Source organism: Zea mays, chromosome 1 (genome assembly GCF_902167145.1).
Source record: "Zea mays cultivar B73 chromosome 1, Zm-B73-REFERENCE-NAM-5.0, whole genome shotgun sequence".
Classification (NCBI taxonomy): domain Eukaryota; kingdom Viridiplantae; phylum Streptophyta; class Magnoliopsida; order Poales; family Poaceae; genus Zea; species Zea mays.
The window spans coordinates 209,646,057-209,718,145 of record NC_050096.1 but is presented as its reverse complement, the minus strand read 5'-3'; the positions used below and the strand labels follow the sequence as shown (position 1 = coordinate 209,718,145).

Here is a 72,089-nt window from a genome sequence, read left to right as displayed (position 1 = left end):
CCTCCACTGGCAGTGAAGTCAGTGACTGGCTCATTGCCAGCACGCCGAGCCTCTGCCCGGTGGAGGACCAAGCCGCGAATCACATGAGCGTGGGCCGGGGGAAGATCAACTTCATCGTCCTTCCCGCCATCATCATCACTTGCAGGCTCCCACGCCTGCGGATTCGTCGCAGGTCGAGACCGACCGGAAGGATTCCGGGAAGTCCGACCGCGAGCACTTTGAGACCCGGAGGCCTCAGCACCCGGCATGACATTGCCGCTTCCGCGCCCTCGCTTGGATCGAGAGCGAGGTGGAGTATCTCCGTGGATTTCCTGGTCATCCGAGGAGTCGGATTCGACCACCGACGGGTTCCTTCGACGCACCATTCTAAAAAATAAGAAATAGAACCTATGATGAGCAAGGATCAAACACGTTTGAGTAGAAACGCATAAGATATTGAGCATGCACTTCAACCGTTCGTATGAGCGGTTCAACTGCAACGAACAATATCAAATCGCTAATCTCTAACAATGTTTGTGACAAAATGAAGATAATCTAAGTGTTGCAATCACTTAAACTAAAATGTACCCAACGAATGATACATATGATAATCAAGAACGCGTAGGATCGAGTACAAGGAAATAACATAGGGCAATACCTCGATCCGAAGATTGGGTCAAGAACTCCCAACGAGATGGAGGAAGATGGTGGAAACACGCCGGGAAGAACGGATCTCCAACCACTCTTCCAAAAGAGTGAGGGCTCGAGAGAGTTTTTGGAGAGGAGTGTGAAGGTGTGAGAGAGGAATGAGAGAGCGGCGGCGGCTGGAAAAGAGTCTGAGAAGGGAAGAGGAGAGAGGGAGAGACATAAAAAGGGGAGGAGTCGGCCGCCAGAAAACCGAAAACCGGTTCAACCGGTTCCAAAACCGGTTCAACCGGTTTCGGGTCAAACGGCGCAGTAAAAGCGCGCAGAAAACGGTGTTGACTGCACGGAAATCCTGGCAGTCTGACAGCACAGACTGCAAAACTGACAGCGCAGACTGCGCAGCTGTCAGCGCAGACTGCGCGCTGACTGACGGCGCGACGGCCAAAACCGGTTCAACCGGTTTTTATACTGGTTCAACCGGTTTCCACCAGGGAGAAACCGGTTGAGTGGTCTACTCAGCCGGTTTACTCAACCAGATTTTAAATATTGCCCGGAAGGGCTGTAATACCACTTAGCAAATATGACATGAAATATTTTAAAGATAAAAATGATATTTCTCATTTCATATAGCTCAAACAATCAATTTTCAACCGTCAAGTTTGATCAAAATTTTAGTTATTAAGCCACGTTTCGAGAATCCAAGATATTTAGCTCACTCCTAAGAAAACAAAACCTAGTCTCATCAAGGGGTTTTGTGAAGATATCGGCTAGTTGATTTTCGGTGCTCACATGAAATAGTTCGATATCTCCTTTGGCTTCATGGTCTCTCAAGAAATGGTGTCTGATGTCAATATGTTTAGTTCTAGAGTGTTGCACCGGATTGTTTGCAAGTTTTATGGCACTCTCATTGTCACACAAAAGTGGAATTTTGTTAAACTCACAACCAAAATCTCTAAGGGTTTGCTTCATCCATAACAACTGTGCACAACATGCCCCAGCTGCTATGTATTCAGCTTCTGCAGTGGAAAGTGCAACATAATTTTGTTTCTTGGAACTCCATGACACTAAGGACCGCCCAAGGAATTGGCAAGTCCCAGTAGTGCTTTTTCGATCTACTTTGCAACCGGCATAATCTGAGTCAGAGTAGCCAAGCAAATCGAAAAGGGAGCCTTTAGGATACCATAATCCTAGGTTTTGGGTGTGGACTAAGTATCTTAGAATTCTCTTAACGGCTACAAGATGGCAGTCTTTAGGATTTGCTTGAAAACGTGCACACATGCAAACACTCAACATTATATCAGGCCTAGATGCACATAAGTAAAGCAGTGACCTATCATTGATCTATATAATTTTTGATCTACAGGTTTACCTTCCTCATTTAGGTCGAGATGTCCATTTGATGACATTGGAGTCTTGGCGTGCTTTGCTTTTTCCATGCCAAACTTCTTGAGCATATCTTGAGTATATTTAGTTTGGCATAGAAAGGTACCTTCCTTGAGTTGTTTGACTTGAAATCCCAGGAAGTATTTAAGCTCGCCCATCATAGACATCTCAAACCTGTTCGTCATTACTTTGCTAAACTCTTCACAAAATTTTTCATTAGTACTACCAAATATAATGTCATCAACATATATTTGGCACACAAATAATTCATTATCAACTTTTCGAGTAAATAAAGTAGAGTCAGCTTTTCCTATTGTAAACCCATTCTTAATTAAAAAATCTTTAAGACAGTCATACCAAGCTCTAGGGGCTTGTTTAAGCCCGTAGAGTGCCTTGTGAAGAAGATAAACATGATTTGGCTTCTTTGGGTCTTCAAAGCCCGGTGGTTGCTCCACATATACTCTTTCTTGTAGTGGTCCATTTAGAAAAGCGCTCTTGACATCCATTTGATATAGCTTGAAATCATGGTTAGTAGCATAGGCAATTAATATTCTAATTGATTCTAACCTTGCTACCGGCGCATATGTTTCACCAAAATCAAGTCCTTCCACTTGAGTATAGCCTTGGGCAACCAACCGTGCCTTGTTTCTTGTAACAACGCCATTTTCATCTTGCTTGTTCCTAAAGACCCATTTAGTCCCAATCACATTTTGTTTGGGTCTTTGGACTAAGGACCAGACTTCATTCCTAGTGAAGTTGTTCAACTCCTCTTGCATGGCAATTATCCAATCCGGATCACCCAATGCTTCTTCAACCTTAAGTGGCTCAAGAGAGGAAACAAATGAGTAAAATTCACAAAAATTAGCTAAACGAGATCGAGTTGTTACCCCTCTCCTGATGCTACCCAGGATGTTGTCCACTGGATGATCCCTTTGAATTGTTTGATGGACTCTAGGATGAGGCACTGATGGATGTCTTTGTATTTGCTCCTCCTCATCAATTACTTGATCAAGAGGCACTTCACCATCAATACTTTCTTGTTCATCTTCTACCACTGTTGGCATCCTTTGATGATTTTCTTCGTGGCTTGGATGACTTGAGGTTGATGGGTTTGCTTGGGTGGAGACTTTGTCACTCACCACCCTTGCACCCACATCAACTACCTCATTGGTCATCCATAAGATTCCTTCTTCATCATCCCTTTCTTGAGGTCTCACCTCACCTATTGCAAGTTTCTTTATGGCCTCACAAGGTAGTTCTTCATTTCTTGCAGTGTCATTAGAAACATGCCCTTGCGAGCCATTAGACTCATCAAATGTCATGTCTATCGCTATTTCAACAAGACCGGTGGTATTGTTGAAAACACGATATCCATGCGCATTTGATGCATAACCAAGCAAGAAGCCCTCGTCCACTCTAGGAGCAAACTTTGAGCTCTTGACTTTCTTGTTAAGAATAAAACATTTACAACCAAATACTCTAAAATAATCAACTTTAGGTTTGTTACCAGTGAGAAGCTCATAAGCAGTCTTTTTGTAGATCTTATGAAGATAGAGACGGTTGATTGCATGACAGGCGGTGTTGACCACCTCTGCCCAGAAGTTGTCAGGTGTCTTGTATTCATCCAACATGGTTCTTGCAGCTTCAATTAGAGTTCGGTTCTTTCTTTCCACAACACCATTTTGTTGTGGAGTGTAAGGCACCGAGAACTCATGTTTGATTCCCTCTTCTCCTAAGAATTCTTCGACACCTGTGTTCTTGAATTCTGTCCCATTATCGCTTCTCACTTTCTTGATTTTGAGCTCAAATTCATTTTGAGCTCTCCTCATGAATTTCTTTAAAATTTCTTGAGTTTCACCTTTGTCACTCAAAAAGAAAACCCAGGTGAATCGAGAAAAATCATCAACAATAACTAAACCATACTTACAACCACCAATGCTAATGTAGGCCACAGGTCCGAAGAGGTCCATGTGAAGAAGCTCCAATGGCCTCTTTGTTGTGACCACATTCTTTGATTGATGTGGGACTCCATGTTGCTTTCCTGCTTGGCATGCGCCACAAACCCTATCTTTCTCAAATACAACATTTGTTAGTCCAATGATGTGATTATCCTTTTGAAGTTTGGCCAAATTCCTCATACCGACATGGGCTAGCCAGCGATGCCATAGCCAACCCTTGTCGGATTTTGCCACTAAACAAGTCTCAGGCGTCACTTTACTTGTTGTGAAATCAACAAGATAAAGCTTGCCCTTCAAGCGACCGGTAAAGGCAACTGAGGAGTCCTCCCTTCTAAGGATCTTCACATCCACATCCGAAAATAAGCAATTATAACCCATTCCACAAAGTTGTGAAACAGACAACAAATTATAGCTTAAGGAATCTACTAATAAAACATTTGAAAGTGATTGTTGGTCAGAGATAGGAATTTTACCAATACCAATCACCTTACTCTTGCCACTATCTCCAAAGACAATTTCTTGTGCTTCTTGAGTTAGTTGCAATGTATGAAACATGTCTTTCTCCCCGGTCATGTGATTTGTACATCCACTGTCAAGCACCCAACTTGACCCACCAGAGGAGTAGACCTGCAAAACAAGTTTAGGCTATGCTTTTAGGTACCCAAATTGAATTGGGTCCTACAGTGTTAGTTATAGCCTTGGGTACCCACACACTTCTTTTCATGACTTTTCGTTTAGTGTAGGCACCCACATATTTCACAACCAATTTCCCTGAATCCCAAGTCAACATATAATCACAAAGATATGAGTGGGCAATGGGAGCATTAGATTTTTGTCCACTTGAGGATCCCACTTCCTTCATCTTACTCTTTGTGGAACTCAAGTTAACCTTTACCTGAGATGACTTGTCATTTGAGGAGTGGATCCTCCCCAAGGCATCATATAGAGTGGTTCCCTCTATGAACTTGGGGGATCTCCACCCCTTATGCACTGTGCTAGGGTTTTCCTTGGATGAGTTGAACCCAAGCCCCCTTCTTCCATTGTTGGGCTTAAGAGACTTGTACTTGGGTTCAACTTTCTTTAACCCATCATTGCTAGAGCATCTTTTCAAAATTTCTTTGACCTTCACCTGTGGGCTATGCTTCCTTGCATGGTTAGTTAGACAACAAGAAGCATGATATTTGGCACAATGCTTGCAAGAATCATCATTAGAGCTAGACTTAGATTCAAATATTAAAGAGGGGGCATTGATGTTCTTGCAATTTTCAAGTTGCACTTGAAGTTCTTGATTTTGAACATTCAAGCTTAACATGCTTGATTCAAGTGCATTCTTTTCATTTGCAAGATTATCAATAGAGGTTTTCATGTTAATTACTTCTTTATCTTTATTGTGAATCAACTCTTGAAGCTCTAGGTTTCTTTCCTTTTCAAGGATAAGCAAGTCTTCTTGAGCATCAAGAGTTGCTTTTCTTTTATCTAGCTTTTCCATTAATTTTGTGATAACATTGTATCCATTTAAGCCAAATTCTTTAATCATTTTATTTTTCATGGCAATTTGATCATCATCATCATCATTTGAAAAATCATTACTAAATAAAGTTACCTTATCTCCCTTTGCCATGAGGCAAGTTGGAGTGTAGGAGTCGTCTTGAAGGTTGGTGAAGAGTTGCGCGCTTGATGTAGATTGGATGGCCACATTTGCCACCACTTCCTCTTCCTCGGAGCTAGAACTCTCTTCATCGGAGTTCCATTCTTCACCAATATGAGCTTGACCATACTTCTTCTTCTTGAAGTATCCCTTGGTCTTGCCTCCCTTTTTATACTTGTCCTTCTTGTATTCCTTCTTAGCTTATTGTTCCTTCTTGTTAGGACAATCCGCTATGAAATGACCGGTTTGGCCACATTCATAGCACGCCCTCTTCTTTCCTTTCCTTTGGAACTTGTCATTCTTCCTTACAAATTTCTTGAATGTTTTGATGAACATAGCTGTGTCTTCATCACTTGAGCTATCTTCATCACTTGAGGTCTCGACCACTTTCTTTGCTTTGTGGTCTTTGTTCTTCTTGAGGTTGTCTTGTTCATTTGTGATCAAGGCATGAGAGTCTTTTGTCTTGATGGGGGCTTCTTCGGACTCGTGTTGTTGAATTTTTGCAAATAATTGATGAGGCGTCATATCCTCATAGTCATCACGATCCCTTATCATCCTTGCAAGACTTTTGTCCTTCTCTTTATAAGCTCTCATGAACAATCTTGTGACCTTGGAGTCACTCCAATCTTCACTCCCAAGAACTCTTATTTTGTTGACCAACACCATCAACCGATCAAAGAGTGATTGGAGCGACTCACCCTTTGTCCAATCATATCTTGCAAGCTCACTTTCCAAAGCTTCAACTCTATGTCTTTTAGCTTTGGGATCTCCTTCATGTGACATTTTAAGAATATTCCAAATGTCACGGGCATCTTCTCTTCCTTGAACTTTCCGGTATTCTTCCGGACAAAGACTTCCTTTAATTATGCTCACTGCTTGAGCATTTCGATGAACCTCTTGCATCATTTCCGGAGTCATCTCTTCTCCTTGGGCGGGCTTATACATACCTACATTAACAATCTCCCAAAGACTAGGATGCACACCGATTAAATGCGACTTCATCTTGTCGGCCCACTCATCATAGTTCAACTCACTAAGAGTTGGTAACTTTCCAAGTGGGGCGGAAGAGAAGTTGGGAATATAATTTCTAGAGTAATCGAATTGAACTTTGCTAAAGTCATTACCTTTGCTTTTGGTAGATGATCCTTCGGTGTTGAGACTTACCTTGCTCAATACCTTAGACACCAAAAGGTCCACTAGATCGTCATTATAATCAAATGTTCCCTTACCTTTATCTTCTTCGGCCTTTCTTCTTGATTCTTCTTCTTTCATTTTGAGGAACATTCTCTCGGCAATCTTCATGGCGAGGTCGAGGACCTTGGGGTCCACTTCCTCACCGGAAGATGTGACGGAGATTTCCTCGAGGAGAGGATCCACATGGTCCCGTTGTGTAGACATGATCGTTTCCTCACACGGTTAAGTGTAAAACGAGGCACGAAGCTTTGATACCAATTGAAAGTAGCCTAGAGGGGGGGGGGGTGAATAGGCTACACCTGAAAATTTTCACTAAAAACTTCGAAATAGGTTAAATTAAAGTTGCACAGGTGCAAACCGGTTCAGTCGATTTTAATCACAACTGAACAAGTTTGAACCCGCTCAACTTAAATTTGATAATCTATTGAACAAATGCGAAGTAGTGAAGAATATAGCTAAAGATTTGCCCTACACAAAGACTACTTAAATGAATAATATGAACCAACCACAGAGTATAAAGCGCTTGACAAGAACACACAAGAACACGCGATATAACCCGAGGTTCGGCAACCACCACAAAAGTGTCCTACTCCTCGTTGAGGAACCCACAAAGGGCCGGGTCTTTTCCAACCCTAATCCTCCACAAGCCGACCACAAAGGTCAAGGCAATCTCTTCTCAAATCTGCTCAAGGAGCGGGTGATACAAACTTCTTGGGGTCGTCCGCAAATTTGGAGACTCCCAAGCAACCTCTAACCGTCAAGGAACACGAGGTTCCAAGAGTAACAAATCCGCACACGGTTAAGTTTGCAACGAGCTCAAGAACAAGAGAATGGAAGAATCGAGATGAAATTGACAGCGAGTTCGATCGAGTTCACCTCACACCAAGGGTCCTTCAAATGATTGAAGGAGATGCGATTGCGGGTGTGAAAGGTGAAGTGAATGCTCTTGTTTGAAGGTTGGTCAGCCAAAGATTCGTGGGAGAGGCCGGAGTAAATGAGAGAGAGAGTGTGAGGGGGTATATAAAGGATCCCCCAAAAGCTGGCAGCCGTTGGGAGAAAATGGGCAAAAACCGGTTGAACCGGTTTTCAAACCGGTTGAACCGGTTTCTACCAGGGGGATCCCGGTCCACTGGGCTACTCAGCCGGACACTCGACCGGTTTCAAAACCGGCTGAGTAGGGACAAAATTCGGCTCAACCGGTTTCTGAAAAATATCTGCTGCGACTTTTCTGCCAGCTCTGACTGTCAGACAGGTCAGAGCAGAGGTGGCAGGGTGAACAGTACCGAAACCGGTTGAACCGGTTTCAGGACCGGTTGAACCGGTTTTTGGGGGCTGAAACCAAACTTTGAGAATTTTGAAGAGAACAAAAGGGGAGACTTTGTGGGAAGTAAAATTTGTTTTTCTTAAGGGCATTCATGATCTGGGAAAATGATCTCCAAGGAGTTTTCAAAAGATTTTGAACTTGGCTCGTTTCACATCTTACTTAACCGTCGCGGATCCCTCTTAATTGTACGGCGATTCCTATGACTCAAGAATTATAAATTTAGCACCGCCGTTGTTTCTTAGCACTTGGAGCACGCCATTTGATGTGGAATTTTAAATCCGCTGTGCTTTATACTTTTATGCTCGTAAGATCTGTGCTTCTCCTGTATGTAGAAATACTGTGTACATACTAGAAGCAAACTTGTTAGAATCTTAGTTTGTTTTGTCATTAATCACCAAAACCCTCAATTAGGGTTGATTGCACTTACAACCACATTTGTAGCAAACCTTCTTGGAGCGGGGCTTGTAGTCTTTCCCCCTCCTTTGTTTGAGGATTTGGCGGAAGGTCTTGATGACGAGCGCCATTTCCTCATTGTCGAGCTTGGAGGCGTCGATTGGTTGCCTACTTGGTGTAGACTCCTCCTTCTTCTCCTCCGTTGCCTTGAATGCAACCGGTTGAGCTTTGGACGTGGAGGGATCATCAAGCTCGTTGATCTTCCTCGAGCCTTCGATCATGCACTCAAAACTTACAAAATTCCCGATCACTTCCTCGGGAGTCATTAGTGTATATCTAGGATTGCCACGAATTAATTGAACTTGAGTAGGGTTAAGAAAAATAAGTGATCTTAAAATAACCTTAACCATTTCGTGGTCATCCCATTTCTTGCTCCCGAGGTTGCGCACTTGATTCACAAAAGTTTTGAGCCGGTTGTACATGTTTTGTGGCTCCTCCCCTTTGCGAAGCCGGAACCGACCGAGCTCCCCCTCGATCGTCTCCCGCTTGGTGATCTTTGTGAGCTCATCTCCTTCGTGTGCGGTTTTGAGCACATCCCAAACCTCCTTGGCGCTCTTCAACCCTTGCACTTTGTTATACTCCTCTCTACTTAGAGAAGCGAGGAGTATTGTTGTTGCTTGAGAGTTGAAGTGCTCGATTTGGGCAACCTCGTCCTCATCATAATCTTTATCCCCTACGGATGGTACCTGTGCACCAAACTCAACAACATCCCATATACTTTTGTGGAGTGAGGTTAGATGAAATCGCATTAAATCACTCCACCTAGCGTAATCTTCACCATCAAATGTTGGTGGTTTTCCTAATGGGACGGAAAGTAAAGGTGTATGTCTAGAAATGTGAGGATAGCGTAGGGGGATCTTACTATACTTCTTGCGCTCTTGGCGCTTAGAAGTGACGGAAGCCGCGTCGGAGCCGGAGGTGGATGTTGATGAAGAGTCGGTCTCGTAGTAGACCACTTTCCTCATCTTCTTTTTCTTGTCCCCACTCCGTTGCGGCTAGTGGGAGGAAGACTTCTCCTTCTCTTTGTGTGAAGAAGATTTCTTCTCCTTCCCTTTGGAGGAGTCCTTCTTCTTCTCCTTCCCTTTGGAGGAGTCTTTCTTTTCCTTCCTCTTGGTGCGGGACTCTTCCGATGAAGTGCTCCCGTGGCTTGTAGTGGGCTTTTCGCCGGTCTCCATCTCCTTCTTGGCGTGATCTCCCGACATCACTTCGAGCGGTTAGGCTCTAATGAAGCACCAGACTTTGATACCAATTGATAGTCGCCTAGAGGGGAGGTGAATAGGGCGAAACTGAAATTTACAAATATAAACACAACTACAAGCTGGGTTAGCGTTAGAAATAAAACCGAGTCCGCGAGAGGGTGTAAAACAAATCGCAAGCGAGTAAAGCGGTGAGACACAAGGATTTGTTTTACCGAGGTTCGGTTCTCGCAAACCTACTCCCCGTTGAGGAGGCCACAAAGGCCGGGTCTTTTTCAACACTTTCCCTCTCTCAAACGGTCCCTCGGACCGAGTGAGCTTCTCTTCTCAAATCACTTGGGAATCAAACTTCCCGCAAGGACCACCACACAATTGGTGTCTCTTGCCTCAATTACAAGTGAGTGTTTGATCACAAGAAAGAATGCCAAGGAAAAGAAGCGATCCAAGCGCAAGAGCTCAAATGAACACTACAAATCACTCTCTCTAGTCACTAATGCTTTGTGTGGAGTTGGGAGAGGATTTGATCTCTTTTGGTGTGCTTTGCAATGAATGCTAGCTCTTGTATAGTGGTTGGAAGATGGAGAACTTGGATGCAATGAATGGTGGGGTGGTTGGGGTATTTATAGCCCCAACCACCAAACATGACCGTTGGTGGAGGCTGTCTGTCGTATGGTGCACCGGACAGTCCGATGTACACCGGACATGTCCGGTGCGCCAGCCACGTCACCAATGCCGTTGGATTTCGACCGTTGGAGCTTCTGTCTTCTGGGCCCGCCTGGATGTCCGGTGCACACCGGACATGTACTGTTCAATGTCCGGTGCGCCAGTATGGGCGTGCCTGACTTCTGCGCGCTTCTGGCGCGCATTGAATGCGCCTGCAGGTGACCGTTGGCTCGAAGTAGCCGTTGCTCTGCTGGTTCACCGGACATGTCCGGTGAATTATAGCGGAGCAGCCGCTGCGTTTTCCCGAGGCTGGCGAGTTCCGGAGGCCGCTCTTCCTTGGAGCACCGGACACTGTCCGGTGTACACCGGACAGTCCGGTGAATTATAGCGGAGTGCCTCTGGAAATTCCCGAAGGTGGCAAGTTTAAGTTGGAGTCCTCTGGTGCACCGGACACTGTCCGGTGGTACACCGGACAGTCCGGTGCCCCAGACCAGAGGTGCCTTCGGTTGTCCCTTTGCTCCTTTGTTGAATCCAATATTTGATCTTTTTATTGGCTAAGTGTGAACCTTTTACACCTGTATAACTTATACACTTAGAGCAAACTAGTTAGTCCAATTATTTGTGTTGGGCAATTCAACCACCAAAATTATTTAGGAACTAGGTGTAAGCCTAATTCCCTTTCAATACACCCAAGTGATCAAATCCTCTCCCAATTCCACAAAAGCTTTAGTGTTAAGTGAGAGAGATTTGTTGTGTTCTTTTGAGCTCTTGCGCTTGGATTGCTTTCTTTCTCATTCTTTCTTGAGATCAAACTCACTTGTAATTGAGGCAAGAGGCACCAATCGTGTGGTGATCCTTGTGGGAACTTTGTGTTCCAAGTGATTGAGAAGAGAAGCTCACTCGGTCCGAGGGACGGTTTGAGAGAGGGAAAGGGTTGAAAGAGACCCGGTCTTTGTGACCACCTCAACGGGGAGTAGGTTTGCAAGAACCGAACCTCGGTAAAACAAATCCGTGTGTCACACTCTTTATTCGCTTGCGATTTGTTTTACGCCCTCTCTCTCGGACTCGTTTCTATTTCTAACGCTAACCCGGCTTGTAGTTGTGATTAATTTTGTGAATTTCAGTTTCGCCCTATTCACCCCCTCTAGGCGACTTTCAATTGGTATCGGAGCCCGGTGCTTCATTAGAGCCTAACCGCTCGAAGTGATGTCGGGAGAACACGCCAAGAAGGAGATGGAGACCGGCGACAAGCCCACTACAAGCCACGGGAAGGCTTCATCGGAAGAGTCCCGCAAAAAGGGGAAAGGGAAGGAGAAGAAAGCCTCTTCCCACAAGTCACATCGGAGTGGCGACAAGAAAAAGAAGATGAGGAAGGTGGTCTACTACGAGACCGATACTTCATCACCTTCCACCTTCGGCTCCGACGCGCCCTCCTTAACTTCTAAACGCCATGAGCGCAAGAAGTTTAGTAAGATCCCCCTACGCTACCCTCGCATTCCTAAACATACACCTTTACTTTCCGTCCCATTAGGCAAACCACCAACCTTTGATGGTGAAGATTATGCTAGGTGGAGTGATTTAATGCGGTTTCACCTAACCTCACTCCACAAAAGTATATGGGATGTTGTTGAGTTTGGTGACAGGTACCATCCGTAGGGGATGAGGACGAGGTGGCCCAAATCGAGCACTTCAACTCCCAAGCCACAACTATACTCCTCGCCTCTCTAAGTCGAGAGGAGTATAACAAGGTGCAAGGATTAAAGAGCGCCAAGGAAGTTTGGGACGTGCTCAAGACCGCGCACGAGGGAGATGAATTAACCAAGATCACCAAGCGGGAGACGATCGAGGGGGAGCTCGGTCGCTTCCGGCTTCGTAAAGGAGAAGAGCCACAAGACATGTACAACCGGCTCAAAACCTTGGTGAATCAAGTGCGCAACCTTGGGAGCAAAAAGTGGGATGACCACGAGATGGTTAAGGTTATTCTTAGATCACTTATTTTCCTTAACCCTACTCAAGTTCAATTAATTCGTGGTAATCCTAGATATACACTAATGACTCCCGAGGAAGTAATAGGGAATTTTGTGAGCTTTGAGTATATGATCAAGGGCTCAAAGAAAATCAATGAGCTAGATGATCCCTCCACATCCGAAGCACAACCGGTTGCATTCAAGGCAACGGAGGAGAAGAAGGAGGAGTCTACATCAAGTAGACAACTAATCGACGCCTCAAAGCTCGACAATGAGGAAATGGCGCTCGTCATCAAGAGGTTCCGCCAAATCCTCAAGCAAAGGAGGGGGAAAGATTACAAGCCCCTGTGACGGAACCTCCCAAGTAATTAGGCCCACCTACAGTTGTCCTTGTCTAACAGACATCAGACACCCTGTAGATGTTCCTAAGTTACTTGACAAGCTCGGTATCTTTCCTTACCTTACCAGGAACGTTTCACCCGTCTTGCAGACATTACAGAACATCGGAGTTATAGAAGTGCAGAAGCAATTACATAAACTTACATTTATTTAGAAAGTAAGATCAAGTTACTTATTACAGACCAGAGCTATAAACGAGTGCTGAGTAGTTACACATATCAAGGGAGGCACAGACTCCTCCCGATAGCTTTAAAACAAAAAGATCCTATATGGAGGACCAAGTCCTCCCGCATCTTCACTCCTGTTTTTCCTCATTTGGTACCACCTTGGAGCAAAAGCAACAAAAATATGTCGCTTCCTCACCTAAAAACAACAAAGGGATAAACCCTGAGTATGGAATTACTCAGCAAGTCTTACCCGACTAAGGAAAAGACTCTCAAGGGTATGCTGGATAAATAGGAGTCAAGGAGAGGCTTTAGCAAGAATCAACTTAGATACTTTTGCAGAAATAGCTTACTAAAGTGAGTCCTTACTTTCAATATTTTAACGCCAGATTAAATATTTAATAGACTCTGTTTGCATCTAGTCTAATTTCATCATCTCATCAATACAACATCATTTTTATCCATAGTGTTCACATCTTGACTTAGGTTGTAGGTCGGAGCTCAAGTCTCCACTCTCCGGGGATATAACGGCGATCCGAATCGATTTACTCAGCTGAGGATTTCTAACCACACGACATATGTTTCTCGTAAACCTTGATGTCTACTATTCCCACGGATCCTCCACTGCATGAACAGGTCCGCGCCACCCGAGAGTACACCACCCCTTTTAGGCGATCCGTTGCCAGGAGGGTACGTGCCACTCTCGCCATCTCTCCACGCCCAGTGCGCGATTGTCTTTTCATGTATGGAATAGCCGGGTTCAAGCTTACCCTGTCCCATTCTCAGGGCATGTGGCTAGATAAGATAGTCCTTGATCAACAGGCCTACATACGCATCCAATCCTTAATTGACCCGGGCGGAGCATCACCTGTTCCTAGCCCAAGTCTCGATTTAAGTATTTCCATCCTTAGGATTGTGTCTGTTCCTTAGGATGAAAGAGCATCACAGGGAACTTTGCAGTAAGATCCCATCATTGCTCCAAATGAAAATATTCTTGCAGGTAGAAGTCATCCTTTCTCGAGTTAAATTAAGGACAACCTCTATCCACAAGATCTAAGCAAGGCTAAGCATTTTTGAAAATCATATTTTGATACTTCACAGAAATATCTATAAAGGTGTGGATATCAAGGAAAGCAATGCATCAAAGGGTTCCAAGCAATTCCTATGAACCTAATGCACATTTCACTAGACTTAAGTGTGCGAAAAGTATTTAAAAACACAAGGAAAGGGTTGCATGCACCGGGGCTTGCCTTCGTTAGTAGGTGAGTCAGGCTCGGACTCGCAGTTGTCGAAGTAGAGCCAAGTCCTTGCCCGAAATTCCAAAGGTGGTGGTGTCTTCTCTTGAGTCACTTCACTCTCTTCTTCGTTTTCTAAATATAACCATATAGGTATATATATAAGAATGAATGCCATGTCATGCTCATGAGCGTGCAAAGGTAATAAGGATTTATTATCTAAATCTTGAATATAATTTTCCTTCACGGAATTCCGGGAACTTAGGGTTTCCGGAGTCGGTAAAGGAGTGCATAGGGCAGGGGGGTGTTTTGGGGTTTGGTGATCAAACAAGGTCCAAATCAATTCAAACTCTATCCAAGGCTTCTAAATAATGTGAAAAGCTTACATAAAAAGTTTGGGCAATTTTGGGATTATCATTTAATTTCTAAAAAATCCAGAACTGTTAGTTTAAGCTATTTTAAATACTCTAAAATTCCCTATTTGATCTAAAAATCATGAATTTATTTTTATTAAATACTACAGGAAATTAGGGTTCTAAGAAAATTGGTCTCATATTTTTATGATTTTTCTACCATTTTTAACAATTTTCTAAAGCTTCACTGAAAAAGAAAAAGGAAAAACTCTACACAGTACTGGGCCAAATCTAGTTCAAGCGGCCCATGCCCACGCGGAAACGTGCGCGCGTCCGCGCCCGCGCCCTGGCGATTTTGCAGAAAGGCCCACGGCTTACTGAGTAATCCGAAGTGAGTTCGATTACTATTGTACTGAGTCGTTGATGGTTTGCAGAAAAACCCTTCGCGTTCTATTCTTTTACTATAGCTAGTCCCCGACGGCGCTCCGCACGGGAGGCCGAGCTCCGGCGAGCTAGACCGGCCGGATGCCACCACGGCTGAAGCGTCCGAGCGTCATAAACACAATTGAACCCCTACCGAACCTTTCCCCCAATTCAATTTCATCGTTGCGACTACGAATCTACCGGTCCACGGTGACAGGGCGAATGGTCATATGGATGGAAGTGTTCCGGCCAAACAGCGATGAGAATGGCCAAATTGGGGCTGGGTAAAGCTTCACGGGTTCACCAGGGTCTACGGACACATTTTGGTTTGGGCAGAACAAGGCCCGAGGAGTGGGTCGACGGTGAGGGGGTCACGGCGGTGTTCTTCAGAGCAAGCACACGTTCCGGTGAAAGCTTTTGGCTTAAGTTCGATTGGTTGGTACTGGGAGCAATAGGGGGCTAATAGCAAGCAAGAACATGAAACAATTGGGTAAGTACTCACTCGAGGAAGGCTGGCCACGGAGATGTTCTTCGCGGCGGAGTTAAGAACAAGGGAGCAAGGGATTTGGAGGCTACGTAGGTTTTCCGGTGATCTTGAGTCGGGCGCTTAGTGGCTGAGACGTGGGATACGGTGAAGAAGCAACGCTCGCCCTCAATTTATAGTCAACCGGCCGCAATCGGATGAGCTTCACCGGCTGTAATCGTGCTGGCGAGCTCACCCGCACGGCAGAGCCACGGCGCAAGTCCGGTGGCCGCCGTTTAACCGGGTAGCGCCACCTCAACGCTTTGAAGCCACGTCGCACCAGACCTTTACCGCAGCCGCCGACGACCATCCGCTGCGGTGGCGTTCTTATCGTCGGCGAGGGGCTGACCATATCCATGGCGCGATATTTCTGAAGGCCGGTGAACAGTGCTCGGTTTCAGTAGAATCAATGAGTCTGACAGCCCATGTTTAGCGTTGATTTACTCCGGATTTTCAATGGCAACCAGTGGATCAGCTAATGACAAAGTTGTTGTCTGATAGTCCAACAACAATCTTGCTATAGCATCCAAAGCCAAATTCTTATTAGAGCAAGGTTGATTTCCAGTTCAAAGTTGACTTAATACTACTGTTAGTCTGAATTTCATACTTCAGACAGCCTGAAAGTTCAACTTTGAGTGCACTTTTCTCCAAATTCTTTACAAGAACATGGCTTGCACTCTTAAGCAAAAATGTTCTCCTTTGTTTGGTCTACAATTTTGATGTGGTGACCTAGGGCAAAAACCCTAGAATTTGAAAGATGCAAAGCTCCAAAGTTGAGCCAATTCTCTGATTTTTAGACTTAGAATAGACCCTAATTGAGGTCCATTTTGCATTTAAGTCCAAAACTCAACATTTGGCTTTCAAGTCCACACATTTGTGAACCAAATGACTTTATATGTTTAAACATAGTAGTTTTTACACTTTAGTCCAAAGGTTCATCACTTTTACACATAAGTCCCTAGGGTTTGGACTTAGGGTTTTCCTAGGGCTTCATTTAGGGTTTCTGGTATCCCAGGGGTATAAATGTGATTCAACTTTATTTTTGGGGTCATTTTATGACCTTTACCCTAAAGCTTTTAGGTTTTCTTAACTTGGGTTAAGTTTTACCCCTTTAACCACTATTTAGGGTTAAGTCCTTTAACCAGGGTTCTATTTGCAAAACATTAAAACAATATAACTTGTTTGAAATTTTGCCTAGTGAATGCACTCTAGGTGTGTCAAACATATGCAATGCCAATGCTTATGATGCCATGATCAAGTTTTAGTTATAGTAACACCAGGGGTGTTACAGCCCCGCTCCAAGAAAGTTTGCTACAAGTGTGGTAATCCTGGTCACTTTATAGCAAAATGTCCTATTTCTAGTGACAGTGACAGGGGCGACGACAAGAAGGGGAGAAGAAAAGAGAAGAAGAAATACTACAAGAAGAAGGGTGGCGACGCTCATGTATGCCGCGAGTGGGACTCGGACGAGAGCTCCTCCGACTCCTCCTCCGACGAGGACGCCGCCAACATCACCATCAACAAGGGCCTTCTCTTCCCCAACGTCGGCCACAAGTGCCTCATGGCAAAGGACGACAAAAAGAAGAAGGTTAAATCCAAATCCTCCACTAAATATGAGTCCTCTAGTGATGATAATGCTAGTGATGAGGAGGATAATTTGCGTACCCTTTTTGCCAACCTAAACATGCAACAAAAGGAAAAATTAAATGAATTGATTAGTGCTATCCATGAAAAGGATGATCTCTTGGACTCTCAAGAGGACTTCCTTATTAAAGAAAACAAAAAGCATGTTAAGGTAAAAAATGCTTATGCTTTAGAAGTAGAAAAGTGCAAAAAATTATCTAGTGAGCTAAGCACTTGCCATGAGACCATTGACAACCTTAGAAATGAAAATGCTAAGTTGTTAGCTAAGGTTGATTCAAATGTTTGTGATGTTTTAATTCCCAATCTTAGAAATGATAATGATGATTTGCTTGCTAAGATTGAAGAATTAAACATCTCTCTTGCTAGCCTTAGGATTGAGAATGAAAAATTACTTGCTAAGGCTAAAGAACTAGATGTTTGCAATGTTACAATTTCCGATCTTAGAGATAAAAATGATATATTGTGTGCTAAGATTGTTGAACTTAATTCCTGCAAACCCTCTACATCTACCACTGAGCATGTCACTATTTGCACTAGATGTAGAGATATTGATATTGATGCTATTCATGATCATATGGTACTAATCAAGCAACAAAATGATCATATAGCAAAATTAGATGCTAAAATTGCTGTGTGAACTTGAAAATTAAAAATTTAAATTTGCTCGTAGTATGCTTTATAGTGGGAGACGCCCTGGCATTAAGGATGGCATTGGCTTCCAAAAGGGGGACAATGTCAAACTTAATGCCCCTCCTAAGAAATTGTCCAACTTTGTTAAGGGCAAGGCTCCCATGCCTCAGGATAACGAGGGTTACATTTTATACCCTGCCGGTTATCCCGAGAGCAAAATTAGGAGAATTCATTCTAGGAAGTCTCACTCTGGCCCTAACCATGCTTTTATGTATAAGGGTGAGACATCTAGTTCTAGGCAGCCAACCCGTGCTAAGTTGCCTAAGAAGAAAACTCCTAGTGCATCAAATGAACATAGCATTTCATTTAAAACTTTTGATGCATCTTATGTGTTAACTAACAAATCCGGCAAGGTAGTTGCCAAGTATGTTGGGGGCAAGCACAAGGGGTCAAAGACTTGTGTTTGGGTACCCAAAGTTCTTGTGTCTAATGCCAAAGGACCCAAAACCATTTGGGTACCTAAAGTCAAGAACTAAAATTGTTTTGTAGGTTTGTGCATCCGGGGGCTCAAGTTGGATCATCGATAGCGGGTGCACAAACCACATGACAGGGGAGAAGAAGATGTTCTCCTCCTACGAGAAAAACCATGATCCCCAACGAGCTATTACATTCGGGGATGGAAACCAAGGTTTGGTCAAAGGATTGGGTAAAATTTCTATATCTCCTGACCATTCAATTTCAAATGTTTTTCTTGTAGATTCCTTAGATTACAATTTGCTTTCCGTTTCGCAATTATGTCAAATGGGCTACAACTGTCTTTTTACTGATGTAGGTGTCACTTTCTTTAGAAGAAGTGATGATTCAATAGCATTTAAGGGAGTGTTAGAGGGTCAGCTATACTTAGTAGATTTTGATAGAGCTGAACTCGACACTTGCTTAATTGCTAAGACTAACATGGGTTGGCTATGGCACCGCCGACTAGCCCATGTTGGGATGAAGAATCTTCATAAGCTTCTAAAGGGAGAACACATTTTAGGATTAACAAATGTTCATTTTGAGAAAGACAGGATTTGTAGCGCATGCCAAGCCGGGAAGCAAGTTGGTGCTCATCATCCACATAAGAACATCATGACGACTGACAGACCACTGGAACTCCTACACATGGACCTATTCGGCCCGATAGCTTACATAAGCATCGGCGGGAGTAAGTACTGTCTAGTTATTGTGGATGATTATTCTCGCTTCACTTGGGTATTCTTTTTGCAGGAAAAATCTCATACCCAAGAGACATTAAAGGGATTCTTAAGACGGGCTCAAAATGAGTTCGGCTTAAGGATCAAGAAAATAAGAAGCGACAACAGGACGGAGTTCAAGAACTCACAAATCGAAGGTTTCCTTGAGGAGGAAGGCATCAAGCATGAGTTCTCTTCTCCCTACACCCCACAACAAAATGGTGTAGTGGAGAGGAAGAATAGAACCCTATTGGACATGGCAAGAACCATGCTTGATGAGTACAACACTTCGGATCGGTTTTGGGCCGAGGCGGTCAACACCGCTTGTTACACCATCAACCGGTTGTATCTACACCGAATCCTCAAGAAGACATCATACGAACTCCTAACCGGTAAAAAGCCCAATATCTCATATTTTAAAGTCTTTGGTAGCAAATGCTTTATTCTTATTAAAAGAGGTAGAAAATTTAAATTTGCTCCTAAGACTGTAGAAGGCTTTTTACTAGGATATGATTCAAACACAAGGGCATATAGAGTCTTTAACAAGTCCTCTAGACAAGTTGAAGTTTTTTGTGACGTTGTGTTTGATGAGACTAACGGCTCTCAAGTAGAGCAAGTTGATCTTGATGAGATAGGTGATGAAGAGGCTCCGTGCATCGCGCTAAGGAACATGTCCATTGGGGATGTGTGTCCTAAGGAATCCGAAGAGCCTCCAAATGCACAAGATCAACCATCCTCCTCCACGCAAGCATCTCCACCAACTCAAAATTAGGATGAGGCTCAAGTTGATGAAGGAGAAGATCAAGAAAATGAGCCACCTCAAGATGACGGCAATGATCAAGGGGGAGGTGCAAATGATCAAGACAAGGAGGATGAAGAACAAAGACCGCCACACCCAAGAGTCCACCAAGCAATCCAACGAGATCACCCCGTCGACACCATTCTAGGCGACATTCATAAGGGGGTAACAACTAGATCTCGTGTTGCACATTTTTGTGAGCATTACTCTTTTGTTTCCTCTATTGAGCCACACAGGGTAGAGGAAGCACTACAAGATTCAGATTGGGTGGTGGCGATGCAAGAGGAGCTCAACAACTTCACTAGGAATGAGGTATGGCATTTGGTTCCACGTCCTAATCAAAATGTTGTAGGAACCAAGTGGGTTTTCCGCAACAAGCAAGATGAGCATGGTGTGGTGACAAGGAACAAAGCCCGACTTGTGGCCAAAGGATACTCCCAAGTCGAAGGTTTGGATTTCAGTGAAACCTATGCACCCGTAGCTAGGCTTGAGTCAATTCGTATATTATTGGCCTATGCTACTTACCATGGCTTCAAGCTTTATCAAATGGACGTGAAGAGTGCCTTCCTCAATGGACCAATCAAGGAAGAGGTCTATGTTGAGCAACCTCCCGGCTTTGAAGATAGTGAGTACCCTAACCATGTATATAAACTCTCCAAGGCGCTTTATGGGCTCAAGCAAGCCCCAAGAGCATGGTATGAATGCCTTAGAGATTTTCTTATCACTAATGGATTCAAAGTCGGAAAGGCCGATCCTACACTCTTTACCAAAACACTTGAAAATGATTTGTTTGTATGCCAAATTTATGTTGATGATATTATATTTGGGTCTACTAACGAATCTACATGTGAAGAGTTTAGTAGGATCATGACACAAAAATTCGAGATGTCTATGATGGGGGAGTTGAAGTATTTCTTAGGATTTCAAGTGAAGCAACTCCAAGAGGGCACCTTCCTAAGCCAAACGAAGTATACTCAAGATATTCTAAGCAAGTTTGGGATGAAGGATGCCAAACCCATCAAGACACCCATGGGAACCAATGGGCATCTCGACCTCGACACGGAAGGTAAGTCCGTGGATCAAAAGGTATACCGGTCGATGATAGGTTCTTTACTCTATTTATGTGCATCTCGACCGGATATTATGCTTTCCATATGCATGTGTGCAAGATTCCAAGCCGACCCTAAGGAAGCTCACCTTACGACCGTAAAACGAATCTTGAGATATTTAGTTTATACTCCTAAGTTTGGGCTTTGGTATCCTAGGGGATCCACATTTGATTTGATTGGTTATTCGGATGCCGATTGGGCGGGGTGTAAGATTAATAGAAAAAGTACATCGGGGACTTGTCAGTTCTTGGGAAGATCCTTGGTGTCTTGGGCTTCAAAGAAGCAAAATTCCGTAGCCCTTTCTACCGCCGAACCCGAGTACATTGCCGCAGGCCATTGTTGCGCGCAATTGCTTTGGATGAGGCAAACCCTTAGGGACTATGGTTACAAATTAACCAAAGTTCTTCTTCTATGTGATAATGAGAGTGCAATCCGCATGGCGGATAATCCCGTTGAGCATAGCCGCACTAAACACATAGCCATTCGGTATCATTTCTTAAGGGATCACCAACAAAAGGGAGATATCGAGATTTCATACATTAATACTAAAGATCAATTAGCCGATATCTTTACAAAGCCACTTGGTGAACAAACCTTTAACAAACTTAGGCATGAGCTAAATATTCTTGATTCTAGGAATTTCTTTTGATGTCTTGCATGCATAGCTCATAAATATACCTTTGATCATGTCTCTTTCATGTGCTATGACTAATGTGTTCTCAAGTGAATTTCAACCCAAGTCATAGGTGTATTGAAAGGGAATTTATGTCTTCGGCGAAGACAAAGGCTTCCACTCCATAACTCATCCTTCACCGTCGCTCCGAGCAACTCTCCGTCTTTGGTATAATCTTCACTCATGTTTTATTTGCCAAAGGGGAGAAAGTAGCTAGGAAAGGGCTTATATCTCACTCAAGTATCTGTTTTTGGCGATTCATGCCAAAGGGGGAGAAAGTATCAGCCCAAAGCAAAAGGACCGCACCACCACCTAATTTTAAAAAAAGAATTTCTCAATTGGTATGATTTTCAAATTAGTATCTCATTATGTTCAAAAAGGGGAGAGGAGTAGTATTTTCAAAATCGATATCTTAAAACCCTCTTGAACACTAAGAGGAGGATTTCATTAAGGGGGAGTTTTGTTTAGTCAAAGGAAAAGCATTTGAAACAGGGGGATAAAATTCAAATCTTCAAAATGCTTCGCAAAATCTTATTCATTTATCTTTGACTATTTGCAAAAGAACTTTGAAAAGGATTTACAAAAGAATTTGCAAAAACAAAACATGTGGTGCAAGCATGGTCCAAAATGTCAAAAAAATTAAAGAAACAATCCATGCATATTTTATAAGTATTTATATTGGCTCAATTCCAAGTTACCTTTGCACTTACATTATGCAAACTAGTTCAATTATGCACTTCTATACTTGCTTTGGCTTGTGTTGGCATCAATCACCAAAAAGGGGGAGATTGAAAGGGAATTAGGCTTACACCTAGTTCCTAATTGATTTTGGTGGTTGGATTGCCCAACACAAATAATTGGACTAACTAGTTTGCTCTAGTCTATAAGTTATACAGGTGCCAAAGGTTCACACTTAGCCAATAAAAAGACCAAGAAATGGGTTCAACCAAAAGAGCAAGGGACAACCGAAGGCTGCCCTGGTCTGGCGCACCGGACTGTCCGGTGTGCCACCGGACAGTGCCCGGTGCACCATCGGACAGTGTCCGGTGCACCAGGGCACTCCAAGCCAAACTTCGCATCTTCGGGAATTTTCGAGGCGCTTCGCTATAATTCACCGGACTGTCCGGTGCACCACCGGACAGTGTTCGGTGCTCCAGAGGAGAGCGACTCTGAACTCGCCAGCTTCGGGAATCCGCTCCGCTATAATTCACCGGACATGTCCGGTGCACACCGGACTGTCCGGTGAGCCAGCGGAGCAACGACTACTTAGCGCCAACGGTCGACTGCAACGCATTAAATGCGCGCCAGCGCGCGCAGAGGAGCAGAGCACGCGCGGGTGGCACACCGGACAGTCTACAGGACTTGTCCGGTGCACCACCGGACAGCCAGGCGGGCCCACACATCAGAGCTCCAACGGTCGGAACCCAACGGCCTGGTGACATGGCTGGCGCACCGGACAGTGTCCGGTGGCGCACCGGACTGTCCGGTGCGCCATGCGACAGCAGCCTCCACCAAACGGCTAGTTTGGTGGTTGGGGTTATATATACTCCCAACCACCCCACATTCAAGTCATCCAAGTTTTCCAACTTCCAACCACTTACAAGAGCTCTAGCATTCAATCCTAGATACACCCAAGTGATCAAATCCTCTCCCAATTCCACAAAAGCTTTAGTGTTAAGTGAGATAGATTTGTTGTGTTCTTTTGAGCTCTTGCGCTTGGATTGCTTTCTTTCTCATTCTTTCTTGAGATCAAACTCACTTGTAATTGAGGCAAGAGACACCAATCGTGTGGTGATCCTTGTAGGAACTTTGTGTTCCAAGTGATTGAGTAGAGAAGCTCACTCGGTCTGAGGGACCGTTTGAGAGAGGGAAAGGGTTGAAAGAGACCTGGTCTTTGTGACCACCTCAACGAGGAGTAGGTTTGCAAGAACCGAACCTCGGTAAAACAAATCCGTGTGTCACACTCTTTATTCGCTTGCGATTTGTTTTACGCCCTCTTTCTCGGACTCATTTCTATTTCTAACGCTAACCCGGCTTGTAGTTATGATTAATTTTGTGAATTTCAGTTTCGCCCTATTCACCCCCCTCCAGGCGACTTTCAAGTCTCATCAAACACAACGTCACAAGAAACTTCAACTAGTCCTGAGGACTTGTTAAAGACTCTATATGCCCTTGTGTTTGAATCATATCCTAGTAAAAAGCCTTCTACTGTCTTAGGAGCAAATTTAGATTTTCTACCTCTTTTAACAAGAATAAAGCATTTGCTACCAAAGACTCTAAAATAAGAAATATTGGGCTTTTTACCGGTTAGGAGTCCATATGATGTCTTCTTAAGGATTCAGTGTAGATATAACCAGTTGATGGCGTAGCAAGCGGTGTTGACCGCCTCGGCCCAAAACCGATCCGAAGTCTTGTACTCATCAAGCATGGTTCTTGCCATGTCCAATAGAGTTTGATTCTTCCTCTCCACTACACCATTTTGTTGTGGCGTGTAGGGAGAAGAGAACTCATGCTTGATGCCCTCCTCCTCAAGGAAGCCCTCAATTTGAGAGTTCTTGAACTCCGTCCCGTTGTCGCTTCTAATTTTCTTGATCCTTAAGCTGAACTCATTTTGATCTCGTCTCAAGAATCCTTTTAAAGTCTCTTGGGTATGAGATTTTTCCTGCAAAAAGAACACCCAAGTAAAGCGAGAATAATCATCCACAATAACTAGACAGTACTTACTCCCGCCGATGCTTATGTAAGCTATCGGGCTGAATAGGTCCATGTGTAGGAGCTCGAGTGGCCTGTCAGTCGTCATGATGTTCTTATGTGGATGATGAACACCAACTTGCTTCCCTGCTTGGCATGCACTACAAATCCTGTCTTTTTCAAAATGAACATTTGTTAGTCCCAAAATGTGTTCTCCTTTTAGAAGTTTGTGAAGATTCTTCATTCCAACATGTGCTAGTCGGCGATGCCAGAGCCAGTCCATGTTAGTCTTAGCAATTAAGCAAGTGTCGAGTTCAGCTCTATCAAAATCTACTAAGTATAGCTGACCCTCTAACACTCCCTTAAATGCTATTGAATCATCACTCCTTCTAAAGACAGTAACACCTGCATCTGTGAAAAGACAGTTGTAGCCCATTTTGCATAATTGAGATACGGAAAGCAAATTGTAATCTAAAGAATCTACAAGAAAAAACATTGGAAATGGAATGGTCAGGTGAGATAGCAATTTTACCCAAACCTTTGACCAAACCTTGGTTTCCATCCCCGAATGTGATAGCTCGTTGGGGATCTTGGTTTTTCTCGTAGGAGGAGAACATCTTCTTCTCCCCTGTCATGTGGTTTGTGCACCCGCTATCGATGATCCAACTTGAGCCCCCGGATGCATAAACCTACAAAACAAATTTAGTTCTTGACTTCAGGTACCCAAATGGTTTTGGGTCCTTTGACATTAGACACAAGAACTTTGGGTACCCAAACACAAGTCTTTGACCCCTTGTGCTTGCCCCCAACATATTTGACAACTACCTTGCCGGATTTGTTAGTTAAAACATAGGATGCATCAAAAGTTTTAAATGAAATATTATGATCATTTGATGCACTAGGAGTTTTCTTCTTAGCCAATTTAGCATGGATTGATTGCCTAGAGCTAGATGTCTCACTCTTATACATAAAAGCATGATTTGGGCCAGAGTGAGACTTCCTAGAGTGAATTCTCCTAATTTTGTTCTCGGGATAACTGGCAGGGTACAAAATGTAACCCTCGTTATCCTGAGGCATGGGGGCCTTGCCCTTAACAAAGTTTGACAATCTTTGAGGAGGGGCATTAAGTTTGACATTGTCTCCCTTTTGGAAGCCAATGCCATCCTTGATGCCAGGGCGTCTCCCGCTATAGAGCATGCCTCTAGCAAATTTAAATTTTCCATTTTCTAAGTCATGCTCAATGATTTTAGCATTAAGTTGAGCTATGTGATCATTTTGTTTCTTAATTAAAGCTAGATGGTCATGAATAGCATCAACATTAATGTCTCTACATCTAGTACAAATAGAAGTATGTTTAACGGTAGATGTAGAGGGTTTGCAAGATTTTAATTCTACAACCTTAGCATGCAATATATCATTTTTACTTCTAAGGTCGGAAATGGAAGCATTGCAAACATCTAATTCTTGAGCCTTAGCAAGCAATTTTTCATTTTCATCTCTAAGGCTAGCAAGAGAGATATTCAATTCTTCAATCTTAGCAAGCAAATCAATATTATCATCTCTAAGATTGGGAATTGAAACATCACAAGCATTCGAATCAACCTTAGCAATTAAATTTGCATTCTCATTTCTAAGGTTGGTAATAATATCATGACAAGTGCTTAGCTCACTAGATAGTTTTTCACATTTTTCAACTTATAGAGTGTAAGCATTTTTAACCTTAACATGCTTTTTGTTTTCTTTAATAAGGAAGTCCTCTGGGGTGTCCAAGAGATCATCCTTCTCATGAATAGCACTAATCAATTCATTTAATTTTTCTTTTTGTTGCATGTTTAGATTGGCAAAAAGGATGCGCAAGTTATCCTCCTCATTACTAGCATTATCCTCATCGCTAGAGGTCTCATATTTAGTGGAGGATCTTGATTTTACCTTCTTCTTTTTGCCGTCCTTTGCCATGAGGCACTTGTGGCCGACGTTGGGGAAGAGGAGTCCCTTGGTGACGGCGATGTTGGCGGCGTCCTCGTCGGAGGAGTCGGTGGAGCTCTCGTCGGAGTCCCACTCCCGGCAAACATGGGCATCGCCGCCCTTCTTCTTGTAGTACCTCTTCTTCTCCTTTCTTCTCCCCTTCTTGTCGTCGCCCCTGTCACTATCACTAGACAATGGACATTTAGCAATGAAATGACCGGGCTTACCACATTTGTAGCAAACTTTCTTGGAGCGGGGCTTGTAATCTTTCCCCCTCCTTTGTTTGAGGATTTGGCGGAAGCTCTTGATGATGAGTGAAAGTCGCCTAGAGGGGGGGTGAATAGGGCGAAACTGAAATTTACAAAATTAATCACAACTACAAGCCGGGTTAGCGTTAGTAATAGAAACGAGTCCAAGAGAGAGGGCGCAAAACAAATTGCAAGCGAATGAAGAGTGTGACACGTGGATTTGTTTTACCGAGGTTCGGTTCTTGCAAACCTACTCCCCGTTGAGGTGGTCACAAAGATCGGGTCTCTTTCAACCCTTTCCCTCTCTCAAACGGTCCCTCAGACCGAGTGAGTTTTTCTTCTCAATCACTTGGAACACAAAGTTCCTATAAGGATCACCACACGATTGGTGTCTCTTGCCTCAATTACAAGTGAGTTTGATCTCAAGAAAGAATGAGAAAGAAAGCAATCCAAGCGCAAGAGCTCAAAAGAACACAACAAATCACTCTCACTTAACACTAAAGCTTTTGTGGAATTGGGAGAGGATTTGATCACTTGGGTGTGTCTTGTATTGAATGTCTAGCTCTTGTAAGTGGTTGGAAGGTGGAAAACTTGGATGACTTGAATGTGGGGTGGTTGGGGGTATTTATAACCCCAACCACCAAACTAGCCGTTTGGTGGAGGCTACTGTCGCATGGCGCACCGGACAGTCCGGTGCGCCAGCCACGTCACCTGGCCGTTGGGTTCCGACCGTTGGAGCTCTGACGTGTGGGCCCGCCTGGCTGTCCGGTGGTGCACCGGACAAGTCCTGTAGACTGTCCGGTGTGCCACCCGCGCGTGCTCTGCTCCTCTGCGCGCGCTGGCGCGCATTTAATGCGTTGCAGACGACCGTTGGCGCGAAGTAGCCGTTGCTCCGCTGGCTCACCGGACAGTCCGGTGTGCACCAGACATGTCCGGTGAATTATAGCGGAGCGGAAATCCGAAGCTGGCGAGTTCAGAGTCGCTCTCCCCTGGAGCACCGGACACTGTCCGGTGTGCACCGGACATGTCCGGTGAATTATAGTGAAGCGCCTCTGAAAATTCCCGAAGGTGAAGAGTTTGGCTTGAAGTCCCCTGGTGCACCGGACACTGTCCGATGGTGCACCGGACAGTCCGGTGCGCCAGACCAGGGCTGCCTTCGGTTATCCCTTGCTCTATTTGTTGAACCCATTTCTTGGTCTTTTTGTTGGCTAAGTGTGAACCTTTGGCACCTGTATAACTTATTGACTAGAGCAAACTAGTTAGTCCAATTATTTGTGTTGGGCAATTCAACCACCAAAATCAATTAGAAAAATAGATGTAAGCCTAATTCCCTTTCAATCTCCCCCTTTTTGGTGATTGATGCCAACACAAACCAAAGCAAGTATAGAAGTGTATAATTGAACTAATTTGCAAAATGTAAGTGCAAAGATTACTTGGAATTGAGCCAATATTAATACTTATAAGATACGCATGGATTGTTTCTTCATTTTTAACATTTTGGACCACGCTTGCACCACATGTTTTGTTTTTGCAAATTCTTTTGTAAATCCTTTTCAAAGTTCTTTTGCAAATAGTCAAAGGTAAATGAATAAGACTTTGCGAAGCATTTTCAAGATTTGAAATTCTCTCCCCCTGTTTCGAATGCTTTTCCTTTGACTTAAACAAAACTCCCCCTTAATGAAATTCTCCTCTTAGTGTTCAAGAGGGTTTTAAGATATTGATTTTGAAAATACTACTCTCTCCCCTTTTTGAACACAAGGAGATACCAAATTGAAAATCATATCATTTGAAAAACTCTTTTTAAAATTAGTGGTGGTGCGGTCCTTTTGCTTTGGGCTAATACTTTCTCCCCCTTTGGCATGAATCGCCAAAAACGGATACTTGAGTGAGATATAAGCCCCTAGAATTACTTTCTCCCCCTTTGGTCATAACTAAATGAGTGAAGATTATACCAAAGCCGGAGAGATGCTCGGAGCGACGACGAAGGATGAGTTACGGAGTGGAAGCCTTTGTCTTCGCCGAAGACTCTAATTCCCTTCCAATACACCTATGACTTGGTTTGAAATATACTTGAAAACACATTAGTCAGAGCATATATAGAAGAGACATGATCAAAGGTATACTTATGAGCTATGCATGCAAGATATCAAAAGAAATTCCTAGAATCAAGAATATTTAGTTCATGCCTAAGTTTGTTAAAAGTTTGTTCATCAAGTGGCTTGGTAAAGATATCGGCTAATTGATCTTTAGTATTAATGTATGCAATCTCGATATCTCCCTTTTGTTGGTGATCCCTTAAGAAATGATACCGAATGGCTATGTGTTTAGTGCGGCTATGCTCAACGGGATTATCCGCCATGCAAATTGCACTCTCATTATCACATAGAAGAGGAACTTTGGTTAATTTGTAACTGTAGTCCCTAAGGCTTTGCCTCATCCAAAGTAGTTGCGCGCAACAATGTCCTGCGGCAATATACTCGGCTTCGGTGGTAGAAAGAGCTACGGAATTTTGCTTCTTTGAAGCCCAAGACACCAAGGATCTTCCTTAGAACTGGCAAGTCCCCGATGTGCTCTTTCTATTAATATTACACCCCGCCCAATCGGCATCCGAATAACCAATCAAATCAAATGTGGATCCCCTAGGATACCAAAGCCCAAACTTAGGAGTATAAACTAAATATCTCAAGATTCGTTTTATGGCCGTAAGGTGAGCTTCCTTAGGGTCGGCTTGGAATCTTGCACACATGCATACAGAAAGCATAATATCCGGTCGAGATGCACATAAATAGAGTAAAGAACCTATCATCGACCGGTATACCTTTTGATCCACAGACTTACCTTCCGTGTCGAGGTCGAGATGCCCATTGGTTCCCATGGGTGTCTTGATGGGTTTGGCATCCTTCATCCCAAACTTGCTTAGAATATCTTGAGTATACTTCGTTTGGCTTAGGAAGGTGCCCTCTTGGAGTTGCTTCACTTGAAATCCTAAGAAATACTTCAACTCCCCTATCATAGACATCTCGAATTTTTGTGTCATGATCCTACTAAACTCTTCACATGTAGATTCGTTAGTAGACCCAAATATAATATCATCAACATAAATTTGGCATACAAACAAATCATTTTCAAGTGTTTTGGTAAAGAGTGTAGGATCGGCCTTTCCGACTTTGAATCCATTAGTGATAAGAAAATCTCTAAGGCATTCATACCATGCTCTTGGGGCTTGCTTGAGCCCATAAAGCGCCTTGGAGAGTTTATATACATGGTTAGGGTACTCACTATCTTCAAAGCCGGGAGGTTGCTCAACGTAGACCTCTTCTTTGATTGGTCCATTAAGGAAGGCACTCTTCACGTACATTTGATAAAGCTTGAAGCCATGGTAAGTAGCATAGGCTAATAATATGCGAATTGACTCAAGCCTAGCTACGGGTGCATAGGTTTCACCGAAATCCAAACCTTCGACTTGGGAGTATCCTTTGGCCACAAGTCGGGCTTTGTTCGTTGTCACCACACCATGCTCATCTTGCTTGTTGCGGAACACCCATTTGGTTCCTACAACATTTTGATTAGGACGTGGAACCAAATGCCATACCTCATTCCTCGTGAAGTTGTTGAGCTCTTCTTGCATCGCCACCACCCAATCCGAATCTTGAAGTGCTTCCTCTACCCTGTGTGGCTCAATAGAGGAAACAAAAGAGTAATGCTCACAAAAATGTGCAACACGAGATCTAGTGGTTACCCCCTTATAAATGTCACCGAGGATGGTGTCGACGAGGTGATCTCGTTGGATTGCTTGGTGGACTCTTGGGTGTGGCGGCCTTGGTTCTTTATCCTCCTTGTCTTGATCATTTGCATCTCCCCCTTGATCATTGTCGTCATCTTGAGGTGGCTCATCTCTTTGATCTTCTCCTTTATCAACTTGAGCCTCATCCTCATTTTGAGTTGGTGGGGATGCTTGCGTGGAGGAGGATGGTTGATCTTGTGCATTTGGAGGCTCTTCGGATTCCTTAGGACACACATCCCCAATGGACATGTTCCTTAGCGCGATGCACGGAGCCTCTTCATCACCTATCTCATCAAGATCAACTTGCTCTACTTGAGAGCCGTTAGTCTCATCAAACACAACGTCACAAGAAACTTCAACTTGTCCAGAGGACTTGTTAAAGACTCTATATGCCCTTGTGTTTGAATCATATCCTAGTAAAAAGCCTTCTACAGTCTTAGGAGCAAATTTAGATTTTCTACCTCTTTTAACAAGAATAAAGCATTTGCTACCAAAGACTCTAAAATATGAAATATTGGGCTTTTTACCGGTTAGGAGTTCGTATGATGTCTTCTTGAGGATTCGGTGTAGATACAATCGGTTGATGGCGTAGCATGCGGTGTTGACCGCCTCGGCCCAAAATCGATCTGAAGTCTTGTACTCATCAAGCATGGTTCTTGCCATGTCCAATAGAGTTCTATTCTTCCTCTCCACTACACCATTTTGTTGTGGTGTGTAGGGAGAAGAGAACTCATGCTTGATGCCCTCCTCCTCAAGGAAGCCTTCAATTTGAGAGTTCTTGAACTCCGTCCCGTTGTCGCTTCTGATTTTCTTGATCCTTAAGCCGAACTCATTTTCAGCCCGTCTCAAGAATCCTTTTAAAGTTTCTTGGGTATGAGATTTTTCCTGCAAAAAGAATACCCAAGTGAAGCGAGAATAATCATCCACAATAACTAGACAGTACTTACTCCCGTCGATACTTATGTAAGCAATCAGGCCGAATAGATCCATGTGTAGGAGTTCCAGTGGCCTGTTAGTCGTCATGATGTTCTTGTGTGGATGATGAGCACCAACTTGCTTCCCTGCTTGGCATGCGCTACAAACCCTGTCTTTCTCAAAATGAACGTTTGTTAATCCTAAAATGTGCTCTCCCTTTAGAAGCTTATGAAGACTCTTCATTCCAACATGGGCTAGTCGGCGGTGCCAGAGCCAACCCATGTTAGTCTTATCAATTAAGCAAGTGTCGAGTTCAGCTCTGTCAAAATCTATCAAGTATAGCTGACCCTCTAACACTCCCTTAAATGCTATTGAATCATCACTTCTTCTAAAGACAGTGACACCTACATCAGTAAAAAGACAGTTGTAGCCCATTTGACATAATTGAGAAACAGAAAGCAAATTGTAATCTAGGGAATCTACAAGAAAAACATTGGAAATTGAATGGTCAGGAGATATAGCAATTTTACCCAATCCTTTGACCAAACCTTGGTTTCTATCCCCGAATGTGATAGCTCGTTGGGGATCTTGGTTTTTCTCATAGGAGGAGAACATTTTCTTCTCCCCTGTCATGTGGTTTGTGCACCCGCTATCGATGATCCAACTTGAGCCCCCGGATGCATAAACCTACAAAACAAGTTTAGTTCTTGACTTTAGGTACCCAAATGGTTTTGGGTCCTTTGGCATTAGACACAAGAACTTTGGGTACCCAAACACAAGTCTTTGACCCCTTGTGCTTGCCCCAACATATTTGGCAACTACCTTGCCGGATTTGTTAGTTAACACATATGATGCATCAAAAGTTTTAAATGAAATGTCATGATCATTTGATGCACTAGAAGTTTTCTTCTTAGGCAACTTAGCACGGGTTGGTTGCCTAGAACTAGATGTCTCACCCTTATACATAAAAGCATGGTTAGGGCCAGAGTGGGACTTCCTAGAATGAATTCTCCTAATTTTGCTCTCGGGATAACCGACAGGGTATAAAATGTAACCCTCGTTATCCTGAGGCATAGGAGCCTTGCCCTTAACAAAGTTGGATAATTTCTTAGGAGGGGCATTAAGTTTGACATTGTCCCCCTTTTGGAAGCCAATGCCATCCTTAATGCCAGGGCGTCTCCCACTATAAAGCATACTACGAGCAAATTTAAAATTTTCATTTTCTAGTTCATGCTCGGTAATTTTAGCATCTAGTTTAGCTATATGATCATTTTGTTGTTTAATTAAAGCCATGTGATCATGAATAGCATTAATATCAACATCTCTACATCTAGTGCAAATAGTGACATGCTCAGTGGTAGATGTAGAGGGTTTGCAAGAATTAAGTTCAACAATCTTAGCACGCAATATATCATTTTTATCTCTAAGATCGGAAATTGTAACATTGCAAACATCTAATTCTTTAGCCTTAGTAAGCAATCTTTCATTTTCATTTCTAAGGCTAGCAAGAGACATGTTTAATTCTTCAATCTTAGCAAGCAAATCATCATTATCATTTCTAAGATTGGGAATTGAAACATCACAAACATTTGCATCAACCTTAGCTAGCAAATTAGCATTCTCATTTCTAAGGTTGTTTATAGTCTCATGGCATGTGCTTAGCTCACTAGATAGTTTTTCACATTTTTCTACTTCTAGAGCGTAAGCATTTTTAACCTTAACATGCTTTTTGTTTTCTTTAATAAGGAAGTCCTCTTGAGAGTCCAAGAGATCATCCTTTTCATGGATATCACTAATTAGTTCATTTAGTTTTTCCTTTTGTTGCATGTTGAGGTTAGCAAAAAGAGTACGCAAATTATCTTCCTCATCACTAGCATTATCATCGCTAGAGGACTCATATCTAGTGGAGGATTTGGATTTAACCTTCTTCTTTTTGCCGTCCTTTGCCATGAGGCACTTGTGGCTGACGTTGGGAAGAGAAGTCCCTTGGTGACGGCGATGTTTGCGGCGTCCTCGTCGGAGGAGGAGTCGGTGGAGCTCTCGTCGGAGTCCCACTCGCGACAAACATGGGCATCGCCGCCCTTCTTCTTGTAGTACCTCTTCTTCTCCTTTCTTCTCCCCTTCTTGTCGTCGCCCCTGTCACTGTCACTAGAAATAGGACATTTTGCAATAAAGTGACCGGGCTTACCACACTTGTAGCAAACTTTCTTGGAGCGAGATTTGTGATCCTTCCCCCTCCTTTGCTTGAGGATTTGGCGGAAGCTCTTGATGACGAGCGTCATCTCCTCATTGGCGAGCTTTGAGGCGTCGATTGGTTGTCTACTTGGTGTAGACTCCTCCTTCTTCTCCTCCGTCGCCTTAAATGCGACCGGTTGTGCTTCGGACGTGGAGGGACCATCAAGCTCGTTGATCTTCCTTGAGCCTTTGATCATGAACTCAAAGCTCACAAAATTCCCGATCACTTCCTCGGGAGTCATTAGTGTATATCTAGGATTGCCACGAATCAATTGAACTTGAGTAGGGTTAAGGAAAATAAGTGATCTTAGAATAACCTTAACCATTTCGTGGTCATCCCATTTTTTGCTCCCGAGGTTGCGCACTTGATTCACCAAGGTTTTGAGCCGGTTGTACATGTCTTGTGGCTCCTCCCCTTGGAGAAGACGGAAGCGACCGAGCTCCCCCTCGATCGTCTCCCGCTTGGTGATCTTGGTTAGCTCATCTCCTTCGTGCGTGATCTTGAGCACGTCCCAAACTTCCTTGGCGCTCTTTAATCCTTGCACCTTGTTATACTCTTCTCGACTTAGAGAGACGAGGAGTATAGTTGTGGCTTGGGAGTTGAAGTGCTCGATTTGGGCCACCTCGTCCTCATCATAATCCTCATCCCCTACGGATGGTACCTGTGCTCCAAACTCAACAACATTCCATATACTTTTGTGGAGTGAGGTTAGGTGAAATTTCATCAAATCACTCCACCTAGCATAATCTTCACCGTCAAAGGTTGGCGGTTTGCCTAATGGAACGGAAAGTAATGGAGTATGTTTAGGAATGCGAGGGTAGCGTAGGGGGATCTTACTAAACTTCTTGCACTCATGGCGCTTAGAAGTTACGGAGGGCGCGTCGGAGCCGGAGGTGGAAGGCGATGACGTATCGGTCTCGTAGTAGACCACCTTCCTCATCTTCTTTTTCTTGTCGCCACTCCGATGCGACTTGTGGGAAGAGGATTTCTTCTCCTTCCCTTTCCCTTTGTTGCGGGACTCTCCCGATGAGGCTTTCTCGTGGCTTGTAGTGGGCTTATCGCCGGTCTCCATCTCCTTTTTGGCGTGATCTCCCGACATCACTTCGAGCGGTTAAGCTCTAATGAAGCACCGGGCTCTGATACCAATTGAAAGTCGCCTAGAGGGGGGAGTGAATAGGGCGAAACTGAAATTTACAAAATTAATCACAACTACAAGCCGGGTTAGCGTTAATAATAGAAACGAGTCCGAGAGAGAGGGCGCAAAACAAATCGCAAGCGAATGAAGAGTGTGACACGTGGATTTGTTTTACCGAGGTTCGGTTCTTGCAAACCTACTCCCCATTGAGGTGGTCACAAAGACCGGGTCTCTTTCAACCCTTTCCCTCTCTCAAACGGTCCCTCGGACCGAGTGAGCTTTTCTTCTCAATCACTTGGAACACAAAGTTCCTACAAGGATCACCACACGATTGGTGTCTCTTGCCTCAATTACAAGTGAGTTTGATCTCAAGAAAGAATGAGAAAGAAAGCAATCCAAGCGCAAGAGCTCAAAAGAACACAACAAATCACTCTCACTTAACACTAAAGCTTTTGTGGAATTGGGAGAGGATTTGATCACTTGGGTGTGTCTTGTATTGAATGCCTAGCTCTTGTAAGTGGTTGGAAGGTGGAAAACTTGGATGACTTGAATGTGGGGTGGTTGGGGGTATTTATAACCCCAACCACCAAACTAGCCGTTTGGTGGAGGCTGCTGTCACATGGCGCACCGGACAGTCCGGTGCGCCACCGGACACTGTCCGGTGCGCCAGCCACGTCACCTGGTCGTTGGGTTCCGACCGTTGGAGCTCTGACGTGTGGGCCCACCTGGTTGTCCGGTGGTGCACCGGACAAGTCCTGTAGACTGTCCGGTGTGCCACCCGCGCGTGCTCTGCTCCTCTGCGCGCGCTGGCGCGCATTTAATGCATTGCAGACGACCGTTGGCGCGAAGTAGCCGTTGCTCCGCTGGCTCACCGGACAGTCCGGTGTGCACCGGACATGTCCGGTGAATTATAGCGTAGCGGAAATCCGAACCTGGCGAGTTCAGAGTCGCTCTCCCCTGGAGCACCGGACACTGTCCGGTGTGCATCGGACATGTCTGGTGAATTATAGTGAAGCGCCTCTGAAAATTCTCGAAGGTGAAGAGTTTGGCTTGAAGTCCCCTGGTGCACCGGACACTGTCCGGTGGCACACCGGACAGTCCGGTGCGCCAGACCAGGGCTGCCTTCTGTTAACCCTTGCTCTCTTTGTTGAACCCATTTCTTGGTCTTTTTGTTGGCTAAGTGTGAACCTTTGGCACCTGTATAACTTATAGACTAGAGCAAACTAGTTAGTCCAATTATTTGTGTTGGGCAATTCAACCACCAAAATCAATTAGAAAAATAGATGTAAGCCTAATTCCCTTTCAATGAGCGCCATCTCCTCATTGTCGAGCTTTGAGGCGTCGATTGGTTGTCTACTTGATGCAGACTCCTCCTTCTTTTCCTCCATCGCTTTGAATGCGACCAGTTGTGCTTCGGACGTGGAGGGGCCATCAAGCTCGTTGATCTTCTTTGAGCCTTTGATCATCAATTCAAAGCTCACAAAATTCCCGATTACTTCCTTAGGAGTCATTAGTGTATATCTAGGATTGCCACGAATTAATTGAACATGAGTAGGGTTAAGGAAAACAAGTGATCTTAGAATAACCTTAACCATTTCGTGGTCATGCCATTTTTTGCTCCCGAGGTTGCGCACTTGGTTCACCAAGGTTTTGAGCCGGTTGTACATGTCTTGTGGCTCCTCCCCTTGGCGAAGTCGGAAGCGACCGAGCTCCCCCTCGATTGTCTCCCGCTTGGTGATCTTGGTCACCTCGTCTCCTTCGTGCGCGGTCTTTAGCGTGTCCCAAATCTCCTTAGCACTTTTCAATCCTTGCACCTTGTTATACTCCTCTCGACTTAGAGAGGCGAGGAGTATAGTTGTGGCTTGGGAGTTGAAGTGTTGGATTTGGGCCACTTCGTCCTCATCATAATCTTCATCCCCTACGGATGGTACATGTACGCCAAACTCAATAACATCCCATATACTTTTGTGGAGTGAGGTTAGGTGATATCGCATCAAATCACTCAACCTAGCATAATCTTCACCATCAAATGTTGGTGGTTTGCCTAATGGGACAGAAAGTAAAGGTGCATGTTTAGGAATGCGAGGATAGCGTAGGGGGATCTTACTAAACTTCTTGCGCTCATGGCGCTTAGAAGTTACGGACGGCGTGTCGGAGCCAGAGGTGGATGGCGACGAGGAGTCGGTCTCGTAGTAGACCACCTTCCTCATCTTCTTTTTCTTGTCAATGCTCCGACGTGACTTGTGTGAAGGGGATTCCTTTTCCTTCCCCTTCCCTTTGTTGTAGGACTCTCCCGATGGAGCCTTCCCGTGGCTTGTAGCGGGCTTCTTGGCGTGATCTCCCGACATCACTTCGAGCGGTTAGGCTCTAATGAAGCATCGAGCTCCGATACCAATTGAAAGTCGCCTAGAGGGGGGGTGAATAGGACGAATCTGAAATTTAACAACTTAAGCACAACTACAAGTCGGGTTAGCGTTAGAAATAAATGTGAGTCCGAGAGAGGGCACAAAAACAAATAGTAAGCGAATAAGAAGTGAGACACAAGGATTTGTTTTACCGAGGTTCGGTTCTCGCAAACCTACTCCCCGTTGAGGTGGTCACAAAGACCGGGTCACTTTCAACCCTTTCCCTCTCTCAAACGGTCCCTCGGACCGAGTGAGCTTCTCTTCTCAATCAAACGGAACACGAAGTTCCCGCAAGGACCACCACACAATTGGTGTCTCTTGCCTTGGTTACAATTGAGTTTTGATCACAAGAAAGAATGAGAAAGAAGCAATCCAAGCGCAAGAGCTCAAAAGAACACAACAAATCTCTCTCTCTAATCACTAGAGCTTTGGGTGGAGTTGGGAGAGGATTTGATCTATTTGGTTGTGTCTAGAATTGAATGCTAGAGCTCTTGTAAGTAGTTGGAAGGTGGAAAACTTGGATGACTTGAATGTGGGGGTGGTTGGGGTATTTATAGCCCCAACCACCAAACTTGACAGTTGGTGGAGGCTGCTGTCGACGGGCGCACCGGACAGACCGGTGCGCCACCGGACAGTCCGGTGCGCCAGCCACGTCACCCGGTCGTTGGGTTCCGACCGTTGGAGCTCTGACTTGTGGGCCCGCCTGGCTGTCCGGTGGTGCACCGGACAGGCCCTGTAGGCTGTCCGGTGTGCCACCCGCGCGTGCTCTGCTCCTCTGCACGCGCAGGCGCGCATTTAATGCGCTGCAGTCGGCCGTTGCGCGCGAAGTAGTCGTTGCTCCGCTGTCACACCGGACAGTCCGGTGAATTTTAGCGGAGCGGATTCCCGAAGCTGGCGAGTTCAGAGTCGCTCTTACTTGGGGCACCGGACAGTCCGGTGAATTATAGCGGAGCGCCTCTGAGAATTCCCGAAGGTGAGGAGTTCAGCTTGGAGTCCCCTGGTGCACCGGACACTATCCGGTGGCACACCGGACAGTCCGGTGCGCCAGACCAGGGCACACTTCGGTTATCCCTTGCTCTCTTGTTTGAACCCTTTTCTTGGTCTTTTTATTGGCTTATTGTGAACCTTTGGCACCTGTAGAACTTATAGACTAGAGCAAACTAGTTAGTCCAATTATTTGTGTTGGGCAATTCAACCACCAAAATCAATTAGGAAATAGGTGTAAGTCTAATTCCCTTTCACATGTCCTTCAACAAGCAATATTCTCAACATGACAAAAATACATGTCTACATGTCTCAACAGAGCAGAGCGGAGCTCAGTGCAGCTGCGCAGGGTGGAGCTCAGAGCAGGGCGGATTTCAGATTTTCAGAGCTGCGTCTACGCGGGGGCCGACGGCGCTTAGAGCAGGGCAGAGCTTGGAGCTGCGTCTGCACGGGGGGCCGGGGCAACGTCGGTGGCTTGCGGGTTGCGGGTTGCCTAGGCGGCGCGGGTGGCTTTTGCGCTTGAGGCTGCAGGATGACTGGGAGGCTGGGATTGAACGATTGAGGCTAGGGGATGGTCGGATGGGGATTGGGAAATTAGGGATTATGGTGGGCTGGTGGCTTGGTGCTTTGGTGCGCTGAATGTTACTTTGGTGGGCTGGCGCCTGGGCTCAATAATGAACTAATGGTTAATTTCGGATATCCAACGGATTATCCACGGGTGAGATTTAATATCCAAATCCATGCCCACTTTATCTCGGATCGGATACGGGTCTAACCCGCGGGTCAAAAAACATATCCATATCCTAATCCGTCGGGTTGGATATCCGCCGGATATCCAAATCCACGGATTAAATTTCCATCCCTAGTACTCATGCATATACCTGCTCACCACATTGATGACATGGGGGCGGGGGGACACAACGTCGCTTTGCCATCGTGTGACGATCGCCTCATGCTCTTCACCAGTGCTTTATGATGCGCATTGCTCCACCCTCTCCTCGCTTTGGTACGCACATAGTGCCAACCACTCTTTGCCAGGATCCCACAACCCCATTGATGCAAAACCTTGTCATTGCCGATGTCTCGTGGAATCGGGCGCCGACATGCATTACCGATGTGAAGCTTGGTCCTTCGGAGTGAAGAAGGTGAGCACTCACATTTTTTACTAGCGTTACAGATTGCTTGGTTCACATTATTATTTTCTTCGTGTGATTCTACAACACAGAATGCCAAGTGAGGGTCAGCATTAATCAAATCTGAAACACACAAACACATTTAAGGGAAGGCAGGAAGATTCGGTACTTGATTTTACCTGTCATAATCACCATTGTTTTAACAGCTGACATCGATCCATCCATTACTAGCTCAGCTGTGGAGATAGTAGGATCATTATAACTGTAATATGGATTCAAAAAAATTATGCAACAAAAATGCAAAGAAGTGTCAAGCCTGTTTTTCATCTTCCCATCAATAACACATATGATGTTTGTATATAGAGCCCATTATTGTCAGAACTATGTTCAGCCAAACATTTGGACAGTAGGTGTTGCAGAATTAAGCTATCCCCGAGCATGTCTACGAGGTTAGGGCTCCTTTGGGTTGAAGGATTATTTCCTAAATCCTGTGTTTTTCCTAGGTTTTGAACTAATTCCTATAAAACTCCTATATGGTTTATGTGAAATTCCCGTGTTCCAAAGAAGTACGCACATATAAAGATCAACTCAAAACTACGTGACACAAATTAAAGTCACCTTTTACTTGTTGTGATTATTGGCCTATAGGGATAGTAATGCTATAAACAATACATTGGAAAAGTTGCATATTCGGAAATGTTACTTGAAATCATTTATTTATTATTTTGAGCAGAACCATATTCAGAAATGTGCAATACCATGATGTTTAAGATGTAACTTCTTTAATTGGATTGGCTGGCAGAGGATGAGAATGGGGAGGGAGGGAGGCGGGCCGGCCGGCGGGATGCTCCCGTCGGTGACCAAGGTGGGATAGCATGGTCTGGTAAGAAATAACCAAAAAATGGAAATGATTAAAAGGAAGTCAGAATACTATTTTAAAGGATAGATTAACTTGTTAATACATTTAGACAGAAACTAAAATCGTGAGTACGAAAGAGTACTAAGGCGATGTCAATACTATAGTGAACCAGTACTAAGGCCTACAAAATCATTACTATAGTAAATAAACCAGCGAATGTTCCAAACTTCTAAAACTAATTATTAGCCGTTAAAATTAGCCAAGATGTTTAGAACAGGTTAGTTAATAAACCAACTATCAAATAGCTATTACTCCTGATTAGGATACCAGGGAAATTCGACCAAATGAAATGGAGGGAGGGATGTCAATACTGCTCGGTACTCGGTAGCCAAGGCATTGGCTGAAACAAGTAGATTACACCAGTATATTCAGAGAGGTGAATTTACAAAGTCAAGGTATCACTTGACCCCAACTGCAACTCTACAAGTAGAAATTTACACTTGAACAGGCTGTTTTTTTGTGTGTCATCATTCAGGCTAACAAATCCTCAGAAAAATTGAACCACTCTTGCGCAGGCTGTACTGCAGCTAAGCCTATTATATTATTATTACAGTGAGACGTAGCACTCGAGCTGAAGCCGGAGTTCAGAGACAACATCCTGCATCGCTCGAGCCGCGTCAGCCACCTGGGGAAACGCCGCGGCCGCCGCCATCTCTGTTCTTGTCGCCTTCCTTGCGCGCGGGTGCCTCGGGGGTGATGAAGCACCGGAACAGGCTCGCGAAGATGCGCAGCTTGATCTGCCCGCGCCGCGGCAGGGTCCGCCTCGCCGCCTCCTGCCGCTCCATCGCCACCGCGGGTGGCTTCTTGCTCAGGAAGGCACGGGAATCAAGGGACTGAAGAGCCGTCTGCTGAGTGTGTTGTGTCTGATGTCTGATGTCAGAGTGAGTGACGGCAGGAGGCGAAGGCTTGCTCACTTTTATAGCCGCAGAGCAGATGAGATGCTGGGGACATGCGGCGATGGGGGAGAGTGTGTGTGACAAACTTCCTTGGGGAGCAAGGAGCTCGTCTCTCAGGTTTGAAAAGGTCCCAGAATGTATTGTACCCCCATCTTCTATTCCATTCACACAGGGAAAGAAAGTCCTGGCCACCACCGTGGACCAATTATCTGTTAAAACACATCCTAATGCCTAAGGCTTATTATTGTATGAAGCCGATGATCTGACATTGACCTGAATTTATCTGTAATAAGAAACGTGATTCTCATGTGTCCATCAGTTCCCCATTGCCCAAACACTCCCAACACTAGTACAAGCTTTCACAGCCCAAACACTCCCAACACTAGTACAAGCTTTCACAGGTTAATACAGCTTTAGGCTATCTCCACCAGATCGTGGGTAGTCGTACAAAACACTATTTTACGCTGCATTGTTCACAGAGTGAAGTTTGAAATAGTTATGTGGTGGAAGATAGGATTGGTAAGTTGCTAACACACATCAGGAGCATCGAATATCGACCAACATATAACTCTACCTGACCCCAAATATTTCTTCATTATAATAAGTGAATATAAGACTCAGACAGCAGCCATTTAGCACACAATTGAAGAAAACCTCCAGAATGGAATGGACAGTGGTGTTGTATCTACATGATCGCAATTGAATTAATACTGCTATAGTTGCCATAGCACACGTAAAAAATGTACAATACAGACTTCCCAGTTGAAATACTACTAGTTTACAGCTCACCCCCCCCCCCCCCCCCCCCTAGTAGTAGTCACCTCTGCAGTTACTTGGGAGGAGGAACAACTAGTGTATAGATTAGCAATGTCAAGACGATGATAATCGCCCCGACCAAGGTGAACTGGGGGCTTGTCCACAGCATCAAGTTAGATCTTTCAGTTCTCTTGATTGGATCCACCTCTTCTGACAATGGATACTCGCTGCGCTGTGGGTTCCAGGTCACGTACTTGTCCGGTGAGAAATCAGAAAACAGGGTCCTCTTCCCTTTCTTCTTGAAGGCAGACCATGCCTTGTCCCAATCAGCAGAGGTTTCACCTGACGAGGAAGAGAAGAGATGGTTACTTTTACCGTCATAATGGTATCCAAAATAAACTAAGTAACTATGGACAGATAAGTAGTGCGAATTTTTTTTTCTTGTTAAAAAGGAAGGCAGGAACGTTGTCATCTTGATCAAAAAGGGAAGTAAGAAGCTTTAAAGAGAATCACCAAACTAAGTATCATACATAACCTTGTACCATAATGTAGAATAGACTTCTAAAAACAACTATAATTAAGATGGAAATTCATCAATCATCACCACCAAAAATCCACCAAAGCAAATGTAGGGATAAACAGAATCAAAGTCGGGTAGTAACTTTTTCAGTGTAAAGGGATTAGGTATACGAAGAATAGTGGAAATCTCCGGAAAGCAGAAACACTGTTTCTTCTTCAAAACCATCATACTGCTGACATTTTTTTAAAAAAGAAAAGGTTTCAATTACAGTGAAGGAGAGTTTTGGATTAGTCAGGACCTAACTACTGGATTGTGGACTGTAAATCTCATTCTGACACACAGAAAGGGAAATGAACGCCAACATGAGGACGGTCTACACAACTGGTGCATCTTTGATTTTTTTTTTCTCTCGCTCGGCTTAATACAACTCCTTACGTCAAACTATAACGTATACATATCTTGTCTAAAGGTCGCAGACAACCACCAAAACCTGCACCGGCCTCTTGAAATTGAAGCAAACAAGCAAGCAGGGGCAACTCAAATCTTAGCAGGCCCTACGCGATCAGATAAACAGATCGCATCAAGCTAGACGAGGAAAGCAGGCAGTTGCGTCCTGCACTCCTGATGCGATGACCGGGCTACTTCTTAAACCGTGCTGGATCTCTCAGTGGCATTTCACCAAACAGTTCTACGGTAGCAACAAGGAACTAGACAGTGACAGTTACGAGATCGCGTACCTTTGTCGCTGCCGCTTTTGTCCGGGGAGCCTCGAGAGCAGCGAGGGACGAGCGCGAGGGGAGGCCGTCGTGCCAAGAACCTCCCGGAACCTAGCAGTACATCCATATATGGCTGGCCGCCAAGATTCTGCAAGCCGGACAGGAACCTCGATCAGAGATTCTTCCTTTTTCACTGTTCCTTTCGCCGCACCGCACGGTTTCTCTTCCTCTTCCTTATTATCCGGTTGCGGGGGAGGCTCGTGGGCGGGGAGGATGCGTGGCAGGAGGGAGGGGGTCCGATCCGAGACAGCCAGCGGGAGAAGCAGGTTGCGCTTGCGTGAACGAAAGGTGCGGGAGCAGTCGAAGTGGGAGGCGGCCGCGGCAGCAGGAAGGACCTGTTGATCACGCACGGGGTGCACTGACTCGCGCGGGTACGAGATCGGGAACTTGGGAGACGCAGAGCAAAACTTGTGGCTGCGGATAAAAGAACGGAAGCTAAGGCTATCTTCTAAATTTCTCACCATATATTCTATTTTTTTATAAAAGAACGGAAGCAATCAGTATTTCAATATCTTCGTCAACCATTCCCTCTATCTTAACCTCACCGCCACCATAAAATATCGTTTTTTTCTTTCAACCACCATAATTACCTCCCATTCCCCGTTTTTTATTTATTTGTTCATGATTAAATCATGTAACATACATCAAAGTAAGGTGGCTAAATTTTTTATACAATATTACTGATGCATAATATTGACTTCACTCCGAATGTTATAATGTACGTACGATTTTTTTTCTCAGAATTAATAATTGTTATCATGTTACTACCAGATCAGAGACAAGCTACTAATACATGTCTGAGAAGTAACAATATTCTCGCCTTAACAAATGACTACACAAGATATTTAACCCACGGCGACGTCTATCTAATTAAAAAAGGAGAAAAAAAATAAGAAAGGGACATTGATAAGCATCAGAGACAAGCTACTCAAACTCTCCACGAAGGAAATTTCATTGGCATATAATGCATGCTATCTGATGCTTCTGAATGTATAAAATAGATTATCAATTATAAATTCCATAAAAGAAAAATAGCCTGGTAGGGTGAGAGTACCTGTTGGGCGAGCTCCTCTCCTCTCCATCCATCAGGAGCTCCATCAAGCCGACAGAAGTGGAGCAGCTGGAACACGGTGCCTCCCATGGGAGAGGGTACTTCTGACTCTTGCCTCCGCCGCGGCGCCGGCGACCAATGTAGAGCTCTAGGTGCAAATCCATGGCAGCACTTAAGATATGGTGTCTTGCTACGAGGTAGGTAGGTGGCCGCCGCACGAACGGAGACAGTAGCTGTCGGGCGAGTAGTGGGCCGAAGTCCGCGTCAGAGAGGAGGTCCTGCAGGTCGAGAATCCGATTTCTCTTCTCCATGGCCGGCGGTGGCCGCTACCACGAACCTCCAGCTCCAGGTCATCCGCCCCGCCCACGAATGTTGAAAGGGATTTCGGCCGACCCAAAGATCCCCAGTCGAGCGGGAGTTTGTGGGCCGTCTGTTGTCCCACATGTCAGAGGCTGGCTAACCTATCACCGGTGGTCGTTACTCCATTTAACAGACCGGGCCCACCCACTCCACTTGCACTTGCAGCAGCCAGCCAGCAGTGAGTTATTTTGATTATGATCATCTCGTCGTGCGGCTTCGCCTCTTTAGTATCCCGCAGCTCGTTATCGCCAGATTGGTATTGCTGTCGTGCACCACTCGCCAGATTGGTTTTGTTTTCGTACGGCTGACTAATTTACCCTTTCCTTTTCGCCCAGTCCGGTCGCAATGACGACGAGCCTCGTCGATCTCCAGCCATGGATGAAGACGTTACGATCTCCAGCCATGGATGAAGACGTCACGGTAGCGCCTGAGCGCGAGGAGCGCGCCCGGAGCTCCAGCACCGCCTCGGCCCGCGGCGTCATCTCCAGGGCGACCGTGACTAGGCCGAGCGCCGCCGCCGCCGCGTCGTCGGTGTCCTGCGCGGCCGCAGCGAGAGCCGCCCGCGCCTCGCCGAGGTACGTGCGAAACCGTACGAGGAGGAAAAGGACAACGAAATAAATCAAGCCGCATCCTCGAACAACGCAAACATAACGCATCACACGGAACAGAAGAGCCATCTGGAGACGAAAGGTGAGAGCGCCTGGTGGATGGAAACAACAAGAGTAGCACCTCGGGCTCTCCTCTCGGGATTACAAAGGCGAAATCGAGGAGAGCAATGCAATGCAATGCAGGCACGAACCTTGTTGTTGCCTCTCAACCAGTTGGATGCGTTTCTTGGCCGGAGCGGAGGAAGGGGACGATGGCGCCATTGCGTCCCGCCAGGCACCAAGTCCATGTGCGACAGGTGTTCGACACGTATCTCGGCGAGGCGCGGGCGGCTCTCACTGCGGCCACACAGGACACCGACGATGCGGCGGCGGCGGCACTCAGCCTGGTCACGGCCGCCCTGGAGATGTCGCCGCGGGCCGAGGTGACGCTGGAGCTCCGGGCGCACGCTCCTCGTGCTCAGGCGCTATCACGACGTCTTCATCCATGGCTGGAGATCGACGAGGCTCGTCGTCGTTGCGACCGGACTGGATGAAAAGGGAAGGGTAAATTAGTCAGCCGTATGAAAACAAACCCAATCCAGCGAGTGATGTACGACAGCAATACCAATCTGGCGATGACGGGCTGCGGGATACCAAAGATGCTAAGCCGCGCGACGAAATGATTATAATCACAAATAACTCGCCAGCAGTGCCGCAGGTACACCAATCGCTTCGTCCCCGCGTCTCGCCGCGTAGCGGCGTAGGCGCCACAGAAACTCGCACGCCGCTCCCCGCCGTCCGGCCCGAGTCGCCGTCGCTGCCGAATCCAATCCATGGCTCCGCCCGCCGCACCCACCGCGCTGCACCACCGCACGCCCCTCCTCCTCCCCCGCCGCACCGTCGCCTTGGGTGCCACCGCCACCGCGCGCGCCGCCAGGGCCGCTTCTCTCGCCGTCAGGGCCCAGCCGGACACCACCGCCGCAGCCGTCTCCACCTCCGCGCCTGAGCCGGCGCCCGAGTTCAAGCCTCCGCCGGGGTTCAAGGCGCCCGAGCCCAAGAGGTACGAGGTCAAGTCCGGCCAGGTGGGCAGCGTCCTCGGCGCCTCGCTCGCCATCCCCCTTCGCCTCGGCACCGGCGTCTTCGTCCTCGGGTACGCACCGCGCCTTCTCTCACCGTCCGGGCGTCTACCTCGCCTACGGGCTACAGCCTGCACCTGCTTACCTGCACGTGTCACTTCAATGTGCAGGTACTCGCCATCTCTTGTTTCTCCATCAGAGATACCATCAGACCAGTATGCACTGGAATTTGGAGGTGAGTTTATTCACAATTCTTCCATTGCAGCTATTATTACTCCTACTATATCATGGAAACCACAAAGAATCGCACAATAAGATGCAGTTTGTGGAATACATAGCTCTGTTAAGTTTACTTGTAAACATGCGTTTCTTATCGTAGCTTGGAAGGTGAAAGAGGAATCAAAAATAGGACAGTGCAAACGACCAGAAAAGCCTATCGAGATATATGAATTTGAAGGGTACAGCATATCTTGCTTCTTCCTCCTGTTTATACCATGCTGAGTAATCATGCTGACTTGTTTCTTCTCTTCATTGTTGGTGTATTCTTGCTAATCTTCAGTTGTCCATTTTGTCGGAAGGTGAATATGCCCAGCCTCTTGCAACTGCGTTTTGCAGATGTCATTCTTCATGCACAAGAGCAATTTTGTTGTTTGTATTCACCATGGAAAAATTGCAGGTCAGAGAGATGGTAACAGTCTTGGACCTAGATGTATTATTTTACCCCTGTCCTCAAAAAGGCCCAACATTCCGACCTAAAGTCCTCGAAATGGGTGGAAAGAAACAATTCCCTTACATGGTATGCAGACGTCCTACATAAATTCTGATATTCTATTTTGTGTTAGCACTTCAGATCATATTTGGTTGCTAGCATCTCCTCATCCACATCCACGTATGTTAAATATGGAAATGTGGCGTATGAATTTTATTTGATAAATAAACTTGCTCATATGATGACCACTGAGTATAACCTGTGGGCCCCTGGCAAGATAGGTTAACTTGCTCATTATATTTGATAAATAAGCTTTGATGTGTGTGTCATAATTTTTCGTCGGGGAAAGTAAGGTTGGTCATCTGAGTTTTCCCAAGAAATAAATTGCGTAATGAAATGCAAATCAGTTCTATCATTCAGTGTTAACAGTTACATAAGATGCACCTCTATTGCAGGTAGATCCAAACACAGGGGTCGCCATGTATGAATCCGATGACATCATAAAATATCTAGCTGATACATATGGTGTGTATTCAACACATCTCCTTTTCACTTTTGCTCTTAAAGGTTGTTCCTCCCTATTTGTGGGGGAAAAGGCTTGTCTTGGTTTATCCCCGAGACCCCATTCATGTGGGAGCCTCACTGGATTTGTGTGTGAAAAGGATTGTATCGTTTTATCCCCTTCCTAGACCCCATTTTTGGCACTGGGTATGCCCTCTTAAAGTTTCTTCCTATAATGACCTTACTGACCTCACTCACTTATGCTTGTTTTTCTTAGGCGATGGAACTGTTCCAATTATGCTATCACTTGGTCTGTTGACAGTAAGTAAACAAGCACCCAGCAATTTAAAAGTATATTATATGTTTTAACCAGTGTACATATTAGTCCAAATGTATAAAAATATGTTTGAACTAAGTACCCCCAACTATTATCGAGGAATATTTGACATATTTACACTTTGCTTTCAGTATGCTTCAGTATTTGCCTATCCGATGGGTATAATGCTTTATTTTGTGCCAAGGATCAGTTTGCAGTTTTGATAACTTTTAAATATTTTTTAGGCAATTACAGCAGGGCTTGCTACTCTTGGTCGTATTGGAAAGGTACATTGTGCAAAAACAATATAACAAAGTTCGCTGCGTGTTTTCCTCTGGATGTTTGCTCAGAAACGTGTGGCATTACGTCGTTGTTTACAGGGAAATTCCTACATTGCTTCAAAAGTCCCACCGCAGCCCATAGAGATATGGGCATGTGAGGTCTGAATCCTCAGCACATGAGCTCTCTTCTTACTATACAGGTCGCGTGGACTCTGAATAGCTGATGGTCTGTTTTCGCAGGGATCTCCCTTCTGTAAATTAGTACGAGAGACACTTGTCGAGTTGGAATTGCCACATCTGCTACACAGGTATCCAAAATACTTTAAAACCACAAGTCACTGAATGGCATCAGAATTCAGAACAGCCTGCAAGCTGTTGCTAAACTTAACCTAGTAGAATTATCACTTTAGTTCAGTTCTTCTGGACTGAGATATGTGCTCTGCAAGAGTGTTAGTAACTAGAAGTTACTCCTGCAGCTGCGCACGAGGCAGCCCCAAACGACAAGAATTTTTCAAGAAAAAGGGGCTTTTCCAGGTAGGACGCCTTGCTATAACGCTATTGATGCATTTGACGCTGAACATTCTTTTGATTTGCCTGCCTGGTGTGCGACATCATGTATATGTGTGTGTGTATGTGTTACTGTGTTGGCAGGCGCCGTACATCGAAGATCCTAACACGGGAGTCCAGATGTTTGAAAGCGCTGAAATCATAGACTACCTGAAGGCAACATATGCCCTGTACCCAAGCTCGTAGTGATGTATCAGAAATGGTCATTGTAATGTTGCGTGTAGATTCAGTTCTTCCCGGTAATAAAAGGAAAAGAAATAGTGGGCCACGCATTCTGTATGATGCACAGCCGATTTTGTCTATGCAGATCTAAACTTTGAAGTTACTTCGTGTTGACACTTTTTCGGAGCGCCAAATACTCAAGAAAAACCGGCGACAGTGCTCTTTGGTCAGGCGCGGACGGTCCGCGGCCTGGGGCCGGACGGTCCGCGACCTGGCGCATGGGCTAAGGTTTCCTGCCTGACGGCCGGAAGGTCTGCGCCCTGGGGCCGGACGGTCCGCGCGTGCGCAGGGGCAGCGGAAGATCGCCGGCGGCGCCTGGACTCGCTCCCGGGAGGGACCCCGTCGGGGAGGAGAGATTCTAGGGGTTGTCTAGGCTCGGGCCGGCCGACCTAGACTCCTCTAATCGGTGTAGAGTCGAAGAGAGGCGAAGAATTTGGGGATCGAGAGGCTAAACCTAAACTAGACTAGAACTACTCCTAGGATAAAATGCGAAATAGAAGTTGTATTGATTCGATTGATAATGATTGATCGGCCGTATACCTCTCTATTTATATAGGAGGGGGGCTGGACTCTTTACAAACTAATTTTCGAGCTTATCTCGAGATTTTCGCCAACAAACATAGCAAGAAACTCGGAACCCTAATCTGTTCTGCGCCTGCGCGGACCGTCCGGCCCCAGGGCCGGACCGTCCGTGCACTCAAAATGGTGCTCAACATATGCCCCTCTGCCTTTTGGTGGAGCTGAGCGAACCAAAAGCAACTAACTCGATGTGATCACATCGGTTTTCTTAGGCATCTTGCCACTTACTAGGATGGTACGCAGTGGCCTTGGTCTCGATGGTTGACTCAACGGACGTGATCCCTTTAGCTTTGATCGAACTGTCAGTCCCAACACCGCCGAGCGTCATACTGGTCCTGACCAATTCGTCACCTTGCTTTCCTAATTTTCTAAGTGTTCTGGCGTAGCTCCGTAGTCGACCAGGTCTTCTCCTTGCAGGTCGTCTTCCTCCATGGGCGTCGGTACGTCGTCGGAGGTGTCTTGGTGTAGTGCGGATGGTTCGGCCTCAGGGGTCGGATGGTCCGCGTCCTGTGCAGATGATCCGGCCTTTATAGCCGGACAGTCTACCATACCTGCAGAGAGATGCACAGTTGTCGTTTTATTTTCTATCTTTGTGGCCGTTTGATTTTTCTCAACGGCCTTTGGTCTCCATCTCTTTTGTGGTGGCGGATACTGCAGATGCGTGTCATTGAATATTCTTTCCGCCTCCTTTTCCTGATTCTCCTTTGCTCTGAGGCGCTGTAATTTTCGCTTTTGCGATCGTGTCAATCTCGATGGGCACCATCAGGGCATGGAGTATTTTGGATCGGTTGTTTTGTTGACAGCTATACCTTCTTTTTTGTTTGTGTTGGCCGATTCACCAAAAATCATCGGCCCTTCGTTACTTTGTTGTACGACGACATCTGTCGTTCCTATTTTAATGACGTCTCATTTTTTCGCATTGTTGGAGGTTGTAGCTGTATGCCCCCCTGCCGGATTAGTCAGCCTTTGGGGCTGAGTTGTTCGGCAATCTTGTTGGGCCTGTGCTCGTGGACCAGATTGAGGGGCTCTCAATCGGTCTTGTACTGGAGGTGTCAACCTATTGAACACAGATGTTTGGGGTGCCCCCCAAGCGGGGTATTGTGGCATCCCAAATGGGTATGGTGGCATGCCCCACATTTGATTTGGGACATATGGTGGAGGTATGTATGTGTATGGATATGGCATAGGTGGATATGGTGGTGGGGGTGTCCATGCAGGTACGTTAGGTCTTGATTGAACATTATGACATTTCGTCCTTTCCGATTGGTGCGGTGATCCAATCGACTTAACCTGTCGTCGCACCTGGGTGGGTAAGCGAGGTTGCTTTGGTGGCCGGTCGCTGGGGCCAGCCTTCTTTTTCACATATTTAGACAATAATTGATCAAAGGTCGGGCTGGATTTTACCAACCGACCAGTTGCTTTGAACGTGTTAGTTTTTCATGTACCTATTTCTGGTCGTCGTGGTTTGAAGGTACGAGGTCGCCTTGGTTCTTCGGTGTTGCCGGACCGTCTGCTGGAACGCTCCGGACCGTCTGGCGATGTCACGGACCGTCCGCGCCTGGGCACCGGACCATCCGCGATGCGTAGTATGGGTTCTTGCGCATGTCCCCTTGTCTGCACTTGCCCTCTAGTGCCAGAGTTTGCGATGGTCACCTTCAGTGTCTCCCCTCCATCAAGAGTCTTCTCGGCCACCACTTTCCTGCAAGCAATTTTGTTGTTTCTATCGACCTCCCGTGCGTTGCCGATGATGACTTCTTTGTCTTTGCCCTTATCGGCTGTGCTGGGCCGAATTAGGACTTTTTTGCCATTGAAGTCAATCATATTCATTGGGAAGGGCTCTGTGTCCTCCTGAAATTTCAATCGTCCCTCATTAATGGCCGATTGGATTTGTCGTCGGAACACATTACAATCATTAGTGGCATGGGAAAATGAGTTGTGCCACTTGCAATATGCGCGATGCTTTAGTTCGTCGGCAAGTGGAACGATATAATCAATCTTAATGTTACCATTTTTTAGTAATTCATCGAATATCTTATCACATTTGCCAACATTAAATGTAAACTTAATCTCCTCCTGCCATTTCTTTTGAACTGGCTGCAAGGAGGAGCAAGCCGAAGTTGGGAGAGGATTTGATCTATTTGGTTGTGTCTAGAATTGAATGCTAGAGCTCTTGTAAGTAGTTGGAAGGTGGAAAACTTGGATGACTTGAATGTAGGGGTGGTTGGGGGTATTTATAGCCCCAACCACCAAACTTGAACGTTGGTGGAGGCTGCTGTCGACGGGCGCACCGGACAGTCCGGTGCGCCACCGGACACTGTCCGGTGCGCCAGCCACGTCACCCGGCCGTTGGGTTCCGACCGTTGGAGCTTTGACTTGTGGGCCCGCCTGGCTGTCCGGTGGTGCACCGGATAGGCCCTGTAGGCTGTCCGGTGTGCCACCCGCGCGTGCTCTGCTCCTCTGCGCGCGCTGGCGCGCATTTAATGCGTTGCAGTCGACCGTTGGCGCGAAGTAGCCGTTGCTCCGCTGGCTCACCGGACAGTCCGGTGTGCACCGGACACTGTCCGGTGACTCACCGGACAGTCCGGTGAATTTTACGGAGCGGATTCCCGAAGCTGGTGAGTTCAGAGTCGCTCTTCCTTGGGGCACCGGACAGTCCGGTGAATTATAGCGTAGCGTCTCTGAGAATTCCCAAAGGTGAGGAGTTCAGCTTAGAGTCCCCTGGTGCACCGGACACTGTCCGGTGCGCCAGACCAGGGCACACTTCGGTTATCCCTTGCTCTCTTGTTTGAACCCTTTTCTTGGTCTTTTTATTGACTTATTGTGAACCTTTGGCACCTGTAGAACTTATAGACTAGAGCAAAATAGTTAGTCCAATTATTTGTGTTGGGCAATTCAACCACCAAAATCAATTAGGAAATAGGTGTAAGCCTAATTCCCTTTCAATCTCCCCCTTTTTGGTGATTGATGCCAACACAAACCAAAACAAATATAGAAGTGCATAATTGAACTAGTTTGCATAATTGTAAGTGCAAAGGTTACTTAGAATTGAGCCAATATAAATTCTCATAAGATGTGCATGTATTGTTTCTTTATTTTCATCATTTTGGACCACGCTTGCACCACTTGTTTTGTTTTTGCAAATTCTTTTGTAAATTCTTTTCAAAGTCCTTTTGCAAATAGTCAAAGGTAAATGAATAAGATTTTGAGAAGCATTTTCAAGATTTGAAATTTTCTCCCCCTGTTTGAAATGTTTTTCCTTTGACTAAAACAAAACTCCCCCTTGATAAAATCCTCCTCTTAGTGTTCAAGAGGGTTTTGATGTTAATTTTGAAGAGGGTATACCAATTTTGAAATTATATCACAAATAAGATACCAATTTGAAAATACTTCTTTAAAAACAAATTGAAAGACTAAAATTTTTGAAATTGGTGGTGATGCGGTCCTTTTGCTTTGGGCTCATGCTCTCTCCCCCTTTGGCATAAATCGCCAAAAACGGAATCATTAGAGCCTTTTGAATTACTTTCTCTCCCTTTGGTCATAAATAAATGAGTGAAGATTATACCAAAGTTGGAGAGTGATGCGGAGCGACGGCGAAGGATTGTATTTTGATGGAGTGGAGTGGAAGCCTTTGTCTTCGCCGAAGACTCCAATTCCCTTTCAATACACCTATGACTTGCTTTGAAATTCACTTGAAGTCATATTAGTCATAGCATATAAGAGATATGATCAAAGGTATATTTATGAGCTATGTATGCAAAACATCAAAAGAAATTCCTAGAATCAAGAATATTTAGCTCAAGCCTAAGTTTGTTAAAGGTTTGTTCATCAAGTGGCTTGGTAAAGATATCGGCTAATTGATCTTTAGTGTTAATATACGCAATCTCGATATCTCCCTTTTGTTGGTGATCCCTTAAGAAATGATACCGAATGACTATGTGTTTAGTGCGGCTATGCTCAACGGGATTATCCGCCATGCAGATTGCACTCTCATTATCACATAGAAGAGGAACTTTGGTTAATTTGTAACCGTAGTCCCTAAGGGTTTGCCTCATCCAAAGTAGTTGCGCGCAACAATGACCTGCGGCAATATACTCGGCTTCGGTGGTAGAAAGAGCTACGGAATTTTGCTTCTTTGAAGCCCAAGACACCAAGGATCTTCCCAAGAACTGGCAAGTCCCCGATGTGCTCTTTCTATTAATCTTACACCCCGCCCAATCGGCATCCGAATAACCAATTAAATCAAAAGTGGATCCCCTAGGATACCAAAGCCCAAACTTAGGAGTATAAACTAAATATCTCAAGATTCGTTTTACGGCCGTAAGGTGAGCTTCCTTAGGGTCGGCTTGGAATCTTGCACACATGCATACGGAAAGCATAATGTCCGGTCGAGATGCGCATAAATAGAGTAAAGAGCCTATCATCGACCGATATACCTTTTGATCGACGGATTTACCTCCCGTGTCAAGGTCGAGATGCCCATTGGTTCCCACGGGTGTCTTGATAGGCTTGGCATCCTTCATTCCAAACTTGTTTAGAATGTCTTGAATATACTTTGTTTGGCTAATGAAGGTGCCCTCTTGGAGTTGCTTCACTTAAAATCCTAAGAAGTACTTCAACTCCCCCATCATAGACATCTCGAATTTCTGTGTCATGATCCTACTAAATTCCTCACATGTAGATTCGTTAGTAGACCCGAATATAGTATCATCAACATAAATTTGGTATACAAACAAATCATTGTCAAGAGTTTTAGTAAATAAAGTAGGATCAGCCTTTTCGACTTTGAAGCCATTAGTGATAAGAAAATCTCTTAGACATTCATACCATGCTCTTGGGGCTTGCTTGAGCCCATAAAGCGCCTTAGAGAGTTTATACACATGGTTAGGGTACTCACTATCTTCAAAGCCGGGAGGTTGCTCAACATAGACTTCTTCCTTGATCGGTCCATTGAGGAAGGCACTCTTCACGTCCATTTGGTAAAGCTTGAAGCCATGGTAAGTAGCATAGGCTAATAATATACGAATTGACTCAAGCCTAGCTACGGGTGCATAGGTTTCACCGAAGTCCAAACCTTCGACTTGGGAGTATCCCTTGGCCACAAGTCGGACTTTGTTCCTTGTCACCACACCATGCTCGTCTTGCTTGTTGCGGAAAACCCACTTGGTTCCTACAACATTTTGATTAGGACGTGGAACCAAATGCCATACCTCGTTCCTAGTGAAGTTGTTGAGCTCCTCTTGCATCGCCACCACCCAATCCGAATCTTGTAGTGCTTCCTCTACCTTGTGTGGCTCAATAGAGGAAACAAAAGAGTAATGCTCACAGAAATGTGCAACACGAGATCTAGTGGTTGCCCCCTTATGAATGTCGCCGAGGATGGTGTCGACGGGGTGATCTCGTTGGATTGCTTGCTGGACTCTTGGGTGTGCCGGTCTTGGTTTTTCATCCTCCTTGACTTGATCTTTTGCATCTCCCCCTTGATTATTGCCATCATCTTGAGGTGGCTCATCTATTTGATCTTCTCCTTCATCAACTTGAGCCTCATCCTCATTTTGAGTTGGTGGAGATGCTTGCGTGGAGGAGGATGGTTGGTCTTGTGCATTTGGAGGCTCTTCGGATTCCTTAGGACACACATCCCCAATGGACATGTTCCTTAGCGCGATGCACGGAGCCTCTTCATCACCTATCTCATCAAGATCAACTTGCTCTACTTGAGAGCCGTTAGTCTTGAAAGGGAATTAGGCTTACACCTAGTTCCTAATTGATTTTGGTGGTTGAATTGCCCAACACAAATAATTGGACTAACTAGTTTGCTCTAGTCTATAAGTTATACAGGTGCCAAAGGTTCACACTTAGCCAATAAAAAGACCAAGAAATGGGTTCAACCAAAAGAGCAAGGGACAACCGAAGGCTGCCCTGGTCTGGTGCACCGGACAGTGTCCGGTGCACCACCGGACAGTGTCCGGTGCACCAGGGGACTCCAAGCCAAACTTCGCATCTTCGGGAATTTTCAGAGGCGCTTCGCTATAATTCACCGGACAGTGTCCGGTGCTCCAGAGGAGAGCGACTCTGAACTCGCCAGCTTCGGGAATCCGCTCCGCTATAATTCACCGGACATGTCCGGTGCACACCGGACTGTCCGGTGAGCCAGCGGAGCAACGACTACTTCGCGCCAACGGTCGACTGCAACACATTAAATGTGCGCCAGCGCGCGTAGAGGAGCAGAGCACGCGCGGGTGGCACACCGGACAGTCTACAGGACTTGTCCGGTGCACCACCGGACAGCTAGGCGGGCCCACACGTCAGAGCTCCAACGGTCGGAACCCAACGACCTGGTGACGTGGCTGGCGCACCGGACAGTGTCCGGTGGCGCACCAGACTGTCTGGTGCGCCATGCGACAACAGCCTCCACCAAACGACTATTTTGGTGGTTGGGGTTATAAATACTCCCAACCACCCCACATTCAAGTCATCCAAGTTTTCCAACTTCCAACCACTTACAAGAGCTCTAGCATTCAATTCTAGATACATGATAGTCGCCTAGAGGGGGGTGGGGTGAATAGGGCGAAACTGAAATTTACAAATATAAATACAACTACAAGCCGGGTTAGCGTTAGAAATAAAACCGAGTCCGCGAGAGGGTGTAAAACAAATCGCAAGCGAGTAAAGCGGTGAGACACAAGGATTTGTTTTACCGAGGTTCGGTTCTCGCAAACCTACTCCCCGTTGAGGAGGCCACAAAGGCCGGGTCTTTTTCAACCCTTTCCCTCTCTCAAACGGTCCCTCAGACCGAGTGAGCTTCTCTTCTCAAATCACTTGGGAATCAAACTTCCCGCAAGGACCACCACACAATTGGTGTCTCTTGCCTCAATTACAAGTGAGTGTTTGATCACAAGAAAGAATGCCAAGGAAAAGAAGCGATCCAAGCGCAAGAGCTCAAATGAACACTACAAATCACTCTCTCTAGTCACTAATGCTTTGTGTGGAGTTGGGAGAGGATTTGATCTCTTTTGGTGTGCTTTGCAATGAATGCTAGCTCTTGTATAGTGGTTGGAAGCTGGAGAACTTGGATGCAATGAATGGTGGGGTGGTTGGGATATTTATAGCCCCAACCACCAAACATGACCGTTGGTGGAGGCTGTCTGTCGTATGGTGCACCGGACAGTCTGGTGCGCCAGCCACGTCACCAATGCCGTTAGATTCCGACCGTTGGAGCTTCTGTCTTCTGGGCCCGCCTGGATGTCCGGTGCACACCGGACATGTACTGTTCAATGTCCGGTGCGCCAGTATGGGCGTGCCTGACTTCTGCGCGCTTCTGGCGCGCATTGAATGCGCCTGCAGGTGACCGTTGGCTCGAAGTAGCCGTTGCTCTGCTGGTTCACCGGACAGTCCGGTGTACACCGGACATGTCCGGTGAATTATAGCGGAGCAGCCGCTGCGTTTTCCCGAGGCTGGCGAGTTCCGGAGGCCGCTCTTCCTTGGAGCACCGGACACTGTCCGGTGTACACCGGACAGTCCGGTGAATTATAGCGGAGTGCCTCTGGAAATTCCCGAAGGTGGCAAGTTTAAGTTGGAGTCCTCTGGTGCACCGGACACTGTCCGGTGGTGCACCGGACACTGTCCGGTGTACATCGGACAGTCCGGTGCCCCAGACCAGAGGTGCCTTCGGTTGTCCCTTTGCTCCTTTGTTGAATCCAATATTTGATCTTTTTATTGGCTAAGTGTGAACCTTTTACACCTGTATAACTTATACACTTAGAGCAAACTAGTTAGTCCAATTATTTGTGTTGGGCAATTCAACCACCAAAATTATTTAGGAACTAGGTGTAAGCCTAATTCCCTTTCAATATCCCCCTTTTTGGTGATTGATGCCAACACAAACCAAAGCAAGTATAGAAAAGCATAATTGAACTAGTTTGCATAATGTAAGTGCAAAGGTTGCTTGGAATTGAGCCAATATTAATACTTACAAGATATGCATGGATCGTTTCTTTATTTTTAACATTTTGGACCATGCTTGCACCACATGTTTTGTTTTTGCAAACTATTTAGTAAATCCTTTTCAAAGTTCTTTTGCAAATAGTCAAAGGTAAATGAATAAGATTTTGAAAAGCATTTTCAAGATTTGAAATTCTCCCCCTGTTTCAAATGCTTTTCCTTTGACTAAACAAAACTCCCCCTAAATGAGATCCTCCTCTTAGTGTTCAAGAGGGTTTTGATGTATCATTTTTGAAATACTACTTTCTCCCCCTTTTGAACACAATAGGATACCAATTGAAAATACTCTTTGAAAAACTGAAAAACTAAGTTTTTGAAATTGGTGGTGGTGCGGTCCTTTTGCTTTGGGCTCATACTCTCTCCCCCTTTGGCATGAATCGCCAAAAACGGAATCATTAGAGCCCTCATGTTCTTTTCTTCCCCTTTGGTTATAAATAAATGAGTTAAGATTATACCAAAGACGAAGTCCTTTTGCTCTCTCCCCCAAAGATGGAGAGTGGTACGGAGCAACGACGAAGGATGAGTTACGGAGTGGAAGCCTTTGTCTTCGCCGAAGACTCCAATTCCCTTTCAATACACCTATGACTTGGTTTGAAATAGACTTGAAAACACATTAGTCATAGCATATGATAGAGATATGATCAAAGGTATATAAAAGAGCTATGTGTGCAATTTTAGCAAAAGAAATTGCGCGAATCAAGAATATTGAGCTCATGCCTAAGTTTGTTAAAAGTTTGTTCATCAAGAGGCTTGGTAAAGATATCGGCTAATTGATCTTTAGTGTTAATGTAAGAAATCTCGATATCTCCCTTTTGTTGGTGATCCCTAAGAAAATGATACCGAATGGCTATGTGTTTAGTGCGGCTATGCTCGACGGGATTATCCGCCATCTTGATTGCACTCTCATTATCACATAGCAAAGGGACTTTGGTTAATTTGTAACCGTAGTCCCGCAGGGTTTGCCTCATCCAAAGCAATTGCGCGCAACAATGGCCTGCGACAATGTACTCGGCTTCGGCGGTGGAAAGAGCGACCGAATTTTGCTTCTTTGAAGCCCAAGACACCAAGGATCTTCCCAAGAACTGGCAAGTCCCCGATGTGCTCTTCCTATTGATTTTACACCCCGCCCAATCGACATCCGAATAACCAATCAAATCAAAAATGGATCCCCTAGGATACCAAAGCCCAAACTTAGGAGTATAAGCCAAATATCTCAAGATTCGTTTTACGGCCGTAAGGTGAGCTTCCTTAGGGTCGGCTTGGAATCTTGCACACATGCATACGGAAAGCATAATATCCGGTCGAGATGCACATAAATAGAGTAAAGAACCTATCATCGACCGGTATACCTTTTGATCCACGGACTTACCTCCCGTGCCGAGGTCGAGATGCCCATTAGTTCCCATGGGTGTCTTGATGGGCTTGGCATCCTTCATCCCAAACTTGTTTAGAATGTCTTGAGTATACTTTGTTTGGCTAATGAAGGTGCCCTCTTGGAGTTGCTTCACTTGAAATCCCAAGAAGTACTTCAACTCCCCCATCATAGACATCTCGAACTTTTGTGTCATGATCCTACTAAATTCTTCACATGTAGACTCGTTAGTAGACCCAAATATAATATCATCAACATAAATTTGGCATACAGAACAAGTCATTTTCAAGAGTTTTAGTGAATAGAGTAGGATTGGCCTTTCCGACTTTGAAGCCATTAGCAATAAGGAAATCTCTAAGGCATTCATACCATGCTCTTGGGGCTTGCTTGAGCCCATAAAGCGCCTTAGAGAGTTTGTAAACATGGTTAGGGTACTCACTATCTTCAAAGCCGGGAGGTTGCTCAACATAGACCTCTTCCTTGATTGGTCCATTGAGGAAGGCACTTTTCACGTCCATTTGATAGAGCTTAAAGCCATGGTAAGTAGCATAGGCCAACAATATGCGAATTGACTCAAGCCTAGCTACGGGTGCATAGGTTTCACCGAAATCCAAACCTTCGACTTGGGAGTATCCCTTGGCCAGAAGTCGGGCTTTGTTCCTTGTCACCACACCATGCTCATCTTGCTTGTTGCGGAAGACCCATTTGGTTCCTACAACATTTTGGTTAGGACGTGGAACTAAGTGTCATACCTCATTCCTAGTGAAGTTGTTGAGCTCCTCTTGCATCGCCACCACCCAATCCGAATCTTGGAGTGCTTCTTCTACCCTGTGTGGCTCAATAGAGGAAACAAAAGAGTAATGCTCACAAAAATGTGCAACTCGAGATCTAGTGGTTACCCCCTTATGAATGTCGCCGAGGATGGTGTCGACGGGGTGATCTTGTTGGATTGCTTGGTGGACTCTTGGGTGTGGCGGCCGTTGTTCTTCATTCCTTGTCTTGATCATTTGCATCTCCCCCTTGATCATTGCCGTCATCTTGAGGTGGCTCATTTGCTTGATCTTCTACTTCATCAACTTGAGCTTCATCCTCATTTTGAGTTGGTGGAGATGCTTGCGTGGAGGATGACGGTTGATCTTGTGCATTTGGAGGCTCTTCGGATTCCTTAGGACACACATCCCCAATGGACATGTTCCTAAGCGCGATGCATGGAGCCTCTTCATTACCTATCTCATCAAGATCAACTTGCTCTACTTGAGAGCTGTTAGTCTCATCAAACACAACGTCACAAGAAACTTCAACTTGTCCAGTGGACTTGTTAAAGACTCTATATGCCCTTGTGTTTGAATCATATCCTAGTAAAAAAGCCTTCTACAGTCTTAAGAGCAAATTTAGATTTTCTACCTCTTTTAACAAGAATAAAGCATTTGCTACCAAAGACTCTAAAATATGAAATGTTGGGCTTTTTACCGGTTAGGAGCTCATAAGATGTCTTCTTGAGGATTCGGTGTAGATATAACCGGTTGATGGCGCAGCAAGCGGTATTGACTGCCTCGGCCCAAAACCGATCCGAAGTCTTGTACTCATCAAGCATGGTCCTTGCCATGTCCAATAGAGTTCGATTCTTCCTCTCCACTACACCATTTTGTTGTGGCGTGTAGGGAGAGGAGAACTCATGCTTGATGCCCTCCTCCTTAAGGAAGCCTTCGATTTGAGAGTTCTTGAACTCCGTCCCGTTGTCGCTTCTAATTTTCTTGATCCTTAAGCCAAACTCGTTTTGAGCCCGTCTTAAGAATCCCTTTAAGATTTCTTGGGTTTGAGATTTTTCCTGCAGAAAGAACACCCAAGTGAAGCGAGAATAATCATCCACTATTACAAGACAATACTTACTCCCGCCGATGCTTATGTAAGCAATCGGGCCGAATAGATCCATGTGGAGTAGTTCAAGCGGCCTGTCGGTCGTCATGATGTTCTTGTGTGGATGATGGGCACCAATTGCAACTTGCTTTCCTGCTTGGCATGCGCTACAAACCCTGTCTTTCTCAAAATGAACATTTGTTAGTCCTAAAATGTGTTCTCCCTTTAGAAGCTTGTGAAGATTCTTCATCCCAACATGTGCTAGTCGGCGATGCCAGAGCCAGCCCATGTTAGTCTTAGCAATTAAGCAAGTGTCGAGTTCAGCTCTATCAAAATCTACCAAGTATAGCTGACCCTCTAACACTCCCTTAAATGCTATTGAATCATCACTTCTTCTAAAGACAGTGACACCTACATCAGTGAATAAGCAGTTGTAGCCCATTTTGCATAATTGAGAAACAGAAAGCAAATTGTAATCTAATGAGTCTACAAGAAAAACATTGGAAATAGAATGGTCAGGAGATATAGCTATTTTACCAAGACCTTTGACCAAACCTTGATTTCCATCACCGAATGTGATGGCTCGTTGGGGATCTTGGTTTTTCTCGTAGGAGAACATCTTCTTCTCCCCTGTCATATGGTTTGTGCACCCGCTGTCGAGTATCCAACTTGAGCCCCCGGATGCATAAACCTACAAAACAAGTTTAGTTCTTGACTTTAGGTACCCAAATGGTTTTGGGTCCTTTGGCATTAGACACAAGAACTTTGGGTACCCAAACACAAGTCTTTGACCCCTTGTGCTTGCCCTTAACATATTTGGCAACTACTTTGCCGGATTTGTTAGTCAACACATATGATGCATCAAAAGTTTTGAATGAAATGTCATGATCATTTGATGCATTAGGAGTTCTTTTCTTAGGCAACTTAGCACAGGTTGGTTGCCTAGAGCTAGATGTCTCACCCTTATACATAAAAGCATGGTTAGGACCAGAGTGAGACTTCCTAGAGTGAATTCTCCTAATCTTGCTCTCGGGATAACCGGCAGGGTATAAAATATAACCCTCGTTATCCTGAGGCATGGGAGTCTTGCCCTTTACAAAATTTAACAATCTTTTAGGAGGGGCATTAAGTTTGACATTGTCTCCCCTTTGGAAGCCAATGCCATCCTTGATGCCAGGGCATCTCCCATTATAGAGCATACTTCTAGCAAATTTAAATTTTTCATTTTCTAAGTTATGCTTGGCAATTTTTGCATCTAGTTTTGCTATATGATCATTTTGTTGTTTAATTAAAGTCATGTGATCATGAATAGTATTAACATCAATATCTCTACATCTAGTGCAAATAGAAGTGTGCTCAACAGTAGATGTAGAAGGTTTGCAAGATTTTAATTCTACAACCTTAGCATGCAATATATCATTCTTAGTTCTAAGGTCGGAAATGGTAGCATTGCAAACATCAAAATCTTTAGCCTTGGCTATTAATTTCTCATTTTCATTCCTAAGGCTAACAAGAGATAAGTTCAATTCTTCAATCTTAGCAAGCATATCATCATTATCATTTCTAAGATTGGGAATTGAAACATTACAAGCAATAGAATCAACCTTAGCTAATAAATTAGAATTCTCATTTCTAAGGTTGTCTATAGTCTCATGGCAAGTGCTTAGCTCACTAGACAATTTTTCACATTTTTCTACTTCTAGAGCATAAGCATTTTTAACTTTAACATGCTTCTTATTTTCTTTAATAAGGAAGTCCTCTTGGGTGTCCAAGAGATCATCCTTTTCATGAATGGCACTAATCAATTCATTAAGTTTCTCTTTTTGTTGCATGTTGAGGTTGGCAAAAAGAGTGCGCAAGTTTTCTTCCTCATCACTAACATTTTCATCACTAGATGATTCATATCTAGTGGAGGATTTAGATTTAACCTTCTTCTTTTTGCCGTCCTTTGCCATTAGGCACTTGTGGCCGACGTTGGGAAAGAGAAGTCCCTTGGTGACGGCGATGTTGGCGGCGTCCTCATCGGAGGAGGAGTCGCTAGAGCTTTCGTCGGAATCCCACTCCTGACAAACATGGGCATCGCCGCCCCTCTTCTTGTAGTATTTCTTCTTCTCCTTTCTTCTCCCTTTCTTGTCGTTGCCCCGGTCACTGTCACTAGATATAGGACATTTAGCAATAAAATGATCGGGCTTACCACATTTGTAGCAAACCTTCTTGGAGCGGGGCTTGTAGTCTTTCCCCCTCCTTTGTTTGAGGATTTGGCGGAAGCTCTTGATGACGAGCGCCATTTCCTCATTGTCGAGCTTGGAGGCGTCGATTGGTTGCCTACTTGGTGTAGACTCCTCCTTCTTCTCCTCCGTTGCCTTGAATGCAACCGGTTGAGCTTCGGACGTGGAGGGATCATCAAGCTCGTTGATCTTCCTCGAGCCTTCGATCATGCACTCAAAACTTACAAAATTCCCGATCACTTCCTCGGGAGTCATTAGTGTATATCTAGGATTGCCACAAATTAATTGAACTTGAGTAGGGTTAAGAAAAATAAGTGATCTTAAAATAACCTTAACCATTTCGTGGTCATCCCATTTCTTGCTCCCGAGGTTGCGCACTTGATTCACCAAAGTTTTGAGCCGGTTGTACATGTTTTGTGGCTCCTCCCCTTTGCGAAGCCGGAACCGACCGAGCTCCCCCTCGATCGTCTCCCGCTTGGTGATCTTTGTGAGCTCATCTCCTTCGTGTGCGGTTTTGAGCACATCCCAAACCTCCTTGGCGCTCTTCAACCCTTGCACTTTGTTATACTCCTCTCTACTTAGAGAAGCGAGGAGTATTGTTGTTGCTTGAGAGTTGAAGTGCTCGATTTGGGCAACCTCGTCCTCATCATAATCTTTATCCCCTACGGATGGTACCTGTGCACCAAACTCAACAACATCCCATATACTTTTGTGGAGTGAGGTTAGATGAAATCGCATTAAATCACTCCACCTAGCGTAATCTTCACCATCAAATGTTGGTGGTTTTCCTAATGGGACGGAAAGTAAAGGTGTATGTCTAGAAATGCGAGGATAGCGTAGGGGGATCTTACTATACTTCTTGCGCTCTTGGCGCTTAGAAGTGACGGAAGCCGCGTCGGAGCCGGAGGTGGATGTTGATGAAGAGTCGGTCTCGTAGTAGACCACTTTCCTCATCTTTTTCTTGTCCCCACTCCGTTGCGGCTTGTGGGAGGAAGACTTCTCCTTCTTCTCTTTGTGTGAAGAAGATTTCTTCTCCTTCCCTTTGGAGGAGTCCTTCTTCTTCTCCTTTGAGAGCACCTAGAGGGGGGGTGAATAGGTGATCCTGTGAAACTTAAACTTATAGCCACAAAAACTTGTTAAGTGTTAGCACAATAGTCGCCAAGTGGCTAGAGAGAAGGTCTTGCACAATACGATAATCACAAAGAATTCAACACAGAGAAGACACAATGATTTATCCCGTGGTTCGGCCAAGTACAAAACTTGCCTACTCCACGTTGTGGCGTCCCAACGGACGAGAGTTTTACTCAACTCCTCTCAAGTGATCCAATGATCAACTTGAATACCACAGTGTTATGCTTTTCTTTTCTTATCCCGTTCGCGAGGAATCTCCACAACTTGGAGCCTCTCGCCCTTACACTTTTGATGTTCACAAAGAATCACGGAGTAAGGAAGGGAAGCAACACACACAAATCCATAGCAAAATGCGCACACACACGGCCGAGAATCGAGCTCAAAGACTATCTCAAGGTTCTCACTAGAACGAAGCTCGAATCACTTAGAATGACAAACAAATGCGCAAAGACTGAGTGTGGATGATCAAGAGTGCTCTAAGGTTGCTTGGTCGTCTCCTCCATGCGCCTAGGGGTCCCTTTTATAGCCCCAAGGCAGCTAGGAGTCGTTGAGAACAAATCTGGAAGGCCAATCTTGCCTTCTGTCGTCGGGTGCACCGGACAGTCCGGTGCACACCGGACACTGTCCGGTGCCCGATTTCCTTCCTTAAATGACGAAGCCGACCGTTGCAGATGCGGGAGCCGTTGGCGCACCGGACATGTCCGGTGCACACCGGACAGTCCGGTGCACACCGGACAGTCCGGTGCCCCCTTCCGACCGTTGGCTCGGCCACGTGTCCCGCGTAGATCGCGCGGCCGACCGTTGGCCCGGCCGACCGTTGGCTCACCGGACAGTCCGGTGCACACCGGACAGTCCGGTGAATTTTAGCCGTACGCCGTCGGCGAATTCCCGAGAGCGGCTACTTCGCGCCGAGGCAGCCTGGCGCACCGGACACTGTCCGGTGCACCACCGGACAGTCCGGTGCCCCAGACCGAAACAGCCTCTTGGCTGTACACAGCCAACTCTTCTCTTTTCTTCTTCTTTCTGTTTCTGATACTTAGACAAGTATATTAGTACACAAAACCAATGTACCAAGACTTAGAAACATACCTTTGCTCTTGATTTGCACTTTGTTCACCCATGGCTATAGATTCACTTTTAAGCACTTGTGTTGACACTCAATCACCAAAATACTTAGAAATGGCCCAAGGGCACATTTCCCTTTCAATCTCCCCCTTTTTGGTGATTTATGCCAACACAACATAAAGCAACTAGAACAAGTGCAATATCACCTCAAATAAAAACTCAAAGTTATTTTGATTCAATTTTGGCATATATGGATCATCCTTTGCCACCACTTGGTTTGTTTTTGCAAATCAAACTCAAATCTCTATCTCTAAGTCAAACACACATGTTGAAGCATAAAGAGAGTCATTTCAAAAGAGATGGATCAAAGATTTCAAAACCCCCCCCTATTTCCCATACTCAACACTTCTTCCCACAAGAAGCCAACTTTTGACAAAAGAGACAATGCAAGAGTTTTGACAAACCAAGAGCTCTATCCTACTGTTTTCAAAGTTTCTCAAGTGGTAGCTGATCCATTTATTGCTTTGGCCTTTATTTTCCCCCCCTTTGGCATCAAGCACCAAGACGGGATCAATCTTGGCCCTATAACCCCATTGCCTCACCAACGTCTTCAATTAAGATCAAATGGCAATAAGAGTTCATGAGATGAACTTGGAATAAGTTACCCTCTCATCGGAGTGCAGTGGAAGTCTTTCATGGTCCAAGTCCACCTTTTCCCTTTCAATCCTCCTTCGAGACTAAATCATCAAACTCAAGCACATGGTTAGTCTCAAAGGGTCAAGTTGTAACACATCTCCCCCTAAACGTGTGCATCACTTTGCAACGGACTTGTGAGGTCCAGGGAGTGTTTGTACAACTTGAGCACCACTATAAGCAACAAAATGCAGAATGAACATGATCAAAGGCATAAACACATGTATGCTACAATTCAATCCAAGTTCCGCGAATCTAAGACATTTAGCTCACTACGCAGCCTGCAAAAGGTCTTCTCATCTAGAGGCTTGGTAAAGATATCGGCTAGCTGGTTCTCGGTGCTAACATGAAACACTTCGATATCCCCCTTTTGCTGGTGGTCTCTCAGAAAGTGATGCCGGATGTCTATGTGCTTTGTGCGGCTGTGCTCAACAGGATTTTCCGCCATGCGGATAGCACTCTCATTGTCACATAGGAGTGGGACTTTGCTCAGATTGTAGCCAAAGTCCCTGAGGGTTTGCCTCATCCAAAGTAGTTGCGCGCAACACTGTCCTGCGACAACGTACTCGGCCTCAGCGGTGGATAGGGCAACGAAGGTTTGTTTCTTAGAGTTCCATGACACCAGGGACCTTCCTAAGAATTGGCACGTCCCCGATGTACTCTTCCTATCGACCTTACATCCAGCATAGTCGGAGTCTGAGTATCCAACCAAGTCAAAGGTAGACCCCTTTGGATACCAGAGCCCGAAGCAAGGCGTAGCAACCAAATATCTAAGAATTCGCTTCACCGCCACTAAGTGACACTCCTTAGGATCGGATTGAAATCTAGCACACATGCATACGCTAAGCATAATGTCCGGTCTACTAGCACATAGATAAAGTAAAGACCCTATCATTGACCGGTATGCTTTTTGATCAACGGACTTACCTCCTTTATTGAGGTCGGTGTGTCCGTCGGTCCCCATCGGAGTCTTTGCGGGCTTGGCGTCCTTCATCCCAAACCGCTTTAGCAGATCTTGCGTGTACTTCGTTTGGGAGATGAAGGTGCCGTCCTTGAGTTGCTTCACTTGGAACCCAAGGAAGTAGTTCAATTCGCCCATCATCGACATCTCGAATTTCTGCGTCATCACCCTGCTAAACTCTTCACAAGACTTTTGGTTAGTAGAACCAAATATTATGTCATCGACATAAATTTGGCACACAAAGAGATCACCATCGCAAGTCTTAGTGAAAAGAGTTGGATCGGCTTTCCCAACCTTGAAAGCATTAACAATTAGAAAGTCTCTAAGGCATTCATACCATGCTCTTGGGGCTTGCTTAAGTCCATAGAGCGCCTTAGAGAGCTTACACACGTGGTCGGGGTACCGTTCATCCTCGAAGCCAGGGGGTTGCTCCACGTACACCTCCTCCTTGATTGGCCCGTTGAGGAAAGCGCTCTTCACATCCATTTGGTACAACCTGAAAGAATGGTGAGCGGCATATGCTAGCAAGATACGAATTGATTCTAGCCTAGCCACAGGAGCAAACGTCTCCTCAAAGTCCAAACCTGCGACTTGGGCATAACCTTTTGCCACAAGTCGAGCCTTGTTCCTCGTCACCACCCCGTGCTCGTCCTGTTTGTTGCGGAACACCCACTTGGTTCCCACAACATTTTGCTTGGGACGAGGCACCAGTGTCCAAACTTCATTGCGCTTGAAGTTGTTGAGTTCCTCCTGCATGGCCAACACCCAGTCCGGATCTAGCAAGGCCTCTTCTACCCTGAAAGGCTCAATAGAAGAGACAAAGGAGTAATGCTCACAAAAATTAACTAATCGAGATCGAGTAGTTACTCCCTTGCTAATATCACCCAGAATTTGATCGACGGGATGATCCCTTTGAATCATCGCTCGAACTTGGGTCGGAGGTGCCGGTTGCGCTTCTTCCTCCATCACGTGATCATCTTGTGCTCCCCCTTGATCACACTCCTCTTGATGAACCTGTTCATCGTTTTGAGTTGGGGGATGCATCATTGTTGAGGAAGAAGGTTGATCTCATTCATGTTGTTCCTGTGGCCGCACTTCTCCAATCGCCATGGTTCGTATAGCGGCCGTCGGAACATCTTCTTCATCTACATCATCACAATCAACAACTTGCTCTCTTGGAGAGCCATTAGTCTCATCAAATACAACGTCGCTAGAGACTTCAACCAAACCCGATGATTTGTTGAAGACTCTATACGCCTTTGTATTTGAGTCATAACCTAACAAAAACCCTTCTACAGCTTTGGGAGCAAACTTAGAATTTCTACCCTTCTTTACTAGAATGTAGCACTTGCTCCCAAATACACGAAAGTAAGATACATTGGGTTTGTTACTGGTTAGTAGCTCATACGAAGTCTTCTTGAGGAGGCGATGAAGGTAGACCCTGTTGATGGCGTGGCAAGCCGTGTTCACGGCTTCCGACCAAAATCGCTCGGGGGTCTTGAATTCTCCAAGCATCGTCCTCGCCATATCGATGAGCGTCCTGTTCTTCCTCTCTACCACACCATTTTGCTGTGGTGTGTAGGGAGCGGAGAACTCGTGCTTGATCCCTTCCTCCTCAAGGAACTCCTCCACTTGAAGGTTCTTGAACTCGGACCCGTTGTCGCTCCTTATCTTCTTCACCTTGAGCTCAAACTCATTTTGAGCTCTCCTGAGGAAGCGCTTGAGGGTCCCTTGGGTTTCAGTCTTATCCTGCAAAAAGAACACCCAAGTGAAGCGGGAAAAGTCATCAACGATAACTAGACCATACTTACTTCCTCCTATACTCAGATAGGCGACGGGTCCGAAGAGGTCCATATGCAGCAGCTCCAGAGGTCTTGAAGTGGTCATCACATTCTTGCTGTGATGTGCTCCTCCCACTTGTTTACCTGCTTGACAAGCTGCACAAGGTCTATCTTTTTCAAATTGCACGTTAGTCAAACCTATCACGTGTTCTCCCTTTAGAAGCTTGTGAAGGTTCTTCATCCCCACATGTGCTAAGCGGCGATGCCACAGCCAGCCCATGCTAGTCTTAGCTATTAAGCATGCATCTAGACCGGCCTCCTCTTTTGCAAAATCAACTAAGTAAAGTTTGCCGTCTAATACACCCTTAAAAGCTAGTGAACCATCACTTCTTCTAAAGACAGACACATCTACATTTGTAAAAACACAATTATATCCCATATTGCATAATTGACTAACAGATAGCAAATTATATCCAAGAGACTCTACTAAAAACACATTAGATATAGAGTGCTCATTTGAGATTGCAATTTTACCTAACCCTTTTACCTTGCCTTGATTCCCATCACCGAATATTATTGAATCTTGGGAATCTTTATTCTTGACGTAGGAGGTGAACATCTTCTTCTCCCCCGTCATATGGTTTGTGCATCCGCTGTCGATAATCCAGCTTGAACCCCCGGATGCATAAACCTGCAAGGCAAATTTAGGCTTGGGACTTAGGTACCCAACTCTTGTTGGGTCCTACAAGGTTAGTTACAATTGTCTTAGGGACCCAAATGCAAGTTTTATCACCCTTGCATTTTGCCCCTAATTTCCTAGCAATCACCTTTCTATCCTTTCTACAAATTGCAAAGGAAGCATTCAAAGCATGATATATTGTAGAAGGTTCATTAACTTTCCTAGGAATATTAACAACATTTCTCCTAGGCATATTATGAATAACATTCCTTCTACCAATATGTCTATCATGCACATAGGAAGAACTAGAAACAAACATGTCATGAGAATCAAATTCATCATAAGCATTATAACTCCTATACGCATTTCTAGTTTGTCTTCTATCATGGTACATATAAGCATGGTTCTTTTTAGCATTACTTGCCATAGGGGCCTTCCCTTTCTCCTTTGCGGAGATGGGAGCCTTATGACTTGTTAAGTTCTTGGCTTCCCTCTTGAAGCCAAGTCCATCCTTAATTGAGGGGTGTCTACCAATCGTGTAGGCATCCCTAGCAAATTTTAGTTTATCAAAATTACTCTTGCTAGTCTTAAGTTGGGCATTAAGACTAGCCACTTCATCATTCAATTTAGAAATTGAAACTAGGTGTTCACTACAAGCATCAACATTAAAATCTTTACACCTAGTGCAAACCATAACATGTTCTACACAAGAGTTAGATTTACTAGCCACTTCTAGTTTAGCATTTAAATCCTTATTAACACCTTTTAAAGTAGCAATGGTTTCATGGCAAGAAGATAATTCACCAGAAAGCACTTCATTTCTTTTAACTTCTAAAGCATAAGATTTTTGTGCCTCTACAAATTTGTCATGCTCTTCATATAAAAGATCCTCTTGTTTTTCTAAGAGTCTGTCCTTTTCATTCAAGGCATCAATCAATTCATTAATCTTTTCTATTTTAGTTCTATCCAATCCCTTGAACAAACTAGAGTAATCTATTTCTTCATCACTGGACTCATCATCACTAGAAGAATCATAAGTGACATTGTTTTGATTGCATACCTTCTTCTCCCTTGCCATAAGGCATGTGTGACGCTCGTTGGGGAAGAGGGATGACTTGTTGAAGGCGGTGGCGGCGAGTCCTTCATTGTCGGAGTCGGAGGAGGAGCAATCCGAATCCCACTCCTTTCCGATATGTGCCTCGCCCTTGGCCTTCTTGTAATGCTTCTTCTTCTCCCTTTTGTTCCCCTTTTCCTGGTCACTTTCATTATCGGGACAGTTAGCAATGAAATGACCAATCTTACCACATTTGAAGCACGAGCGCTTCTCCTTTGTTTTGGTCTTGCTTGGCTGTCCCTTGCGACCTTTAAGCGCCGTCTTGAAGCGCTTAATGATGAGGGCCATCTCCTCATTATTTAGCCCGGCCGCCTCAACTTGCGCCACCTTGCTCGGTAGCGCCTCCTTGCTCCTTGTTGCCTTGAGAGCAATGGGTTGAGGCTCATGAATAGGACCGTTCAACGCGTCGTCCACATATCTTGCCTCCTTGATCATCATTCGCCCGCTTATGAACTTCCCCAGAACTTCTTCGGGCGACATCTTGGTGTACCTAGGGTTTTCACGAATATTGTTCACCAAATGAGGATCAAGAATGGTAAAGGACCTTAGCATTAGGCGGACGACGTCGTGGTCCGTCCATCGCGTGCTCCCGTAGCTCCTTATTTTGTTGATAAGGGTCTTGAGCCGGTTGTATGTTTGTGTTGGCTCTTCGCCCCTTATCATCGCGAACCGTCCAAGCTCGCCTTCCGCCAACTCCATTTTGGTGAGCAAGGTGACGTCGTTACCCTCATGAGAGATCTTGAGGGTGTCCCAGATCTGCTTGGCATTGTCCAGGCCGCTTACCTTGTGATACTCGTCCCTGCACAAAGAGGCTAGCAACACAGTAGTAGCTTGTGCATTTTTATGAATCTGTTCATTAATAAACATGGGACTATCCGTACTATCAAAGTGCATTCCACTTTCTACAATCTCCCATATGCTAGGATGGAGAGAGAACAAGTGACTACGCATTTTGTGACTCCAAAATCCGTAGTCCTCTCCATCAAAATGAGGAGGTTTACCAAGTGGAATAGATAATAAATGAGCATTAGTACTTTGAGGAATACGAGAGTAATCAAAAGAAAAGTTCGAATTGACCGGTTTCTTTCTCTCGTATTCGTTGTGGTCGTCGTCCTTATGGGAGGAAGTAGACTCATCGCTGTCGTAGTAGATGATCTCCTTGATGCGTCTTGTCTTCTTCTTCTTCCCATCTTTGCGTCTATGGCCCGAATCCGAGTCGTTGGACTTGTCATCCCTTGGCTCGTTGACGAAGGACTCCTTCTCCTTGTCGTTGATCACGATTCCCTTCCCTTTAGGATCCATCTCTTCGGGCGGTTAGTCCCTTTCTTGAAGAGAACGGCTCTGATACCAATTGAGAGCACCTAGAGGGGGGGGTGAATAGGTGATCCTGTGAAACTTAAACTTATAGCCACAAAAACTTGTTAAGTGTTAGCACAATAGTCGCCAAGTGGCTAGAGAGAAGGTCTTGCACAATACGGTAATCACAAAGAATTCAACACAGAGAAGACACAGTGATTTATCCCGTGGTTCGGCCAAGTACAAAACTTGCCTACTCCACGTTGTGGCGTCCCAACGGACGAGAGTTGCACTCAACTCCTCTCAAGTGATCCAATGATCAACTTGAATACCACAGTGTTATGCTTTTCTTTTCTTATCCCGTTCGCGAGGAATCTCCACAACTTGGAGCCTCTCGCCCTTACACTTTTGATGTTCACAAAGAATCACGGAGTAAGGAAGGGAAGCAACACACACAAATCCACAACAAAATGCGCACACACACGGCCGAGAATCGAGCTCAAAGACTATCTCAAGGTTCTCACTAGAACGAAGCTCGAATCACTTAGAATGACAAACAAATGCGCAAAGACTGAGTGTGGATGATCAAGAGTGCTCTAAGGTTGCTTGGTCGTCTCCTCCATGCGCCTAGGGGTCCCTTTTATAGCCCCAAGGCAGCTAGGAGCCGTTGAGAACAAATCTGGAAGGCCAATCTTGCCTTCTGTCGTC

The 72,089-nt window shown here is 45.2% G+C and overlaps 2 protein-coding genes across 2 annotated transcripts; one reads left to right on the top strand and one right to left on the bottom strand.

Annotated features, from left to right (window-relative positions):
• Positions 1-41,545: 41,545 nt before the first annotated feature.
• Positions 41,546-43,245, bottom strand: LOC100280023 (uncharacterized). Its single transcript, NM_001357946.1, is given in 2 exon segments — positions 41,546-42,003; positions 42,919-43,245. Coding segments are annotated over 2 exon segments (375 nt in total). The 5' UTR covers positions 43,025-43,245; the 3' UTR covers positions 41,546-41,734.
• A 2,308-nt stretch (positions 43,246-45,553) lies between these two features.
• Positions 45,554-48,730, top strand: LOC103643193 (uncharacterized). The gene is made up of 12 exons (XM_008666345.1): positions 45,554-46,105; positions 46,202-46,266; positions 46,411-46,489; positions 46,591-46,609; positions 46,708-46,827; positions 47,196-47,265; positions 47,519-47,562; positions 47,803-47,844; positions 47,938-47,997; positions 48,079-48,146; positions 48,315-48,372; positions 48,490-48,730. The coding sequence occupies exons 1-12, from the start codon at positions 45,789-45,791 to the stop codon at positions 48,589-48,591; spliced, it is 1,044 nt and encodes a 347-aa protein (XP_008664567.1). The 5' UTR covers positions 45,554-45,788; the 3' UTR covers positions 48,592-48,730.
• Positions 48,731-72,089: the final 23,359 nt, after the last annotated feature.

Bases quoted from the DNA above. Each gene is read 5' to 3' on its own strand.
- LOC103643193 (XM_008666345.1), top strand. From the start codon at position 45,789: ATGGCTCCGCCCGCCGCACCCACCGCGCTGCACCACCGCACGCCCCTC. The intron at 47,266-47,518 runs GTGTGTATTCAA...TGTTTTTCTTAG, and splicing joins ATATCTAGCTGATACATATG to GCGATGGAACTGTTCCAATT. The intron at 47,563-47,802 runs GTAAGTAAACAA...AATATTTTTTAG, and splicing joins TATCACTTGGTCTGTTGACA to GCAATTACAGCAGGGCTTGC.